Here is a 72,089-nt window from a genome sequence, read left to right on the forward strand (position 1 = left end):
AACCACATCAAAGTCATGGAAAGACCACCAGGCAAGTCTAGAAGTGTCATCCCCCACTCAGCGTGATACCACACTCACCTAAATACCAGCAGTACAAGATGCATGAAAATGTTTGAAGGCGCCAAAGACCTGGAGTCGTCTTCCTTGCCTCACTGTTGAGAAGACGCACCTCGGTCCCCAGAGATGTGATGTGTTTGCTTACTGGCTATCTGCTGGTTAGAGAACCAAAATATTAACCTACTTTGTGCTTTGACATTGTTAGTTATAGCCTCAGCTAACAAAACATGAAGCTCCTTGCATCTTTTGTTTATGCTCACTGCTTTTTGTAGGCTGGCAATTGTGATTTTTACATTGCAATCGAAATTTGTCCTCTGCTTTTAACCCATCTGTGCAGTTAGAACACACACACACACACACACTAGTGATTACCAGAGGGCTGTGGATCACACGTGCCCAGAGCGGTGGGCAGCCCTAGCCTGGCGCCCAGGGAGCAGTTGGGGTTAGGTGCCTTGCTCAAGGGCACCTCAGTCATGGCCTCAGGTCTGGGAATGGAACCCACGACCCTCCGGTCACAAGACCAGTTCCCTACCACCAGGCCATGACTGCCCCTCATGAACATATCAGAAGACCATAGCAAAGGGAGCTTAAACTCATAGTTGTGATGCTAGAAGTTGGCACCATAACTGGAAGACTGTTAGGACAAGACCTGTGTATACTTCCTGAGTGTGTATACTTCCTGAGTGTGTATACTTCCTGCGTGTTCAGGTGTTTCTCATGGCACTGCTACATCTTAAGTGTAGATCTTGATGGCTACGAAATAGCAATGGAACATTTCCAGTCATCGTAATATTGTTGTCTCTTGCCTTACTGTCTATTAATATGTTGCTATAACATTATTAATCCAAGAACTATTATAAAAAAGTAGTGTTAGAATTTTTATGTACAATTTTTACATAAACAGAAAATAAAGATTGTATTTATCAAAAAGCCCTGAGCTACATATTGGATAGGTTTTGATTAATTCATTAGTTTGTGTGTTTTAAGTTTGGCTAAGAGAACGCATTCCCACTTTCCTCATTATAATCTTTAATATATTTAATTTCTTTTTGCAAGTAATTAACGTAATGTCAAAGTGAAACAAATACACGATAATAACAGTTGATGTTTATCATTTCTATTCATTTATTTATTTATTTTCAAACAAACACTACAACATGGAGATTTACCAACATTCTAAAGCAGATAAAAGTCTTGATAAAAGTCAGAGCAAGGATATAAAAAAAACTAAAGCCACTGAATATACCTTAAAGCACAGCATGGTTGCTCAATAAAATAGATCAAACAGAAAACAATGTGGGAAACTGCATTATAGTAATAATTAAAACGATTAATTAATTATTCTTAATACTTTCATTAGTATCACATGTCTTTAATCTCATTCAGCCTGTTTAGTGTTTTGAATTATAATGGGAACCACACTGAACATGGCCCAGAGAAAGCAAAGGACAGAGTTGTCTGAAAGAAAAGGTGATAGACAAACATTTAAAAAGGCATAGGCTATATAAGACCATCTCCATGTATCATGATGTCCCCGTGACAACGGCTGCAAATATTATTCAGGAGTTTAAGGTCCGAGGAACAGTAGGAAAGCTCCCTTGATGCGTCTGTCAGAGGAAAATCGAGCCCAGATCAAACAGAAGGATAGTGCGGATGGAAACGAAGAGCCAGAAAACACTTCCAAAGCGATTCGAGCTGAAGTCCAAGGTCAAGTCCAGTATCCAGTGTCTGATCAGATCCATCGATTTCTGAGAGACAGTGGACTCTGTGGAAGGAGACCCGGGAGGACTCTGTTGAAAGAAAAACATTTTTAAAAAGCAGATGGGAGTTTGCTGCAGTGCGTCTTGTCAAGCCGCCATGCTTCTGGGGCAGATGTGCGTCTGGACCGACGAGACAAATCTGAAGCATTTTGGCAAGACAAATCAGCTTTATGTTCACAGGTGAAAAAAATGGAGGTTTCAAAGAGAAGGACACCATTGGTACTGTGAAACATGGCCTGGGCTCGGTTACGTTTTTGGGCTGCTTTGCTGCGTCTGGCCTTGAACATGTACAGGACACAATGAAATCTCAAGACCTTCAAGGCATTTTAAGGTCAAACAGAAAGATCTGTCTAAGTTTCAGGTCAAGGCCCTTCCAACATTCAGCTAAAAGCCCCCAGGAAAGGCTAAGAGCAAAACACTGGGCCGTTCTGAGGGGGTTTCTGTGAGCCTTGATGAGATACTATTGAGAATCTGGAGAAAGAGCTGAGACGTGCAGTCTGGAGAAGACGGGGGAGAAGACAGCACCTTCAGATCTGAGACAGCTGGAGCAGTTATTTGTTCAGGATTTGTTCAGCAGAACAGGTGCCAAAGATTACTTGAGCGCTCAAGAATTCACTTGTTTGTAGTGGTAGCCTCTTGTATTTTAAAGGATGTGCATTCAAATATTAGGTTATGGATTCTGTTTTGTTTCATTCAATTTTCATATATATATTCTGTTGAATCATAAAACAAAAGCAAAGTAAATGTGGAATAAACAATGATGGACATGAAAAGATAACTTTTTGGCGAAGTTATTTTAAGGGAAATTGTAGGTCCTCTGACTTTCAATTTTCAATTACAAATGTCCAAGTCAGTGCAGTGACTTAAACCAAACAAAAAAGCCAACATCCTGAAGTGACCCAGTCCAACTGCAGGCAGCACTCCAGTGGCATCTGTGAAATACATTTAAAGTTGTTAAATATTGTCTCCTAACTTGGTGGAATTTGAGAAATATCTAAAATCATGGCCAAAAATCCACTGTCAAACTGCAACTCTGATTACAACTTACTGCTTTGTGAATGAATACTTGTGCAGTCACACCTTTTATTGCTATTATTTGTTCTTAGTTAAGAAAACATTATTTTTGCTTTCATATTATAAAATGTTTTGTGCTGACAAGTGACAAATTCAGTTAAATGCAAAATATGATTCCATTCTGGAAAGTTCAAACAGGGTGAATGCATTTTGTAATTTCTACACAATCAAATTTCATAGCACGATACAGAACGCCAACCACCAACAGTCCTGTATCAGCCTGCAGATCAACCTTATCCAACCTGTTGAATCAAGACATCCATTTAAAGATAACAGAACTCAACACAAATGTATAAATCTTATATATTATAAATGTATTATAAATGTATAATCTTTTTTTAAAAAGCAAATCCTTTAAAGGAAGTGAAGTCCTTATAACCAATTTTTAGTTTTGTTGTTGTTATGCACTCAGAATGAAAAAAATACATACGCACCCAAGTCAAGAATTGTAGCTGTACTGTTCCAAACAACAGCTCACACCAGCGTTATCCTCAAACAATGATTCATGTTACACCCTGTAAACAAAACCGTCGATTCACACAGTTGCATAAAATGACAATGACAAACTTAATAGACTCCAGTCTGTGTGCCTGCTTTCTTCATCAGTGGAAGAGTGCCTCACCGTTTACTAATAACAGGAAAATGGTCGTAAAGCATGGAGCAAGTTCAGCACTGTGTAGTCAAGTCCAGCACATTTCCAGCATTACAGAGAAACAACTTTACACATTCTCGCATGCACACAACTAGCACGCAGACACCAGCAGGAACACACAAACCCACATGCACCACTATGTTGCACCACCACTATGCTATGTTGCTAAGGTGTGAAAAATAAGTAGTAAGAGTCCATCTGTTTACCAAATTTTCAAATTATATATATATATATATATAACCTTTTCTCCTACATGTCTGAGCCGGTTCATTCCAGATCCTGCCTCCTCCTTCTCATGCTCCCTCTCCTTGATGTTCCCTCTTTAAATGAAAATTCTCACGACGCTCCTGTCGGAATACTTCAAGATTTCTTTTAAAAAATCTTTGCATAAATGCCTATGCCTTGAAACATTGAATAAGAACTCATTGCTGTTTCATGCAAAAGTGAGAAGTCGCATAGCGTGTGTTCAGTGAGGACAGTCAGTAGAGCATCAAGCATCCTGGACATTCTCTGTGCTATGTGGTAATGTCATATCTGTTTACCAGAGAAACAGTTACATTTCAGACAGTGGTCTGAAACTGAAGGAGGTCAACAAAATATAGTATTTGCAGTATATAATTTAATAACTTATATTTATTTAAATCTTACTACAACATAAGTTAAAATGTTACAAATGTGGAGAACATTTATAGCCCATTTTGTGCTGAGCATAAGGTATTTAAGTTACTATTACTTAAAATAATAAAGAACAGAAAAAGATATTAAATATGTAGACATCATGGCTCTTAAAATGAAAGAATTAAGAATTATTCTTAATATAATTCAAAAGGTGACAAAAGTGAAGATTACTACTATTTATTATTATTATTATTATTATTATTATTATTATTATTATTGACTTTGTTTAGAAGGCTGTCTGCTAAGCATATAAATGTAATCTAAATGTAATCTTATCCTGTTTAGCATTTCAGACAGAGTGCTTATGTGGAAAGCCCAGAATTATTTACAATGCATATACAAAATTTTTTAATTATTATTATTCATGTATTTTATTTTTAAAATAATAATAAAATACAATAGTGTCAGAAAAAAAGAAAAACTTCAAAATGTTTTAACACTCTTCTAGCTGTGTTAACTCTTACTCATTCCTGTCTGGGTCTGACTTTACCTGTAGACTCACTCCTGGAACTAAAAGGGGGGGAGGGTGTTTGGGGGGGTCATCTTTGTGCTACAATCTTTGTGATTTCCAAAGGCTGGTGGTCTTGGGGGTGATGGTGATTCACCCTAGTGATGAGTGAGTCACGCAGGTCTATAAAAGAAAGAGAGCTTGAAGTCTCTCTATGTCCCACTCCACACATCAAGAGGTAAGCAATCTCTGATTTGCATATTGTTGAACTCCAAATTCCTATAGCGTGAACTTTTAAATGAACTGACTGCACGAATATCTGAACATTGACATTGTCCAACATGTTAACTTTTCAGTATTATAAGTTCATGTACACTTTCTGCTAGTTGAAGGAACCCTTTCATACTGGCTTTATAGTGATTGTCATGAAGAACTTTCCAAATATTCATATGAGAAGATTGAAGTAGCAGAAGATCCTCCAAATTACTACAGACAGCAGAAAGTGAAAGCGTGCCGTTGTGCTAAAATGGACTTCATTGCAGATGCATTCTGCACTGGCTCTTTCCTGCGTCGTCATGGCGGCTGTAGTGGCCCTAGCAGTTTGCCATCCAACTGCCGACATGGTCTGCATCATAGCCAAAACCTCCGTGAGCAGAATCAAGAAGATCAAAGAAGAGGTAAACCTCCTCCTTTCTCAAGTGACAAAAAGGATGTTGCTTCCTGCAGAAAGATCCTTGTATTGAAATTTCGGACCTCGGATGTGTGTCAGAATGCAAAGATCTTGGCATCTCTTATACCTTGACTTTGACTGGAGTGAGTCAAATTGCTTTCAGGGCCTTTCATCATGATTAAAGGTACTAAATATTTGACACAATATCAACAGCTGGAATCTATACTTTTAAAACTTTTGCTTGATTTTAAAGCCGTGATTTTGTCTCTGCAGTTTATGACATTCATTTGCCAAGCTGTTATCTTGCAGTATCATTCTGGGACTATATCAGCTGTTCGGTTAGGAAGCAAAATGCTAACAAACAATTGTTTCTGCCTTTCTTGCTTCAAGTGGCTAAGAAAATCAACTTTCTTAATGCCATTTTTGCCATTTTGATATCCTGAAAAGTCTTCAAATCATAGAATGTATGCTTTGCTTTACTTATCCCGTGCTTCTAAAATAGGTGTTGGTGGCTAAGTGGCTGTTTCATCCAGTCAATTCAAGTTAAATGCCTTAGTCAGAGAAATCATCATGCAATCATATAATGCCTACAAAAAGTTCTCTCAAAGGGTATTTCATGTGCAGGTGTATGTGTATGTGGAAGTGAATCAGTAAAAGTAATTCAGAAGTAGAACATAGGTTTGTGCTTGACAAAAAAAAAGACATTATAAGTGGTGAAAGATCATAAAATGCAATTGTTTAGGAGTATATGATTATGCATATTTGCTTTGAATAGGCTACTGCCCCCGCAACCCGGACCTGGATAAGTGGATGAGAATGGATGGATGCTTTGCATATATATATATATATATATATATATATATATAAATGAAGAGGGGGACATAGTTTCATATCTGCTCAGCTGTACCAGCCACTTTTAACATGTTAAAAAAGTGGCTTCATTCACATTATTTATTTATTCTTAATTTCTTGACTTCATCTCCCCAGTATTTTCAGATGTCTCCAGATATTGACTTTGACCGTGATCATGACACACCTATTCAGGGCTTGACATCCATTCTGACGCATCTTGGCAACCTGCAGGTGAGGCTCAAGGTTCACACAGCGCACTACCTGAAGCAGCTCCAGGTGGATCTGGAGGTCATGATCGCTTACCTGGAGAGCAGGGCTCTCTCTCAGAACTGCTCGCTGCCCGAGCCTGTGACGAGCCTGCACACCCATGAGACCACCTTCCCCATCACGTCCAGCTACCTGTGTCTGTTAGAGCTCCAAAGTTACATGGAAAGATTTTGCCAAAACCTGGACAAGTTAAACTATTGCTGAGAATCAGACCTAGCAGCAACATGTTTAACAAGGCTTGCCTAGATATGCTTGTGCACATCAAAAACAAGTATGAACACGCACACACACACACACATACACACACACACACACACACGCACACACACACACACACACACACACACACACACACACACACACACATGCACGCACGCGCACACACACACACACACACACACACACACACACACACTCAACAGGATCAGTTCTCTAAATTGTGAATTTATTCTGCTTTGATGGTCTTTTTCATGCCATTTTCTTTATAAGTTCTCAAATCCCTCCTGATATTTTAGATTCGAGAAATATCAGTGTTTACATATGAACTATTGCCTTACTTATCTTTAGTAGTAATGTGAATGTGTTTAATGGGTATTTTTGAAGGGTTTCCACAACTCTGTTGTGTCTGATATTTGTTTGTGTTTGTTCACAATATAAATTAACTCTTTCAGATGTTTAAATACCGTAATTTAATTGAACAGTGTTTACTGTAGCTTTGTACTTCCTGCTATTTCATTTCAATAAAAACGTTTTTGAAGACCACGGTATTAGGTTCTCCTTGCATCACAAACTTCAAATGGTCACGAGTCCTGCTGCCTGTCTTCTAACTCATCTCAGCACATTACACACTCTCCATAATTTGCACTGGCTCTCGTTAAATACAGCATTCATTTAAAACTTCTCCTTGTGTAATCAAGGCTGAGTCCTGCTCCTTCATATCTCTCCAGTCTCCTCCACCACTACACACCATGTTCTCAGATCCTCCTGGGCTGGTAGCTGCTCCATCTTTTACCCTCCACTTTTCTGGTTATCAAGCCTTTTCTAGAATTGCTCCCCATGTCTGGAATTCCCTTCCATCCCAAGTCAGCTTATCTGGATCTAAATCTAACTTCAAAAGTCTTCTGTTTTCTCTTGCATACAACCAGATCTTATCAGACACTGATCTTTTCTGTTGTCTATGTCTGTCCTCTCAGTTTATTTATTCAGTCTGTTTTGTTACCACTATGTTCTTGTCCTGTATCTTTATTGCCCTGTATTCATTATGTTATTGCTGGTTCTGTGTTTATTTTGTGGTTTATTTGTCAAAGCTTGTAAACATCTTTGCATTAATTAAAATCAGCATATAAATCTACTGTATAATTGTTGTTGTTGTTGTCGTTGATGTGTTGGTTGTTTATGGAGTCAAAACAGTTTCTATTTACTACTTCTATAATATTTAATTGAATCATTTTCAAATCTTAATAAAAGAATGTCGTCACATCATTCATTTTTAACATTATTTATTTCTCTCAGTATTTTCACCCAACACAGAAATAAACAGAAGAAATAACTTATGATTTTTATTTAGGGTGTAGCCTCCTACGCGTTCACTAAGGGTGTTCACGTTGAATGTTAATTCTACAGTGCATTTTGCTGTGGTATGGCGACTATTTAATACATGTCTGTACTTACATTTATCGTTTCTGGAGTTTTTAAAATATTTTACGCAAAGGTTTTTATGCAGTATAAAATACACCGTGCAATTAAAGACCTAAAGTTATGCGGTATTACTGAACTTTGTTAACGACCACCTGCTGTTAAACAACTCCGATGATACTCACTGAATGACTTCTACCTTTATGAGATCCCGCCAAATGCTCACCATTAACCCACATATTCTAATCGAATATTACTCATTTGAATATTCGTTTTCCATTTGCACTGCACCTTCTTGTTAAAAGTATTGAGGAACAGAAGGACTCTTGTGTTTCATAACAGTTAGGTTACAATTACTATAATGTTGTTTAAAATATGACTACTGAAATTGGACTGACAAAAGTCCCAAAATCCTTGCTTCACAAGTCCTGTTCAGGTCATTTGTAAGTCAGCAACGACGGCGTTTTACAAGAACAATCCTCATTGTGTGTGTGATATGGCACGAGTCAGAAAGTCTTGGACTGTTCATATCATGCACGCTTTTATAGACACGCAACAGTCATTTCATTAAATAGATAACGATCCATTTCTATTATCGGTTGTGACATATGTGTGAAAGGAGTCACGAAGATCTGATTATGTGTAAAACGTGTAGCGACCACAGGTGGAATCCGCTTCTGTGATATTATGTAATGTTCATAGCTATTAACAGCATTAATGCTTTTCAGTGCAATTTAATCAATAAACATTTTTTTTCGGGGGAAATATGACTATTCTGTGAATAGTTTGCAGAGAACACAGTATATCAGTACATTATCTGGTTTAAAGTGTTTGCCATTCATAAGAAATAATACTGGAATTTAAATCAATTCTTTTATTTATTTATTCTGCATTATTGTCTGCTTGTTTATTCCTCAAAATGTGGCCAAGGTAAGAAATGACATGCTTTGCTAAGGTGCATTTTGCATTTTGCTGGGTTCATTGTCAGCCCCACTTCCATAATTCTGTGGAGGTCAGGTTCCACCTGACATGAATGAATGAATTAATGAATGAATGTTCGATTTATATAGCGCCTTTCCAGATTCCCAAGGCGCTTTACAATTTAACACAGGTACAAGTCACAGACAATCACACACACACCGGCGAGAAGCGGCAGCCAATTGCGCACAGCGTACTCTCTACCGGAAGCCACAGCCCCCTGGGGGACTGAATGGGGTGCAGGAAGGGGAGAGAGGACAGACCCTAGTGGCAAAGCACCATCCACCACTGGGCATACAAGCACACACACGCACGCATGCACACAGACACAGACACTGACACTACTTTTTATTGAACATAGAGACACAGACACACACTCAGGGAGAATTTTTTTTTGTTGACTGCCAATTTTACCTAACCTTCATGTGAACATATGTGTTCTTCCCAGGTTGTGTTGTAAATGACATTGCCACTGACGTATACTACTGCAAAATCCTCTGTGCTTTTTCGCTTTGAAATTTTGCCACTGCTCCCTGAAATCCAAAGTGCATCACTGAGAAATTCTATAGCCTGCTCTAAATGCTCATTAGTTATTTCGCCAACTGACTTAGCCGAGCATGTTGGTAGCCTTCGCACATGTTGAACAAGTTTAGGAATTTTGCTTTCCCCAATCTCTTGATAGGTTTGTTAACTCTTGGCATGGGGTAGAGATCAAAGAGTGATGCTACATTCAGACTATAGAAGTCAAATAAAAAATGCAGATCTCCATCCATTTTAGGGACAAGGGGCATCATGGTGCACCTGATAGAATGGCTCTATCACACCTGGCTTAAGTACAGTCTCCAACTCTCTCAACAGGTCTAAAATAAGCTGCATAGGTATTCTGCAGTTCATCTGTCTAACAAGCTCTGCCTTGGTCAGGCTGAAGTTCGGCAAATTGCTCGTGTGTCCTGGTTTTTCTCTGGTCAGGTTGGCTGGAATGTGCTTCAGTCCACCTGGTGTTGAGGTTTGAGGTGTGAAGGATTTTAAAGGTGCAGTGGACCACTTGTCCTGATGTCTGTTCACGTCGACCTCCACATCTGCAGTGACCCAGCACTCTGTGGTGTGTCTTCGGTGCTCTCTCTCCATGACCTGATCTTGTTAAAAACGTTTCACCATTCCATCCATTTGGTGCAGTGTGGTCCTTATATATATATATACTATAAGGACCACACCGCTGCATATATATATATATATATATATATATATATATATATATATATATATATATATATATATATATATATATATATATATATATATATATCAATCAATCAATCAAATTTTATTTATATAGCGCTTTTTACAACAGTTGTTGTCACAAAGCAGCTTTACAAGTGCCGAGTCCTAGCCCCCAGTGAGCAAGCCAAAGGCGACAGTGGCAAGGAAAAACTCCCTAGTTTTTGCATGAGGAAGAAACCTTGAGAGGAACCAAGACTCAGGGGGGGAGCCCATCCTCCTCTGGCCGACACCGGTCACCATGACAACAACAACAATATAGACAGAGTGTAGACAGAATGTAAAAGATGCAATAATGTTCATTTAGACCGAAAAAGATGTAATAATGTCCATCATGGTGTAGGCATCCGGTTAGGCAGGAGGTGGCCGGCCAGGATGGATCGCTTGTCTCTCCTCATCTCATTATACCTCAAGCAGGCGGGCAGCCATGTGGAGAAATGAAACAGGGAAAATTAGCTCTGTATGAGGACATATACAGGACAGGTAAAATTATAAACATTTCTGGAGTGTGGCAGCAACTCCGGCACTAAGTTAAATTATTACAGCCTAGCTAAAAAAGGCAGAACCAGAAGGTAACATAGGCTTGGGGGCATTCTGAGACAATGGCATCCGTCCACTGCACTGTCAACAAACTTGAGTGACCACGAGCAGTGACAGGATGACAGCACCAGCACCCCAGTCTACCATAAAACCCTTCGTCTATGAACCCCTGGATCTGTACCTTTATCTAAGGGGGATATTAATTATCAAACGCTAGACTAAATAAGTGGGTTTTCAACCTAGATTTAAAGATTGTGACTGTGTCAGAGTCCCGGACACATTTAGGAAGATTATTCCAAAGCTGGGGGGCCTTATAAGAAAAGGCTCTTCTCCCTGCTGTTACCTTGTTAATTTGTGGAACTAATAACAGACCAGCACCCTGTGATCTTAGTTGACGTGGGGGTTCATAGTAGGAAATAAGTTCCTGGAGGTATTCAGGAGCAAGCCCATGTAGTGCTTTATATGCTAATAATAGAATTTTAAAATCAATACGAAATTTAACTGGGAGCCAATGCAGGGCTGATAGGACTGGTCTAATATGCTGAAATTTTCTAGTTCTGGTCAGAACTCTAGCTGCGGCATTTTGAACTACTTGAAGTTTATTTAGATTCCTATTTGAACATCCTGACAGTAGTGAATTGCAGTAGTCTAGTCTAGAGCTAACAAAGGCGTGCACCAATTTTTCTGCATCATCCTGTGATAATGCATTTCTTAATTTGGCAATGTTGCGGAGATGTAGAAAAGCTATCCTAGTAGTATTATCTATATATTTATCAAATGATAGGTCGGAGTCGAGTATGACGCCTAGGTTTTTGGCTACTGTGCCAGGTGTAATGGGATAGTCTGCAAGATTAAGCATTAAATTTGGAATTTTCTGTCTTGCGGCCTTAGGGCCCACAAGGAGAACTTCTGTTTTGTCCTCATTTAATTGTAGGAAGTTTAGAGACATCCAGCATTTAATATCTCTTACACAGGCCTCAATTTTTCCTAAACTGAGTTTGTCATCGGGTTTGGCTGATATGTAAAGTTGAGTGTCATCCGCAATATATATATATATATATATATGCAATAGCATTTGCGGAGTGAAAACCTCCTTAACCTGTCTACATGTGAAATTTATGCCTTGTTCTGTGAATATTTCTCCTGTGGTTTTTTTTTATCCTTGAATTGAACTGAATTATGGCTTTCACTATCAGATGTTTCGTCTTTGCCTAAAATCAGGAACATCTTTGCCTAAAGATGCTTTGCCTAAAAACCGTATAGGGTTGCTTTTTTTGGAACCCTTTTTATGCCCATATTTAACAGGCCTGGCGTGGCCATTAATCTCAGTGCTGGCTTCTGTCATTGTGTAAAGCTCATCTCTCCACATGCATTTAACCCTTCAATCATGTTTGTGGATAAACTGTGGTTCTGGCAGACACTGGGCTGTAATAAGGGTTTGGCTGGTTATTGTTTCGATTAGACCTTTAAAAACTTTGTTGCCAATTAAAACTGTTATTACGCGCTATTTCAACAAAATATTATTTCTTTTCGAGGAACATAGTATAGCTGGTTTGAGCTGGTTGTTGGTTTGGAGAATTCTGTGATTTTATGGCTAACTTGACTACATTTTAAAGCATTCTTGTTTAAACAAGTCTTTTTTGTCTTTTTTTTCTGTCTGATGTTATTCTGACATTTTGCATTTTGTGTTATTTTTACTCTAGGGGCTCTGTGTATTGATTTAGCCACATTGAGGGTTAGGACCATTACTGTTGCCACAGACGCCTCCACCATTTCCAGGGCCAGGACCACGAAACTGGGATGTGCACGATGATCCCACCATGGAGGTCAATGCCATTACTTTACTTAAGCATTGTCATTCTGGATGCCATTTTCTGGTGTGTTGCTTGGCACTTATGCGCATTGCCTCATGGTTTGTGTTGCCTTTCCCTTTTGGATGCATCTCCAAGTCTGTGATTATACTTGTGAGGGTACTGCTGACTCTGAACTTTCACATTGTTCGAGCAGCTTCTCTCTCTGGCCTTACTTCATTTGCTCCTACAGCTTACCAAAGTCCTACCAAGTGACTATATTGTCCTACAGTCTGTCTTCTGCAGTCACCTTTTCATCCATCAAATTCTTGGATGAAATACCTTAATAATCTTAATATCTTAGCCCCTCCCTCATTATAACAAAATCATTTATTGTGGAGGGTAGATATATAAAGTTTTACAAATATGTAACATCCTAAATCAATGTCATAATCACTGTTCTGTTTAAAAAGACAAAAGACTCTTTGTACTCATCTTACTGGTCCGTATAGTATCCATACAGGTACCTTCAGCATGGTTCCTAAATCCCAGCTCCAAATGGACCTCTCCGGTTCCAAGAAGAGAAAAGAATGGCCTGGATCATTTAAACAGCATGCAGGCAAGTGTACAGTTCACTGATAATAGTTGTAATGTTTAGACTGATGAAGAGGCAGGATGAAAATATGTGGGAGCTTTATTGAGAATGGCTAAGAGTGGAGCTTCATTGCCAAAACCTCTGTGAGGTAAACCGTCTCCGTTATCTGGTGTCAAATGGGGGTTGCTTCTTGCAGGAAGATCCTTGAACTGAAATAAAATATTTCAGGTGTTTTTTAGTATACAAAGGTTGGGGGATTTCATACCTGGACTTTAATGACGGTGAGTCAGTGTTTTATCACTCAAATATGACTTTTAGGGCTTTTCACTGAAATTCAGATTGATTTGACACAATCTGTGTAAGGAGGTGCAAGTAGAGGTATTACACATTAATCGTTATCACAGTCCAGAGTAAAAAAAAAAACAGAATATGTGTTCAGAATTAAACAAAACACTAAATACATGAAGGAATGTAAAATAACAAACAAACAGATAACATCACAAAAATGAGGGAATGCTACAAAGTGCTACAAACCAAAAAGGTAAATACAGAACAAAGTGATGTTCTACAGCAGTGAGACTGACAGATCAGATCTCAGAACACAGAATATAAATACACAAGTAGATCAAAAGTAACAGAAATAAAGGGGCAGAAATAAATCAAACAAGAAACATGGAGGAGACAAAAACAAAAACAAAAGAATGAAGTGGCATCACCATGTAAACACAACAAAAAACAATCAAAACAAAAGCACATGGTGCTATGTTCCATAGTCCTCCAATCTGTAGGTCCCAAAGTGAAAGAAACCAAAACTTGGGACAGAAACAAGAAAAAAACAAAAAACAAAGAACAGGAACCAAAATGAGGAACATGTAGAAGATGGGATAGACAAACGATGGGATAACTGAGGACTGGACAAGAGACTTGGAAGAGGATTGAACAAGATACTAGATGACTGGGTGGACTGGGGACTGAGCAGAAAACCGAACTAAGAACTAAGACTGGAGGACAGTAGACACAGGAACAGACAGAATTACAGATATAATGAAGACATAGAGGCAGACACAGAGACTGAGGGGATTACAGAGACAGGAACTGGAACCGATGCATTGACTGGAAGAACTATACCAAGAACAGCCTTATAGCATCATATAGCATTGTACTGTTGCTATCATTCTGGGATTCAGCACTGACACTTGCATCTGGCAGTCTCTGTTAAGGGAATTTCTAGACTCTGCAACGTAGCATCATGGAACAGCAAATCCAGAACAAATAACCCACAAAGGAGCATGGCACGGTACGATGGGATGCACACATAGAGGCAGGGCCCAGCAGAGGCAGGGCCCAGCAGTGGCCCTCTAGGAGGCAGGAGATGGAGCAATGGAAACAGAACATAAACAGAGTGTCATCAGTAATTCCAGATGATGAGATTTCAGAGATGCAGATAGATAGACCCCTAAACATCTTAGGCTTAGTCTCCCATGCAGGAGTTGGACATCTGACACAGAAGAACTAAATACAGCAGACAGCAGGCCTGGAGTGGCAGATCCAATGCTGGACATTGTTCTACAGAGACTGAAATCCCTGCTACATCCCTACCAGCTCACAGCTTCTGCCCATTTTCTCACCTCCCCAGTAATTGCCTCTATCACTAAGGCAATACAAATTATGTGTGCCATTTGGTTTTCTTTGAAGTAACACTGGCACCAAAGCATAAACCCTGGACACTTACCTGGGATTCTGTAGTATGGGAAATCCAGTGAGCGACTTTCCAGAATGTTGACAAAGACCTTGCAGTTTAGGAGGGATTTGTTTTCAGCAATCTGGCAATGTTAGAGCAGGCTTAACTCACGGCGTTGTGGCAAAGCAAGCAGAGTTTCACTCTGGGATAGGCGCGGACCTGGGAGCATCCAGACACAGAGGCGGGTCTTGGGTTTCCGGTGGTGTGCCGGCAATATCCAGTGGCGGCAGGTCCAGGATCTCCAGAGACACGGCGGCGACATCCAGCATCAGCGGTTCTGGGGTTTCCAGAAGAGGAACAGGAACAGGAACTGACCACCTTCAGACCACAGGAAATGGTGCTGACACCTCTCAGGTCACAGGAACTGGTGATGACCCCTTTCGGGTCACAGGAACTACAGAAGGCCCTTCTTGGGAACATGAACAGGCCGCTTGTGGGCCCAAGGAACATATACAGGAGCTGGGGGCATGGTTTTTCCCACGCTGGAGACCAGGGTAGGCTGAACGGCCACCTCCACAGGAGTCTGGGCGATCGGCAATGACCTGCCAATCTCATGGAGAGTAACATGTACCCATGGCACCAGGGTATTTGCTGTCTCTGCCTTGGCATATGCTGGGACACAGAGGGCTCAGACAGCAACGCAGCAACCTGGGTTTTGTCCCAGCACAAACACTTGGAAGAGTCTCACTCTGTAAGGAATGCCACCTGATCTGTCCCTCCCAGCCTCACCTGCCACTAAACACCACACCCCTTTTTGGCATACATTCGCGAAGTATTGTCGTTCCTATGCAGCATACCAATCTCGATCGATCACCTGTGTTCTGACCCTTGCTTACTCCCCAGACCTCGCCTCCTGCCTAGCCCTCCTGTACCTCCCGAATTCTGCTCTCCCGTTATGACCCTGGACCGCCCCGACTACCCCAAGAAAATGCTATTGCTAATACTCCTAGTGCTACTGGTTCATGTGTCGTTATCTGTACACGTAATTCATTTAAATAAAAGCGGTATAAGATAAGATAAGATAACCTTTATTGATCCCACGAATGGGAAATTCAGTTTCCCCAGGACCCCGGTGTAAAGCACCGAGAACCTGGAGTGGCCACGCTTTGGGCGCCGCCGTACAGATTAGGGAGAAACATAGAGAGATAACATTAGGAGGAGACAAAAAAATATGACCACAGATTATTCTCGCGAACAGGACAACAGTCTGTGTGTATGCAAAAAATCCCCATAGCACATACAGCATTGATAACACAGACAGTAAGCAGTGAGAGTGTCAGGGCTGGCTCGGATGCCACTCCCTCCACCACCAGGAGGGGCACCCGAGTCAGTCCTAGACTTGCGGGGCGTAATCAGCAATGATCTGTTTCAGCTGTCTGAAGCCTTCTTAAGGAAGCTGTGGGAAACGGATCATTGCTGATTCGTTCGGTTTTGCCCTCGCGCTATCAGCCTGCTCCTTCATTCCCCGAAGTTGCACTCTCCAAGTTACAAGGTGTCTCGTCGCCGCTCTCTCTCTGTCTCTCCTTCTCTTCTTCGAGATTCTATCTCCTGCGTCGCTCTGACCTACCTCAAGTTTTCCCAAGTCTGTTTTTTCTTCCTGTCTTTATTCTGACTTTATATTTTAGGAAGGGGTTTTGTTTTGCTGCGGTGTTTTTCTGCCTTCTGGCCAGCCACCTTCTCTGGCATCTTTAGTTTCGTTTTCACGTTGCCTGTGTCTGCGCTGTTTAAGTTACGTTTGTTGTTTTGTTTGTTTCTCCCGTCTCCTTACGGTTGAGCTTTATTTTTCACGCGTTGAGTTTTCCGCGTTGGGTTTTGTTTATCGTTTTACCGTGCTTCCACGACTTTCCTTTTATTTTCTCGCGTTGACTTTTCCGCGTTGCTTTCGTTTATTCATTTGGGTTGTGTTTCGTGTTTTAACTCTCGCACTCGCGTTCTGTTCTGACAAACGCTGTTGTGCTGTTAAACGGCACTTGGATCCACCTTTCTTCTATCACTATACGCGGTGAGTACCTCCCAGTACTCCCGCGTTACAGAGAGGCGTGATTCATTCAGAGAGGGAGGGGGGAGCCGGAGGCCTGGCACACAGTTTTTGTGTCAAAGTTCGCGGTGGAAGGTGAAAGCCATCTCTGACAGTCTGTGTGGGGGTAGAAGCAGGTAACCAAGACGACAACCTTCTGGGAGAATTTGTTTGGGCGCCAATGCAGATAATCATGAATGAAGAATTTAGCAGGGAGCTCGTCCTTGAGTGTTTGAGCACACAAACTCCCCTTAAGTCAGCAGTCTCCCAACTGATCCAGCTTCATGCGTAGAGCATTGATTCCCTCCATGATCAAATCCAGCTTTTTAAAAGTCACAGTCTGTGTTTCAACAGTTCCAACAGTTCCAACAGCTCTACCCACCGCGTCAATCAAGTTGGGCAATTTTCATGGGCGTTCAACTGACCCCACTCTTTTAATTTCCCGATACACCAGGGCAACGCCTAATCCAATCAGCAGAACCCCAGTCATCAAAGTTCCAAATAAGAGCACGTCCTCAACATCTTCCAGGGAGAGAGGCGCAAGACACAAACTACGCCAAGTCCCCCCTGAGCCAAACACATATCCAGATGAGGACGGTCCGTCCAGACATGTGGGTTCTCCCACACCATGACTCCATGTGGACAAAATAATGCTAATTGCGTTGAGAGACCACTTGATCAAATCCATTTTCTTTGCTAAAGTTCGAAGAAAGCCGGAAGAGAAAGTATACTTCCGCAGTTGGATCCTTCTCTGTCTGGTCAATAAGTTACAGAAATACTTTGCCTTTACATGGATCCAGCAGATGTTACCATTACGAAGGTCACCGAGACGGTCCACCAACTCATGAAGATCATACAGGATCAAGGAGTCAACATCACTGCGCTCCAGGAAGTTGTTCATCTGGTCACCGCTACTGCTTCTACAACTGTGAGCGTTCCTGTAGCAAAACCTGAACGTTACGATGGGTCTCCTGACCGCTGCCGTAATTTTCTCATGCAGTGTTTTATATGCTTCACGTATCACCCAGCCCGATTCCAGACCGAGCTGCAGAAGATTCACTTCATCCTGTCATTTCTCACTGATGTAGCAGGTACTTGGGGCACAGCGTTGTGGGACTATAATGACCCAGCTCTCCAGTCTGAGAATCAGTTCACCGCCTTGTTCAGAGCTGTCTTTGATCATTCTGCCAACGTCCGTGATGTTGGAGACCGACTTTACGAAATCCAACAAGGACAACAATGTGCAGCAGACTATGCGAGGAAGTTCCGCACACTGGCTGCAGGGAGCGGTTGGAGTGACTCGACCCTGAAAACAGTATTCCGCCGCGGTCTGAAGACAGACGTACAGGTCAAACTCGCCTGCAAGAGTGAAACCCTCATGTTAACGGAGTATATCCAAGCTGCTATAAACACTGATAAGTTGTTGACCTAGCCTAACACCTACACCTCCCCACCTTACCAGTAGATCCTCCCTTGAAGGTGAATACAGGGTGTGATAACGCTTCGTACCTGTCCCATAGAGCTACGAGTAGACCTGTGCCACAGCGAAATGCAGGATTTCTTCCTCGTCTCCACACCCCGAGACCCCGTCATACTTGGCATTCCATGGCTGTCTACACACAACCCGGAAATCTCCTGGAAGAGACGAGAACTCATACGGTGGAATATACAAGCATTGGATTGTTCACCCACTAACAGGGAACATGAGCTGGGATTATACTGTCATGAGACAGGTTAGTTTTACCCTACTGATAATGTGTTGTTGCAATAGTAATCATAATTTACAGCTGCCTCAGTAAATGCATGCACCTACCACTCCGGTCCTCCTCGGTAGAAAGTCCAGACACTCCACTATCCGACGTTGTCCCAGTGCAGTATCGAAGCTCCGCTGACGTTTTCAACAAGGACAGCGCCTGTCTTCTGCCTCCTCATCGTCCCTGTGATTGCGCAGTCGACCTCCTACCTGGAGCCCCCTTATCTCGTAAGACAAAAACTTACCTTCTGTCACGTCCTGAAGATCTGGCGATGGAGTCTCATGTCACTGAAGCTCTGCAGAAGGGGTTTATTCGACATTCCACTTCTCCAGTGGTGGCTGGCTTCTCCTTCATTAAAAAGAAAGATGGGGGATTGCGCCCTTGTATTGCTTATCGTGCCCTGAACGCCGTAACATCTAAATACACCTACCCTCTCCCCTTCATCACCGCATCACAAGAACACTTTATGGGGGCCAACGTCTTCACCAAGCTGGACTTACGGAGCGCTTACAATCTGATCCGTATTAGAGAAGGCAATGATTACGTATTAGAGTGGAAGACTGGCTTTGTTACCGCCAGAGGGCACTATGAGTACCTAGTAATGCCGTATGGACTGACAAACATCCCCTCCATGTTTCAAGCGTTCATGGATGAGGTCTTCCGTGACATGATCAATAACTTCATGTTTGTTTATATTGATGACATTCTGATTTAATCCCTTTCTGTGTCAGAACACATCCAACATGTCTCTGCGGTGTTACAACACCTACGGGAGCATAATCTTTATGTAAAGGCGGAGAAGTGTGAGTTTCATCGCTCCTCGATGATGTTTCTAGGGTGTACTCTTTCTGCTGGTCAGATCTCCATGGATATGGAGAAGGTGGAGTCTGTCACGAAGTGGCCGATGCCCCGCTCCACAAAAGAACTACAGAAATTCCTGGGATTTGTTAACTTCTGTCGGCCTTTCATCCGAGGATTCGGTGAGTTAGCAGCCCCTCTCACTAACCTCTTAAAGGGTGGGAGAAATCGGCACTTCACCTGGACCACCGAAGAGGAACGTGCGTTCTCACTCCTCAAGAAAACGTTCACGTTGGCTCCTGTTCAGCATCTTCCAGACCCCCAGCTCCAGTTCATCGTAGAAGTCGATGCCTCTCAGGTAGGAGTGGGCGTTGTTCTCTCTCAATGGCAGGGGAACGCACCTAAGTTACACACCCCTGTGCCTACTTTTCCAGGAAAATGACACCCGTTGAAATGAATTATGATGTTGGTAACCGAGAACTCCTGGCCATCAAGCTTACCCTCGAGCAATGGCTTCACTGTTTAGAAGGAGCAAAACATCCCTTTATAGTTTATACTAACCACAAGAATCTTGAATACTTGAAGTCAGCCAGACGCCTAAACCTGTGACAAGCCAGGTGGGCACTGTTTTTTTCCCGTTTTCGCGTCACTGTGTCTTACATACCCGGATCAAAGAATGTCAACGCTGACGTTCTCTCACGGATCTATGAGAAGGACGAGGCAGTCAAAGTACCTGAACATATTCTGCAAGATTCCTGCTTCCTCGCAGCCATACGATGGGAAGTACAAGAAGAATTAGACAAGGCTTTGCGCACCGATCCCAGTCCAGAGGAGTGCCATGAGAATAAGCAATACGTGCCCGTGTCCCTCCAGGGGTGTGTCCTCCAACTCGCCCATGACAGCAGGCACAGGCCACCCAGGTATCACACGCACATGACACCTTATTTCACAGCGTTACTGGTGGCTGTCCTGGGAGGATGACATTCATGATTATGTGCTGGCATGTTCTGTTTGTGCCCAATCCCCTACTCCCCGTACTCTTCCAGCAGGACAACTCCTTCCTTTACCCATTCCTCTCCGACCATGGACACAACTCATGATCGACTTCATCACCAATCTTTTACCCTCACACTACCGCATTAACCCTGTCTTCCACGTTTGTCTCCTGAAGCTGGTTCACTACAGCCCATTCACCACTCCCCCCATGGCTACGAGTCCTCCGGACCCTCTGGACATTGACAGTCGACCTGCCTATATAGTCCGAGAATTGTTGGAATCCTGACGCTGACGAGGAGGTCTTCAGTACCTGGTTGACTGGGAAGGATATGGCCCCGAGGAACGAGCTTGGATCCCGGCGAGGGATGTTCTCTGCCCCTCTGTGATCAGGGACTTCCACGCTACACACCCTAACTTTCATTTACATTTACATTTTATGGTATTTGGCAGATGCCCTTATCCAGAGCAACTTACATTTTATCTCATTTTTATACAAGTGAGCAATTGAGGGTTAAGGGCCTTGCTCAGGGGCACCTCAGTCATGGCCTCAGGTCTGGGAATTCAACCCACGACCTTCCGGTCACAAGACCAGTTCCGTAACCGCCAGGCCATGACTTCCCCCTGCCCCCCGGCGCCGCGGTCGACCCCCGGCTCGTCATAGAGCATCAAGAGACGCTCCTTAAGGGGGGTACTGTAAGGAATGCCACCTGATCTATCCCTCCCAGCCTCACCTCCCACTAATCACCACGCCCCGTTTTTGTCATACATATACACCTTCCCACCACTTCCTAGTTGCGAAGTATTGCCGTTCCCATGCAGCATACCAAGCATTTTGATTGCCTGTTCGATCTCCTGTGTTTTGACCCTTGCTTACTCCCCAGACCTCGCCTCCTGCCTAGCCCTCCTGTACCTCCCGGATTCTGCTCTCCCGTTATGACCCTGGACCATCCCAACCACCCTAAGAAAACGCTATTGCTATTACTCCTAGTGCTACTGGTTCATGTGCAGTTTTGCTGTGCACATGATTCATTTAAATAAAAGCAGTATACTTCCGCAGTTGGGCTCTGTCTGGTCAATACGTTACACGCTCTCTCGCTGTGTTCTGGCTAGGCTGATAATTATGTAACACCCTAGACATTGGGTGAATAGGAGGTGGACGCTCAAGTGCTGAGAGGAGCAAGATTTTCAGTATTACAAGCAAATCCATAACCAGAGTCCTTTAAACAGTCCATAGTCATATCGGGTTGTTCTGAAATAGAACAATTACCAATGTGTAGAGACATTACTAAATTAAGGGAAACACCAGATACATGAAAGAAACATAGGCTAAACATATAATCAGGAAAGATAATAATAACAATGCATGAGACAAGACAACATGATAAACATACAATAACAAACACAGGGATTTTTCTGAGGACAGACCAAACAGAGGCTTCAAACAATTATCGCCAAACTGAATTACAATCTTCTTGGGGAATCAATACTCAAACTAACATGGAACACCTGCGACTAATAACAAAGGGTGGGGTTACAAACACATGACAGGAGAAAATGGGAAAAAGCAAGCTTTAGCACATGGAAAAACTAAACAAAAATTATTGACAGGTGGGGGCAGGTCTATACGTGACAGCCACTAACTGGTACGTGACTTACTCACTGTGTCCTTTGGTCGTCAGTCTTTCAGTTATGCAAAGCTGAAGTATTAAGCATTTGCAGAAATAAGCAAACCCAGTTGAGAATGAACAAAAAATACAAAAGACATGAAGGATGAATAAAATAAAAATGGAGAAGATAATGAAACTTTTTTACAAAATTCTGAGAAAGATACAAAACATAGGGGTGTATACACACAGTGGTACCAATATAGAGGTAAGTACAGAGATAACTGAGGCATAAACGTACAAAGATAAACAGGATATAAATACACAGGCAGTCAAATGGTAACCAAGCCTATGGCAACTAGTAAGGGGTGGAGATAAAACAAACAAAAAACAGGTAGGAGACAAAAGAAAAAAATAAAAACCACATGGCAACATTGTCATGTGAACAAGACGAGACCAAAATTATCGAAAGAAAAGTACATGGTGCTATGTATCTCCGATGTCTGCTGGCATTCATTTATGAAGCCATTACTCTGAATCTGCATCAACTATGTGATCAATATAAAGGCAGGCAGGAAACCTCTAATAAACAAACATATTTGCATGTACAGTCATCTGAGGTATTGACAGTGTAGTATTACTTTAACTAGCTAAGAAGAGCAACTTTCTACACAGCTATTTGCATTTTGTGAATCCTGAGAGGTCTTTAAAACATAGACTACATCTATCTTCAGCAAGTATTTTGGGCATGCTGAAGCATATTATATTGGCATGTAAAGTGTGTGACAGGGATGATATACATGAGACATAATCATTTGTGAAGCACATTAGCATGTTTGAATAATAAGCATTGCAAGGTTAATGCTTTGTCTCGCAGTGATACAAATAAAGCAATTAGGTTTGTGCATGAGGGACAGTGTAATGGAGAGCAAGTATAGGCTACAAATATTGATACATGGGATGATGCATGAGAATCTGACTTATTAGTGGATGAAGGTAAAAAAAAAATCCACGTCCCACAGTGTATTGGTTTAAGTACACCAAGGTCAGAAATGCTGTTGTAGTCCAAAAGTAAATTGATATTTTATAACAATTCCATTTGAGGTTGCATTCAATGAATCTTTTGAAGGGAAGAAGCTGTCATTGTGTAATGTGGTACATTTTTAAATGTGGATTTTTACAGGTTAGGAACTGTAAATTGTGTTGGTTGTGTTGGGTCAGTGCGTTTGTCTTTGATATTGATGCAGTGAGCAACGTAGATGTACAAGTGGCACCAGGGCCGGAGTGGACCCCTTTTTCAGCCCGGGAGTTTCATGCCCAAATCCGGCCCAAAATTATTTTTCCCTCCCAATCGGCCCAAACTAGAGTTTGGCATGAGCCGGCCCATCGGGAATCCTCCCGAATCTCCCGATTAGCCACTCTGGCTCTGTGTGGCACTGTTAGTGCTGAGCATGCATTAACAGTGTCAGCGGTGCTGGGTACAGCCTTAGTCAGCATGGGGGCCATTTTAGGTTTACATTTAAAGAGGTGTGGTCTGATTTAAACATGAGCTTGTGGGGGGGGGGGGGGGGGGGTGCTCAGATGGCAGACCTTGCATGGAAGGTGCCGTGGGCTTAATTCAGTGAAACATAGACAAAGGGGGATGCCTACACAGTGACCCCTGTGAAGAACTTGTGGTGTTGTGTTTCATATGAAAAAGTAGATGTTTAAATCATAATATTCCATGGGATTCTAAAGTTCCAAGAGTGTAGATCAGTTTTCCCTTGAATTTCTTACTTTCATTGCTGCCATAGCAACAACTGGCTATGCAAACAGATATGTAATTAATACCGTGTGCATTAGTATTGAAATGCTGTGCCAGTACAATATTAGTCACTGTTTTAAGTGTACGTCATGCTGACAAAGGAATTCTTTAGGAATTCTTTCCTTAGGAAAAATATCTCTGGAGGATCGCTACAAATGCATAGTGAACTACAGATGAGTACATCTCCACTATAGATGAAACAAAAACATTAAAGACTTGCTCGACAAGAGCAATCTAAATCACTATTCAGATATCTAAAATAACTGGCAAAAAAGGATCAATTGTCATCACCCATTTATCCTCATGCACTTCAGCAGGAGTTGTTACTACATACTACAGGAAATACAATCAGCGTTATATTGGAGAAAACAAAGGAAGACTTGTTGATCGGTTTGTTGAACACCTTCGGACCATCAGAATTAAGGAAATACTAATGGACATTGTATTAATGACATATCTGTTTGCATAGCCAGTTGTTGCTATGGCAGCAATAAAACTTGAAAATAAAGAACTGATCTTTTAGAACTGTAGAACCTCATGGAATTAATGTTATGATTTAAACATCTACTTTTTCAGAAATAAACTGGCTCCTGCTCCTATTATAATTCAGAAGCACTTTGCTTGCAGAGTTGATGAAGGACCTCTGTCTGAAACATCCTGTTTGTCTGGAAACTGCAGTTACCTGGAACGCGTGTGTGTGTGTGTGTGTGTGTGTGTGTGTGTGTGTGTGTGTGTGTGTGTGTGTGTGTGTGTCTGTGTGTGTGTGTGTGTGTGTGTGTGTGTGTGTGTGTGTGTGTGTGTGTACAAACTGCAAGATGCGAAATTACTTAGCAATGCAATTTCATTTAATTCGTTTCTTACATCAATTAACTAAGGATACTAATGTGGAATTTGGAAAATATCTTCACTTGAGGTGTGTGAATGACCAGGTTTATGAAGAGGGGACATAGGTTCATATCTGCTCAGCTGTGCCAACCACTTTTAACATGTTAAAAATTCATTCACATTATTTATTTATTCTTAATTTCTTGACTTCATCTCCCCAGTATTTTCAGATGTCTCCAGATATTGACTTTGACCGTGATCATGACACACCTATTCAGGGCTTGACATCCATTCTGACGCATCTTAGCAACCTGCAGGTGAGGCTCAAGGTTCACACAGCGCACTACCTGAAGCAGCTCCAGGTGGATCTGGAGGTCATGATCGCTTACCTGGAGAGCATGGCTCTCTCTCAGAACTGCTCACTGCCCGAGCCTGTGACGAGCCTGCACACCCTTGAGACGGATGACTTCAGAACTCCATGGAAAGGGTAAACTGAGAATCCAACTTAGCAGCAACATGCTCAGCTTCTGGTATAGGAAATACACATACACACACAGGCTGACATCTTGCTGCTTTTAGGAAAACACTGACACTACATATATGTGGAATCATTACATTATTTTTTAAGAGAGAATGTTATCTTTTATTTGCTACAAACACACACGCCACATGATTATTTCTTTAAATTGTGAATTTAGACCTCGTAATGCTATTTGCGTTATAAATTACATTCTCAAGTCCCTGCTGAAATTTAAGGTCTGAGAAATATTACAGCACTTGCTTATGCAGGTTTGTCTTACAAATAAATTTTTGTCTTACATATAAACTATACATGCCTTTCATGGCTGTTTTGAGTTAAATTAGAAATTTTTTAAGGGTTTCTACTTTCCCTGATGTTTATATCTTCACGTGAGGAATGAAGTTTACCTTTACATTTTTTTTATGCTGTAACCCTAGTTTAATAGACAGATTTAATGTGGTTCTGTATTCCCTGCTGTTTTATAAATTAAAATGTTTAATACTTTTTGATTTAGACAGGTTGTATTTTCTTTTATAATATAATAAAAGTAGTATTACCTATTTCTCGCATTGTGTTCCACCAATAGGCCTACAGAAATAAACAGCCAATAATTTATATGGTGTTCATGTACGGTGACAAAATAAACGTGGCCTATATAAACTCCACGAGTGTTAATTCAACAATGCCCAGCAGGCATTTCAACGTTGAATCGACGTTGAATCGACGTCGAATTTGATGGTTGAATCAACGTTGGATTATGTGTCGATTTTGAAAGGTGATTCAACGTTGATAAGCCAACGTCGTTTCAACGTCATACATTCAACCTTGAATAAACCATAAAATTCACGTTCATGATGTTCAAAATTGCATGGGAGAGAGGAAAAAAACAACTGTAGGCCTATGCCACAATGAAAAAAGAACAATTTTATTTATTTTTTTATTCTCTCTGTAAAATTAATCTCGGAGAACCACCACACAACCTCAGTCACGGCGTCTGGGAATCGAACCCACGACCCTCCGGCCTCAAGACCAGTTCCCTAACCTCCAGGCCACGACTGCCCTGCCCTAAACCTGTTGATTTGTCATTGCGAAGTTTTGTTTCTGCCTCAAAACATTTCAAACTGTTTCATTGCTTGATGTTGTCTTCCTGGTTAATACCTGCCTGTTTTTGACGACGTTTTTGGACGAATTAATAAATAAATAAAAATTATATTATTATTATTATTATTACTACTACTACTACTAATAATAATTAATACCTCTTTCATAACCCTCAGCCAATGCCAAAGAGATGTTTGTACTTTTTTTATTGTATGTGTTTTTTGAACTTGAAATGGTAATACAAAGGCAGGTTGAAGATATTACGTTGATTCACCGTTAATAGTTCAACGTTTGCGCAACCATTTAATATTCAACGTTGATTCACCGTTAATAGTTCAACGTTTGCGCAACCATTTAACATTAAACGTTGATTCAACGTTGTTTCAACGTTGAAACAACAACGGACAGTATTTCAACTATATTTCAACCACATTTCAACGTTGAAGGTCGGTCGTGTGCCAGCTGGGTGACTCGTATGACAACTGGTTCATTCTGAATGGTATTCACACTGACTGTTATTGGTCATAATAATTTAAGCCTTGTACAACGTGACATTTCATACCTCCGGATAGGCGGTATTTCTAAACTGCGTTAACGACAACCTGCTGTTACACAAATTCGTTAGTATTGTCGCCTAAATTAATTACTTTTATCATTATGTGAATGCCGGCAAATGTTTAATATTTAACACATAATCGAATAGTATGAACGATGTAAATATTCGTTTAAGAGTGAGTGCGCACTGTGCGTTTAACGCCCCTGCTAATAGGTTTGTGGAACAGTGGGACACCAGTTGCATTTCTTAAGTTCATAAGTCAATTTCTGGTAATTTGTGAGTAACCATTAACAACAGCGCTTGGACGACGGCGCCCTGTGTGTAGAATATTACATCAGAAAGTGTTAGAGTGTTTAGATCTTTAGTATTCCCCACACTTGTGGAATATACGCACATTATGAGGAATAAGGTACTCAGGTGTCCTGTTTGCACACTATTAACTCATGAGCGTGCCAAAGAAGTCGTGAAAAACTGATTTGGAGAACAAAACCGTAATGTTTTCGATATATGCCAAATATAGTCACAATAGTTCGAAAATAAGGTAGAATTACGACATTAAAGTGCCACTGCTACCAGGACGTAGTGAGAAGATGGAACTATAAAATAAAGAGAGGCCAGACGGGTAGGTCTTATGATGAACATGCTGCATATCAGTGGAGGACAAACTCCAGCTCGTTGGGACTCTCTGCCTTGTTAACCATTTACTGTCTCAATACACATTCCAGCACATAGAAGAGAGTTACATGCAGATTAGATAGAGACAATGGTTCTTCAGAGCTGAGGTCGTTTTCTAAGAGCTGTGTCCTAAATTAAAGTAAAATAAATTAGATAGCTTATAATTATATACATTCGAGGACTGCCAAAATTAACATTTCAATAATAAAACATCACGTATGCTGTGTCTATTTATATGAAAATAAGGGGCTAGACACACATATTATACAGACAAAATACTAAAATGCTAAAGCAGAAAGGTAGGCCCTAATTGAAAACAACACAAGCACGGTGCGTGATAACCCATGTACGGGAGCTATGAACTCTCTTTGCTTCTCTAACCTGGCTGATTCCCCGGCAAATACTACCCAAATATCCAGACTTTGGAACTTCACGACTTTACTCTAGAAATATTAGTGTAATACGCATGATTTTTGGAGAAAAAACAATTCGGTGTATCATATTTGCTACAATACGTCACTAATAGTTCCGTGTTGACTCGTAAGAATGATAAAACTGGAATGGGAAACGATGCTGCTTAGTAGAACAACAGAGAATCCCGCAATCAAGCTACGATTACGAAATTATAATGGCAGCCTGCTGCTTCAGACCATAAAAATAATACACTACTGTGGTAAAGTTGCGGAGCATTAGGCTACAGGATCTTCACTACCTTGATGCCAAGTGTTGAGGGAGAATTTAACAAGGAATCTAAAGATCGGGTAAGTTTATTTGTGCTGTATTCGAAGTTCCAAGATTTTTACTGGACTTCAGACGGTGAAAATTGGTTTCACCTAATATATTTAGTTAAAAGGATGTTGTATTTGTGTGTGTGTGTGTGTGTGTGTGTGTGTGTGTGTGTGTGTGTGTGTGTGTGTGTGTGTGTGTGTGTGTGTGTGCGTGCGTGCGTGCGCGTGCGTGCGTGTGTCCGTGTCATGTACAACCCACGCTACAACGTTAATTCAAACCCCTTTCTTTCTGTTGCCGCTGTGATGTTTTAAATGAAAGAGTCCGTGCATTGTTTGTTTTCGCAACCATACGTCCTTACCGAAGGAAAATTCAGTCCTACGTCCTGTTTTGGTAACTGCAAACTGTCAGCAGAGGGCATAATAAGCCCATTTATATATTAACATGTATTTCCCTCAGTTCACTGATTGGACATAGGGGAACTCGGCGCGTGCTTAGAACATTGAGACAGAAAGCTGCATCCTTGCTATAATAATGACAGTTAATACGATAGCGTATGTCAATTAGAATGGACATAAGCAATACTTAGTCAGTCACGCATGAAATGCACCGTACGTTAATTAATCAAGTTTCTCGTTTTCGGTGTTTGTTCACTGGATGGGAACAGATCACACTCCATTCCATTACACAATATTTCAGCAATGCGCCATTTGAATGAACAGCACACATGTTATACGTCTTCGTTTTTTCACAGTAGGCCTATTTCAAAACTAGAAATGTTTTGTGATTCACGATCGCTTGCTGGAGCATGAAAATAAATGGTGGCCAGTGGAACTGTGGTGTGTGTGATCTATCTTAAAGTTCTGATAGAGACCAGAGAGCAGATGTTAACACTGCCACTGCTAAACACAGAGTAGTTGTAGAAGAGAAAGAGACGCTCTTAGGTGTTCTTAAGAGTTACAAATTGTACATGTACAATACATATACAAGCCCTGTCATAGCAACATGTCAGCCTGTGGTGTGTGTGTGTGTGTGTGTGTGTGTGTGTGTGTGTGTGTGTGTGTGTGTGTGTGTGTGTGTGACATCCCACCTTGCAAATTAAATGTGTAATGTTAAAGCTAAAAAAAAGTTTTTCATTAGTACATGATTTAACATTTTCTCCATTACTTTTCCTCGGCTGGACATTCTTCTGTTCATGTTTATTCTAGAACGTGAGTATGGTGGAACCAGCGCCGACTAGAGGCTAAAATTCGCCATGCAACTAGTGCACGCGCATAAACACATATGCACAGAAACACACACATAGGTAAACACATATGTACGATAAAAAACACATAAGTAAACTCATATGTACAAACACACAAACACATAAGTAGGCCTAGGTAAACACTTATGTACACAAACACACATGAACACAAATGTCACGTATGGCCTCGCCCCCTCCCTTAGCTGTCACTCCGGGTTCCCTCATGTCTGTGCTCCGTGCCCGTTCGTCCCGCCCTGCTCGTTTGTCTCCGTGATTCCCCGTTTGTTACCACGCCCCCGTGTCATTGCCATCACCTGTTATTGTTTTGACTGTTTGGTTATTTCGTTCTCTCCTAGTTTATCGTGGTTAGTTCTAGTGTTGTTTGCTCATTGCCCGTTTGTTTCTGTTTTCTGTTATTCCCCGTCTGGTTTGCGTCTCCTGTGTCATCATGCCCGTTTACGCCTGTTTTTCTGACTGCCCTCCCGTTATGGACCCCGGGGGGTGTTCCAAGAAGCGGGTTAAGCGAGAAAACCCGGGTAAGTTAACTCAGAGTTCACGGAAACTCGAGGTTTTCCGTTCCAGAAACCGAGCTTAGAGAGAACCGGAGTCAGTTACTATAGCAACTTATGCTCTGAAGCTAACCTGCTCGCTGGCAGGTTAACTTGGACCTGACCCAGAGTTACAAACACGTCATCATGACGTGTCCTTTCCTCGAAGATCATGTGGATATTGAAACTCAGTTTATTCGCTGAGTTCTTCGTCGGGAACTCCTTATAAAATTATCATTATACTATCATTTTCGGATTATTTTTTAATGAACGTTATCGTTTTTCAGCACAATCCAATACTTACATCAATAAAATTATTAAGCGTCACATTTCAAATATTACACGTCGCGGATCAGCCCTAAATTCTCTCCAGATTGTTATACATCGCTCTTCGTTTTTTGCTTGTGGAAGTTTTTTTTATAGTGTAGAAGATGCGGGATCTGTCAGCAAAGCTACTGTATGTCGGTCTGTCCAAAAACTATGTCTGGCATTAAATTGACTAGTGCCCATTTTTGTGGTGTTTCCTGGGCATAAGCCAGTTATGGACATCAAAGAGGAATTCCACAGCATCGTTTGTCTTTAATTCACACGGACAATAAAGAAATTAAGCAAAGGAGAAGCAGTATATAACAAACTTAATTCCATTTACATTTTAAGGATTTCCTAGAGTGGTTGGCTGCATTGATGGAACCTACATATGCTACCTATTCCAGCACCATTAGAACATGAAGGCGATTACATAAACAGAAAATCCATCCATAGCATTAATGTACAGGTACTAACCTTTATAATACTTAATGAATAATGTACTTATCTTTAATGGTAACAAAACTAACATAGCTACTCCCACCAGCCACTTTCCCTCAAACTGGACATATATAGACTTACCTCCCCCTGACTATCTCAGATTTGCCACCAGTCCAGAGACCAGTCCACCAGCCCTTTGGCACCATGCACTTTATCCCTGTCCCATTTACCTACCTCACACACACTGTACATACTGTACTTATATTTTTATATTTCATACCTTATACTGTTATCTATTTTACATTTTTTTACCTTGCTTATTTAATGTCTATTGCCTGGCTTGCACCATGACCGTCTTGCACTATGTTGTCCTGCACTATGTTGTATGTAATTGCTGCTGTGATATTTTGTAGTATGTAATTGCACTGAGGCCTAGCCTAAAAGTGTTTCATTGTGCTGTACAACCCTGTTTCAGCATAATGATAATAAAGTTGAATTGAATTGAACTGACCGTTCTCCCCATCAAGATCATATGTGATGCTTCCCACCTCATCACAAATGTTGAAGCCAGATGGCCAGGATCCGTGTATGATTCCACACTGTACAACAAATCTGAATAGAGTAGGCCTGAGGTAGTGCAGTGTAATAGTTAAATCAGTGTAATGCAGTGTAATAGTTAAATCATTGCAAACCCTAGTGTGATATAGGACACTATGACGGCCTCCTTCATGGAGACAGAGGGTATCCCTGCCTGTCCTATAGGCCTACCTTATGACTCCCTATTCAGATCCTGCACCTGGACCACAGTCCCGCTACAATCAGGCCCACAGCAAAACCAGGGCAAGAATTTAAATGACCCTAGGAATCCTCGAGGCCAGGTTACAGTGCCTGAAGGGGCTCAGAGTAACCCCTGATAGGGTGTGCCACATAATAATGGCATATGTGGTATTACACAACATTGCAACCATCCAGGAAGAGCGACAGCCTACCATCTTTGACATGCCCACAGAGGAACCTTACATGCATGTGGGTGACAACAGAGATGGTGGAGTTGTCAGAGACTCCATCTGCAATCACTGCTTTCCACATTAAATCATGCACCACCACCCACCCCACCCCACCATCCACCCTGTAACCTTTTTAATATACATTACAGTCAAATTCGCTGTTATGTTTCATTATTTCATTTTTCTTGTAAATAAATATATTTTAGAATATATTTTAAGAATAAGATATAGTTATATACAGCCATACCACTTTGTACTATATTCTTATACTTCATTTTTATCTGATGCCATGTGTGTTTCACACCACTCAGATTAGACCTGGAATCAGTAAGTGTTCAATTAAAAAATATTTAAAAACTCAATACAGTATTATAAAGGTGGAGAAAATAATAATATAATCGCACCCTTCTGCTAAATATAAAAATATAATTTTCACTCACGCATTAACTCTGTTGGCAATTCTTTGACATGCTGACTGCCTTTCTCTAGCAGCTACCGCAGTATTACATTTACGTTTAATAATATGTAAATATTCTGCATACGCAGTCTTTAATACTCCTAAGCTACAGTGGTGTGAAATACGATGCTCGGCTGATTTTCGCGTTTAAGTCCATGATAAATCCTATTTATCTGCGTTCCATTAAGAATGCCTTTTATAGTTACGCGTGAACGCGCTTCTGTCTGGGTCAACCTACTCAGAGTTGAGCGACCCTGATTACTTTAACTCCGATCAGCCGTTTTGGAACCGAAAACTCTGAGTATGTCAGATCGGGGTAAGACAACTCAGAGTTCAGGGTTAAGTTTAGAGTTTGTTAACCCCGCTTTCTGGAATACCCCCCCGGACTGGTTATCTGACGATGAGTATGGTATTCCCTTTAATAAATCTCGCTCTTCTCAGCGTTTGTGTCCGTCCCCTCGCTACGCAGCCCATGCTACGTTACAACAAATACATAGGTAAACATGTACACACATACAGGTAAACACACATGGACTACAACACAAACACATAAGTAAACACATGTATGCAAACAAATAGGTAAATATATATGTACATAAATGTACAAAGACAAAGGTAAACACATATGTACTTAAACACAAAGACAAAGGTAAAAACCTATGATCATAAACACAAGTGGATAAATACACATGAACACCATCCTTCACATGTGCAACAACTTGTTTGCTTCAAAGTAAGTAGTTCAAGGTTAATTTCTGTGAGTGGAGCAAGTCTTCATACAAATGCTTAGATTTTATTTTGCATTTGATTTCTAACAAACAACTAGGAAAATGTGTATTCTAAGTGTTTTACCTTCCCAGTCTTTCATGTGACCTTCTTTCAAACACCCATACACACACACACACACACACACACACACACACACACACACACACACACACACACACACACACATCCACTTATTTCCTCTGCCCATTCACTACACATGGCGCAGCCTTGTACTTTGGCAGGCAGAGTTAGATCCTTGTGGAAACATAAGCTAACTGGGCCTGTAAGCACATCCAGCAAAACCCAGTTCCAAACCCTGCTCAGTCCAGCTGTTCCCATCCAAACAGCGAACTCTGTATGCTGTCCATGTCTTTTTTAAAGGGCAAGACATATGAAAGACTGTCTGAAGAAGTATATTCTGCCTTAAGAGGTAAAATCCAAAACAGGGGCAGAGGGGAGAATCCTGCATCAATTTGCACCTGAACTGACACTACAAAGATAAAATCAGTGATGAAGGAATATAGTCTCAGCCTCAGTAGGAAAGGAACATGCCTGTCAGAAAAGGAATGAGTACTGATTGTGGTACACACTCTGTGAGCCTACTACAAACCTTTCGATCACCAAGTGTAATTCCTTTGAGTGCCATAGGGTGTCAGAAAAGGATTATCTCTGTTTTAGCACTGATATTGGACTATGAATTCAGAACTGATTCAGAGTTCCAGAGTCTTGATCCAGGGTCGCTCACCTGGTGCATTTTAAGAATCAGTGAGTCAAGTTCACAGAAGTGAAGGACCCCTGTCTCACTGTGCCTGTACTCTGGGCGCCTTCTGACACCCCACACCCTAATCTCTTATAGAACTGGCTCACCCTTCTTCCACTGGAGTGTGAACAACTCTCTCTTTCTCTCTCTCTCTCTCTCTCTCTCTCTCTCTCTCTCTCTCTCTCTCTCTCTCTCTCTCTCTCTTTCTCTCAATGTTTCACATTGTCTCTGCTTGTATTTGTGTATGGAAGTTACATTTAACAATAGTGACTCTAATAATAACTTCACAACACCTTCATATGACAATCCATCTAAAAGTGCTTCAGAGTACAAACAAATAAAATATTGATTAAAAAATAATAATACGTTTAGTAAGTAAAAATCAATAAATCAACAAAATAAATGTAACAAAAATGAAACATATAAATACATAAAATTTAATATCGATGTTTTTCATATTTTCATGGAAAACTAAGAAAATGCTAAATAAACCTCCTTAGCATACTTTTAAAAATACTAATGGTAAGCATTTGATGAATATTTGGCTTTAAAAGCCTTTTAATCTTTTAAGAAATAGGCAGTAGTTATGGTCTAATGTTTTCTCTTTCTCACATATGTGAGTACTCTGGTTGTATCAGGGAATTGATTAAGAGACACGATGCAGTTCCAAATGATCGAGTATATTTAATGACGACATATGCATCTTCAAAGTCATAAAACAAATGAGCATGTGTGCAAATTACTACGTCCTGCAAATCAGAAACAGAAATAAAAGGCTAGTGAACAAAACAAGGTTCAGGAGTGGACCTGAATTACAACTTGCACACAATGAGTCAGCATATTTAGAAAACCACCACCAATAAAGTGCTCTAGCCGTCTGGCTTCGATAGATTCATGATGAAGTCAATAGTGAGGTGTGACCGGCGTCTGGAAGGTGTGGGTAGAGAAAAGGTTTATCTGCAGGAGCTTGGTGTGAGGTTTCAGGAAAGTGTCTCACTCTTCATACTGACCACCAACACTCCTTGGCTAGGAACACCCCTGGATGACTAAACCAGCAGAGGTGTGCGTTCAGGACATAAAGTCAGGATGTTGCTCTGGTATGTATGATCAGTTTGACTGTCACATCTAGCCCCCCCCCCCCCCCCCCCCCCATTGTTGCCCATGAGTCTGCTACAGTTTCCTCGGTTTGTTTTTTGTATAATTATGTTAGAACTGTCTGAACTTTGTTGGTTATGTGCCTATAAATGATTCCTTATCAGATTTGACCCAGGCTTGTTTATATGACCCTTCTTATGGATTTCCTTTGAATAAATCTCACTCTTCTCAGCGTTTGTGTACCCCTCCCAATCACTCCATGACGCGTTACACTGACATTCAGCAGGTCGATCAATGAGGGAAACAGTCTCATCCTTCAACTGGATATGCCAAAACCAAGACATGGCACACACTTTAGTGGTCTTTGGACTAGAACAGTATGACACAAACTGAAATGGAAACAGCAGTCAGGATGAATGGCATGTTCCTCTAAGGCTAATTTGATAGCCAACACTACCTGATATATATCAGGTATCAGGTCTTCAACCAGTGGTCCGCAGCCCCCTGGTGGTCTGTGGCAGCAATGCTAGTGGGTACCTTTGCCTCTGCAAGAGGATGACTCTTATGCTCATTAACCTCCACCAGGAATATTTTTCTTTTCAGATTTTTGGCCCATGCTGATATTATTGCTTCATGTAACTGCTACACCTTTACATAACCAGCACCAGCCAAAATGGCAAGGTTTTGCCCAGGGTCTCATTAGCATGTGTCCACTGCCTCAGATTCCTGTTCTTGACTGCTAGGAGTGGATTGGAATGTCTTCTGCTGTTACAGCGTCTAATCTAATTCAAGGTTTGTAGTGATGAACATTCTGAGATGCTTTCCTGTTCACCATGGTTGTAAAGGCTGGCTTCTGACGTTACTGTAGCCTTCTTGTTAGCTCTAACCAGTCTGGACGTTCCTCTCTAACCATTCACAATAACATGACATTTCTGACTTCAGAGAGCTGCTGTATGTTGAGTATTTAAATAACCACTAACACCGCAGATAGCACTCGTTGACCTTGTTCTTTAATTGTATGTTTATCTGTCTATAGTTATTTGCACTTCTATGTATAAGTTTTAATTCTTGTTGCTTATGTTTGAGCCTACATTTATTTGGACTAACAGGTAATGATTCTTGTAGTTTAGTAGTAGTCTGGCACAAGGGTATCTTGAATTCGGCCCTATCTGTGTTACTATCTAGGATGCATTATGTGAACAGATGCAAATACTTTGTAAGTTGCTTTGGATAAGAGCATCTGCTAAATGCCATAAATGTAAATGTAAATGTTCACTGTAAAAACTGAGGAGATCAGCAGTTTCTGAAATACTTAAATCAGCGTGTCAGACAAAAACCACCATGCCAAGGTCAAAGTCACTTATTTCATATTATTTCCTCATTCAGATGTTTAATGTGAACAATGCTTGAAGCTCATGACCAGTTTCTGAATTATTTATGCATTGCACAAGTGTTGCTACAAAACCGATTGGCTGATTGGATAATTACATGAATGAGCAAATGAACTTGAAATACATAAAACGAGGAATTAAGAGGAAATGAAGAGGAAATGCTGTATATGGTTCCTCCAAGTAGTATTCATCCCCCTGTAGATTTGCAAATTTAACAAGTTGCAAATGAGTTAGAGCCTTCAAACTTTGAACAAGAGCAGCACTTATTAACAGATGCCTAAATATTACAAACCAAAAATATAACTTGCTCAGTTAAATTATAATACATTTTAAACATAAACATTAGGATCAATTATTATTTAACTCAAAGGTGTAACGTTGGGAGGCAGGCACGACGAGGCAAGTCCGTTGCACATACACACGTTTATTTTAACACTTAACGATCGGCGCAAAAACCGCACAGCAATAAACAAACAACACTAAGCATCAGACACAAAACTGATGAGGGCTTACAACAAAGACGAGCACGAGACATTGCGCGAACTCACAATAAATAGACAAACTACACATTCCCCAGTGATCACGAGACGAGCCACAGGTGAGACCGACGAACACGCACACACACAGCCACACCCACAGAACTGCAGACAACATGAACACACACCCAAAGGGAGGGGTCCTGAGCTGTTCCATGACAAAAGGTTTAATAATTTGTGGAAAAACCATAGTTTGCAATTACAGCTATTAATATTTTTATTAGACAACCTAGCCACTAGGGTGCACACACCACTGTATCCAAGCCCATATAAATAGGGAGGTTGCGTCAGGAAGGGAATCCGGTGTAAAAACTGTGCCAATTCAAATGATGAAAAATAGAAATTCCATACCGGATCGGTCGAGGCCCGGGTTAACAACGACCGCCACTTGTCCAACAGGGCATTAGCGGAAATTGGACTACTGTTGGGACAAGGAAGAGGAGGAGAGGGGGGAAGAGGGTTCTGAAGCTGAAGGAGAGGAGGCAGAGCAGGAAGGTGGAGGTTAGAGTTGGTACGTTGAATGTGGGCTCTATGACATGAAAAGGGAGAGAGCTAGCTGATGTGCTGGAGAGGAGGAAGATAGATATACTGTGTGTACAGGAGACCAAGTGGAAGGGGAGAAAGGCCAGAAGCATTGGTGGTGGCTTCAAACTCTTCTATCATGGTGTAGATAGGAAGAGAAATGGAGTAGGGGTAATCCTGCAGGATGAGTTTAGTAAGAGTGTAGTGGAGGTAAAGAGAGTAAGTGACAGGGTGAGCTGTGTAAAGTTAGAGATTGATATACCTGGGATGAGACTTCAAAGGAAGTGAGGGATGTGGCTAGGAAGGTACTTGGTGTGATCTCACCAAGGAAGATAGACAGAGGAAGATAGACAAGGAGTCGTGGTGGTGGAATGAGGAAGTTCAGGAAAGTTTGAGAGGAAAGCGGTTGGCTAAAAAGAATTGGGATTTTCAGCGAGATGAAGAAAGTAGACAGAGGTACAAGGAGATGTGTCGTAAGGCAAAGAGAGCAGTGGTAGAAGCTAAAGAGAAGGCATATAGCAAGCTGTATGAGAAGTTGGAACACTAAGGAAGGGGAAAAGGATCTGTACAGATTGGCCAGACAGAGAAACCGTGATGGACAGAATGTGCAGCGGGTTAGGATGATAAAGGATAAAGATGGTAATGTGTTGTCTGGTGAGGAGAGTGTCTTGGGAAGGTGGAAGGAGTATTTTGAGGAACTGTTGAATCAAGAGAATAAAAGGGAAAGAAGGTTAGACAGGGTATCTGCACATTGTTAAATCTCAAATTCAATGACTTTTAAGACCTTTTTAATACCTCTCACAAGAAAAAATAATACTATTACCGGGGATGCAGGTGTGTTCCACATCGTAGACGGTGGGGGCGGGTGGCGGCGAACTAGAATTGTTGACCGGGGGGGGTGGGGGGGTTGGCGAACGAAAATTGTTGACGTTGTTGAGGCCGTATACTCCAACGCTAGGAATCTAGCACTAGGACCCTGGAGCGGTTATTTTCTGCATTAGCGCTAGATTCGGCAAAGTTCACATCGCGCCAGAACAACTGAACAACACACACTTATAATAATTTAATGCCTCCCCTCATAAAATTCCAGACATTTTAAGACATTTTTAGGCCTTGAATATGGAAAACAAAATTTAAGACATTTTAAGACTTTTTAAGGACCCGCGGGTACCCTGGTTAGAAGAGGTAAAGGTTGTGAATCAGGAAGTGCCCCAGGTGAGCAAGGAGGAAGTAAGGGGTGCAATTCGGAGAATGAAGCGTGGTAAGGCAGTTGGACCGGATGATATTCTAGTGGAAGCATGGAAATGTTTGGGAAAGACAGCAGTGGAGTTTTTGACTGGGTTATTTAATTTATTTATTTATTTAAATGAGTTCAGAAGATGCCTGACGAGTGGGGATGAAGCATAATGGTGCCGATTTTCAAGAATAAGGGCGACGTTCAGAGCTGTAGTAATTACAGGGGAATAAAGTTGATCAGTCACAGCCTGAAAATCTGGGAAAGAGTAGTGGAAGCTAGGCTTAGAGGAGAGGTAGAGATCTGTGAGCAGCAGTATGGTTTCATGCCAGTTAAGTGCACCACAGATGCTATGTTTGCTTTGAGAGTGTTAATGGAGAAGTATAGGGAAGGACAGAAGGAGTTACGTTGTGTGCTTGTTGACTTAGAGAAAGCTTATGATAGAGTACCGAGACAGGAGCTGTGGTATTGTATGAGGAAGTCAGGAGTAGCAGAAAAGTTTGTGAGGGTAGTACAGGATATGTATGAGAACAGTGTGACAGCAGTGAGATGTGCGGTAGGAATGACAGATGGGTTTAAAGTTGGGGTAGGACTACATCAGGGATCAGCCCTGAGTCCTTTCCTGTTCGCAATTGTCATGGAAAGACTGACGGACGAGGTTAGACAAGAGTCCCCTTGGACTATGATGTTTGCTGATGACATTGTGATCTGTAGTGAGAGTAGGGAGCAGGTGGAGGTGAGCTTGGAAAGATGGAGATATGCTTTGGAGAGCAGGGGAATGAAAGTGAACAGGAGTAAAACAGAGTACATGTGTGTGAATGAGAGGGCAGACGGTGGACAGGTCCAGTTACAAGGAGTTGATTTGGTGAAGGTTGACCAGTTTACCTACTTAGGGTCGAGGGTACAAAGTAATGGAGGAAGTGAAAGAGAGGTAAAGAAGAGAGTGCAGGCAGGGTGGTGTGGATGGCATAAAGTGTCTGGGGTGATCTGTGATAGAAGGGTGTCTGCTAGAATGAAAGGAAAGATCTATAGGACAGTAGTGAGACCTGCTATATTGTATGAACTGGAGACAGTGGCACTGACAAAGAGACAGATGAGGGAGATGGAGGTGTCTGAGATGAAGATGTTGAGATTCTCATTTGGAGTGATGAGGAAGGATAGGATAAGAAATTAGTTTATTAGAGGATTAGCACATGTAGCTTGTTTTGGAGATAAAGTTAGAGAAGCGAGATTGAGATGGTTTGGACATGTACAGAGGAGGGAGAGGTATATTGGTAGGAGGGTCTTGAGGATGGAACTTCCAGGCAAGAGGAGGAGAGGTAGACCTAAGAGGAGGTTTATGGATGCAGTGGTAGAGGATATGAGAGTGGCTGGTGTGTCAGTGGAGGACACTCAGGACAGGGCCAGATGGAAGAGTTTGATCCGCTGTGGCGACCCCTAAATGGGAATTGTCGAAAGAAGAAGAAGAAGAAGAAGAATTTTTTATTAGACCAGCACAGGTCTCTGGAGTAATCTTGACCCACTCCTCCATGCAGATGTTCTTCAAGTTGTCTAGGTTCTTTGGGTATCTCATGTGGACTTTGATCCTGAGCTCCTTCCACGGGTTTTCAATTGGGTTAAGGTCAGGAGACTGACTAGGCCACTGTAACACCTTGATCTTTTCCCTCTTAAACCAGGCCTTGGTTTTCTTGGCCATGTGCTTGGGGTTGTTGTCCTGTAGGAAGATGAAATGATGGCCCATCTTAAGATCCTTGATGGAGGAGCAAAGTTTCTTGGCCAAAATCTCCAGGTAGGCTGTGCTACCCATCTTCCCATGGATGCAGACCAGATGGCCAGGCCACAAAGCTGAGAAGCAGCCCCACAGCGTAATGCTGCTACCACCATGCTTGACTGTAGGGATGGTATTTTTGGGGTTGTATGCAATGCCATCCTGTCGCCAAATGTCCCAGGTGTGGTGTAACATATAGATCAGGCAGACAAGGACCCAAGTGCGGAGAATAGCCGCTTTTATTGAAATAACAATTACAAAGCAATCGAACTGACGAGTAACTCCGTTCAGGGCGTGCTGTACAGGAGTACTGCAAACATAGTCAGGACGGTCCAGGGTCACGCCAGTAAGACAGAAGCCAGAAGGTACAGTGGGACTAGGCAGGGAACAAGGTCTAGGAGGAGAATAGAGGTCAGTACACGGGAAGGCAATAACACGGAAGGAACGCTCGGTATGTGGCATGGCAACAATACTTCACAACCCGGAAGAGAGAGGAGGAAGCTTAAGTAGTTGAGAAGGGAGATCATGTGCTGGTCCTGACATGTGGTTGGCACTAAAGACCTCATCAGACCAGAGAACTTTGAACCAGTCTGCCTCAGAGTCCAAATGATCATGAGCAAACTGTAGACGAGCCTTGACATGACACCGAAAGTAGAGATACCTTACGGGCTCGCCTGGAAAGGAGACCGTTGTAGTGGAGTATGTTACTTATGGTGCTGATTGAAACCAATGTCCCCACGGCCATGAGATCTTCCCAGGACTCCCTCCTTGTTGTCCTTGGGTCAACCTTGACTGTTGGGACAAGCCTGGCCTCAGCACGGGGGGGAAACTTTGAAAGGCTGTCCAGGCCGTGGGAGGTTAACAGTAGTTACATAAGCCTTCCACTTCCATATGATGCTCCCAACTCCTTGGAAAGGGTTTTGTACCCCTTTCCTATGTTGACCATGTATGCGTGCTGTTCACAAGTTTGGGGAGGAGCTTGTACTGTATAGTCAGAAAAGGTGAGAAAAAACAGATAATGAATTCAAGCAGGTGAAGCTCATTGTTCTTTATGCCAGAATTACTACTTAATATTTGAGAGAATCAAACTGAATTCTGATGGTTTGAGGGTTGAATAATAATTGACCATCTGATAAAACATTTTACAATTTAAAAAAATAATAAACAAAGAAATAACATTATTTTTTGCTGCAGTGCATTTCATACGTCCAGGCTCATCTACAGTCAAAATGTCACAACTCCAAATGTGTAAACCTGCTAAAACTGAAGCGGGTTGAATACTACTTGCAAGCATTGTAGTTCAGAACCTTCATATATGGCAGAACCATCACATGCGCTACATCACAAAGACAAACATTCATCTTAAGATGTATCAAACCACTTTGGGATGGATAGGTCTATTCTCAAAGGATTGTCTAGACACTTTAAACTAGAAGTACAAGAACTGAAATATGAAATATGATATTTTAAATTAAGATGGGTTTCAGTCAAAAATAGAAATTCAGTACCACTTTGAAATAAGACCCTCATAAAAGCATATATGAATTCAAATGTGTTTAATACAATAACAATTAGGTTATAAACACTAAAATATAAGGAGTACAGATACATCAAAACTGTAACAGTGACCTGTAAAATGTGCATTTAGTAATTTATTATCACCAATTTATTGGGTGGAAAGCAATGTCTCAGTGAGCCCTCATGACTGTGGTTGCCTCTGAACCCCTCCCTTTAGTTATGCTGATATAGATTAACCTGCCGGAGCCACATGCTAATCACTGGCACGTGAGCTATGTAAGAAGTAATTGTTCGTTTAAATAAATGGTTGTTTAAATTGATGCTCACATACTCAACCTGTATTTTATATCTTTTTTGCATGCTTCTTCCTAAGACAATTCCCTACACCTAGGAGATGGTATGGCTTGCCAGTGGATGTGCTGATGCCGTGGTTGGATGTGCCACAGTAGCGAACCGTGACCTTTAAACCTGGGCCCGCTACCCCACCAACCCCCCCCCGAAAATTTTTTTTTCCTTTCTTAATAAACTGCAATAAAGAAAAACTGAGACGACAGTACAGCTTTAAAAACGCAATAAACAATAATATCTGTACTAGATAACGTCTTAAGCAAAATAAGTTTCCAAACAAAATAAGGTTCACAGCTCCGTGGTTCTCGGAAGCGGAATATGTAAACAACACGCACGAGGACGTCAAAGGGATGAATCGAAACTAGCTAGCGGTGGTGCTAACGACAGCTAGCGTCGCCACAGCGGGCGGAAATTATCATACAGTTAAGCCCGCCCACTAAGAGAGAAGATATGATTGGTCAATTTTGCTGTCATTTGAAACTGCCAGGCCCTCTGTAAACGAACAGCGGGCATCACAGTCCTGATAGGGGGAGACACAGGCTCACAGGCTTCCACTTAACCCCTCACCTTCCAACACAGATTGAATAGACACGGGTGAATATTTTATTTGCTTATATTTTTGTAATTGTTTAGTTGTCGACCAGGGACCAACGGCGAAGGCACTGAGGAGGACACACCGGAAACAGAGGACCTAGGGGCAAAAGAAGGCACAGAGGACAAAGGGTCAGGGGACACAAACACAGGGGCAGAATCAGGCTGAGGGGGACAGGCAGACGGGAATTCGGGAGACCGGACAGGGCCAGGAAGTGCAACAGACACTGGGGAAGCAGGATCAGAACGGGGAACAGGGAACGAAGCAAAGACAGAGGCAAAAATACTCCAGACAACAGACACATGGACAGGAACGAAATGGGTGACAACCCTAGGAACAGACACAGGCACAGGGACAGAGACAACAACACCAGAGACAGAAACGGGCACGGGCACATGAACAATGACAGCATCACGCACAGAGACAGGGAACAGAACAAAACCAGGCACAGAACAGGGCAAAAATGGGGACACAGGCACAGATGGGGAACCAACACTAGGGGGAGCAAAATTAACGTCCACATCGAGCCCACAGACGAGCGGAACAGTCACTGTGGGCCCTGAGAGGGTACAAGAAACAGAAGCAGGCCCCAGGCAGGCCCCAGGAACGTCGGCGGGCCCCAGGAACGTCGGCGGGCCCCAGGCGGGCCCCAGGAACGACAGGCGGCGGAGACCCCTTCCGGGTCGCGGGAACAGGCGGAGGAGACCCCTTCCGGGTCGCGGGAACAGGCGGCGGTGACCCCTTCCGGGTCGCGGGAACAGGCGGCGGTGACCCCTTCCGGGTCGCGGGAACAGGCGGCACTGGTGCAGGCCTCTCCTGGGCCTCCGGCGCGGGTGCAGGCCTCTCCTGGGCCTCCGGCGCGGGTGCAGGCCCCTCCTGGGCCTCCGGCGCGGGTGCAGGCCCCTCCTGGGCCTCCGGCGCGGGTGCAGGCCTCTCTCGGGCCTCCCACTGCGGTTCTGGAGGCGCCGTGGCCGCAGGCTGCGGTTCTGGAGGCGCCGTGGCCGCAGGCTGCGGTTCTGGAGGTGCCGTGGCCGCAGGCTGCGGGTCTGGGGAACACAGGTTTGCCCCTGCGCCACTCCTCAGGCCCTTCATCGTCAGTGGGGTTGGACTGAGGAGACGTGAGGACCTGACGCACAGGCTCCCAGCGCCCCCCCAAAAAAGTCTTGGGATGGTTTGCCACACTGGTGGTGTAGACTCCTCCAGGAGGGGGTGTGTTATCGCTGTCCATCTCAGACTTGCAGAAAGATCGGGAGGCAACCTCGGAGAACCTGGTTTGTAGAAGCTTGAAAAAGCCCTCCACCGTCCAGGCTTCCTCAGTCCTGTGTGTAAGGATGATGTTCGCCCACTCCAGCGCCTTACCCACTAGTCTCGTCCTCAAAAACAGCACCAGAACCATGTCTGGTGGCTGAGGGCATGTTAAAAACTGGACGTAGGCCTTGCTCTGTAGGACAAAGCCATCAACCGAAGTCCCTTCCCCATCAAACATGTCCGGGCAGTGAGTTAATGAGGGTAGTGCAAGAGGCCTACCCGTAGCGTCCAGGGCGAGACAGGATTGCAAATAGTCCAGTTGCGATACATACTCCTCCACATCCTTAGGAGGGGGTAGGGAAGGCACCGGCCTAACTCCAGTGTCTGCTGCGTCCATGATGACGGTGGGTTATTCTGTAACAAACTGGCGGGGCAGGTAGGACGCAGATGCAGATATAAGGAAGTTTAATATAAACGACTAACACAAAAGGAGTATAATACATACAAAGACCAAAGAAGACAAGCAAGTTAACACAAAAAGACACAGAGAGCATGAACTAACTGAACAAAAACCACTACTCACGACTAGAACATTGAACTTAATCTTTCTACTGACAACATACAATAACCCACAAACCACGGACGTAATTTTGGGGGGGGACGGGGGGGACATGTCCCCCCCACTTTTTCAAAAGCCGGCTTTGGTCCCCCCCCAGTTTTTACGGTTAAAACCAAATATTTAAATAGCGACAAATCCATGTCCCCCCCACTTTTGAAATCAAAATTACGTCCATGCCACAAACACAGGACTTAAATGCACTGACTAAACAAGGAACACAACAAGACACACCTGAAAGTGATAACGAGGGGCAGAGAACACGGCAGGGGTGTGAAAACAGAGACAACTAGGAAATGTCAAAATAAAAGACACTCAAAACACACAGAGAACAAACCAAAAGACAAGACTGACAGGGGGGAGGCAGGACCACATGACAGTTGGACAAGTGTAACGTTGTAGATCTAGGTGGTGGACGAGCAAGGTTTATTAGGAGCTAGATTTAGCATACTAGGACTGTCCATGGTCACCCTACCAATATAAATCTCATGAGACATTATATACAATACAAAACAAACAGGATACAAGAAAAGGAAAGGGCCCTACTAAGAACAAACGCACGCCAGGAATGGAGGAACCAAACAGATCCTATAGGACAATACAGCTAGGGTAAAACAAAGGACTACATACAATCTGCCTGGGGAAAAGAAACTACAGAATAGACAAACTAGGAACAAATCAACAAGATATGCACACAAACACTGAAGATAGAACCAAGCATACAACAGACAACAAACTAGGGACAAAATGGCACATATTGACAGACAAACCACATTATGAAGAACACAAACAGGAACAATAATCGTAAACAAAGTACAAACCAGATCAATGAACATAACCAAAGATTTACCCACAAAGAAAATATATAACATAATTGACTTCTTCTTACAAACAAGTGCTCTATGCTGTATGTTGTGGTGAACAGTAAACAGCTGTAGCAGTAGCTGCCTCCACAGCATTCACTACTGTTAGTACCAAAAGATAAGATGGCACCCTAAGCTCACATAAAATCTCTCTGATATGAAGCTTCCACTTTCCACAGGGCAGTAACATAGACATATGCCTTATTATGCACAAACACTAAATTATGTCTTTGGACATGTAATCTATTGTGTTCTGTCACAGTACGTTTTTATAATTTCATAATTCATCAAATCATCATGTGCATTGTTGCATCTGATCTTGGAAGACAGTCATCACAGTGCTCTATTGGGGCGTTCAGACACCACCACGCGCCCACATGCAAACATTACACATACACACAGTCACAGTGAGGCTTTATACTCCCTGGTACACTGGCCGCCCACATACATGCTTATGGATATATTTCTAATATCCACTGTCATTGGTAGAGCTGAGTGCAAGCACCCACACACACTAATATTTAGCTTCTTCTTCAGCAGAGACCATACAGCAGAGACCATACAGGGTCATGCTGAAGATATTTGAGCTGGAGGCCGTTCTGGAAATCTGGAGGCTTTTCCTCATATTCCAAATATGCAGAGATAGTGATAGAGAGAGAGAGAGAGAGAGAGATAGAGAGAGAGAGGGCTGGGTGATGAGAGCTGCTGGCTAATGTCTTGTGAGATCATTGTTCTCATGACAAATTAAAAGAAGTAGAAAGAACACAGTAATTCAAAATGCATATTATTATTATTATTATTGTTGTTGTTGTTGATTCATACTACATAAAGCCATGTCTGTACTATGATATATCTGAACATTTCACTTTGTGCATCAGTCCTCAGGGGAAGATATTATCACAGGTGCAGATACTCAATAACAGACTGATAATACAGAGCTGTTGAGTTAATGACAATACATTTGCATACAGTTTATGCATTTGGCAGGCACTCATCTTACATGTTTACATATTTAGCATGACAGTATGTGTAGTCCCCAGAAACTGAACTTTAGCGTTGCCAGGTGAGGTACAGGAATACTCCCCACTGACCTACACCACCTGGTCCCAGGTTGACTAGCCTCTGGGACTCCTGTCATATAAATGCAAGAGTAGATATGCTGTGTTCAGGTGGATGGAATGCTTTTCTGATGCTTTTCTGTTGATGGGTGTAGGAGGAGAAAGCAATGCACCAAAGAAAACACGCACTGCACCATGGGAAATATTCAAACAGCAGGTATTGTGCTAAGCCTCAGTTTGCCAAGCCAAGTTTAATGATCAACAATTTCCTTCAGAGCAGGAAGCCTCCAAGACACCATTTTGTGTTCCAATACAAATGATCCCTGCAGAAGCTTATGAATCTTGTTGTTCAGTATCAGGAACAGACTGCATACATCAATCTGGCCGCAAATAACTTCAGTGGCGTTACAAAGGCCAGCAATCCTGGAATCAAAAGTACAATTTTTCCAAGCTGAGGACTGCAAATAGCAACTGGTCTTGATGTCATGGAAGGCTGGCAAGGTGGACAGTGCACTGTTGTAGGAGCCAGTCTGTTCCCCCAGCTGCCTGCAGGGGGCAGTCAGAGGTGTAGCGTTCTCCTCGTGTTGAGTCACGCAGCACAGAGCCAGGGTTGCCTTCCTCCATCTACTAAGTTTTCAGGGTTTTAGTGTATATGTACTGTATTGACTTTTAATCACTAAAGAAACAAATGTTATTACTTTATTTATAAACCCAGTAATATTGGACTGCAATTGGATGAAGATGAAGAAATAACATTCTTTTGTGTGTGATATGTTGCAGTGTGTGTGTGTGTGTGTCAAACTGACATTGAAACTCAAAGTCCTTATCCAACTGAATAGATCTGATATCTGGACACAGTGCAGCCAATCAGGAAATTACATTTCCTTGGCATTGACTCCTTGGATTGTGTCTAAATGTGGTGAATTTCCTGGGATCATAAATGCTATTATGATACAGAATGTTCCATGTAAGTGATAACAATAAGTTTTTTTGGGAAATCTTTGACAGGGATCAGAAAGTCCTGTTAACGATATGAAGTGTGGCAAAAGCCATGTGTCATGTGACGAACATGACGTCCTAATCTGAAGTAAAAGCGTCAGTGAAAGTGTGTGACCCACAGCTCTGTTTCCCAGTGCCCTCCATGCAGTTTCTATGTATGAACAATCTACTCACTGAGGTGTGACCAATGCTATTGTGAGTGTGATACTAACACTAAAGTACTGATGCAAAGGCTAAATAAGTGAGAACGAGACAGAGAGAGAGAGAGTACACACAAGAGAAATGACAGGAAAGGAGAGAGCAATGCTGAAAGAGCAAAAGAGCAAGTTACAGGCGACATATGTGTATGCAATATATAGACATAGAGAGAGTCACAGCCCGTGTGTGTGTGAGAGAGAGAGAGAGAGGGGCAGGGAGTGTGTGAGAGAGGGAGGAAATGCTGGAGAGAGAGAGAGAGAGAGAGGGAAAGAGAGGGAGGGAGAGCAGGAGAGAGAGAGGGAGGGAGGCACAGCCAGTGGGAGAGGGAGGGAGGGACGTAAGAGCACAGGATTGAAGCTCCGTGTCTCCCACAGGCACAGGGAGGCAGTTTGTCCCTGCCGCTGCGCGCTGGACTGTGTTTACAGTGGACACCGTATATCCTCTCCTCCCAGACTCAGAACGGGTGAGTGACACATGTTGTTTCTGCGCTTGGACACTGGAACAGGAGATGCTGTCATCAGGCAGGGCATCACAGAGGCAGTGAGGGAGAGAGACGGGCAGTACAGTCAGCCTACATGCTCCTCTTCTCAGCATTATCAGGCAGGGTTAAATCTGCAGATAGAGACAGGAACAGCCCATGCTGTGCAAGTGCGCGTTTGCGCCTGATAACTGCTGTCCAAGGACATCTCTGAATTTTACGCATACTGCAGCTTGCGCACCTTAATGGTTGAACCCAGATGAACATGTGTGCATGTGTGTATTAAGGGACCAGACGCTTTAGACAGACGCATTCTGCTCCGCTGGTAACCATGGTGAAGGTGGCCAGTGTAGAAAACCTGGCTCTGCAACAGAATGTTTGCAATAATCAGGTGATCCAGACGCATCGAGTGAATGGCCAGTAAAACCATTAATGTGACAGTTCATTAATCATGTTTTCACAGGCAGGAATAACTGACTCACTTGCTGCCGTAGGATGCCATGTTTTTTCTGTGTGTGTGTGAGAGAGAGAGAGAGAGGGAGAGAGGGAGTGTGTGTGTGTGTGTGTGTGTGTGTGTGTGTGTGTGTGTGTGTGTGTGTGTGTGTGTGTGTGTGTGTGTGTGTGTGTGTGTGTGTGTGTGTGCTTGCATGCTTCAGAATAGTGAACGCAACATGACTAGCTGGTACAGCTGTAGCTAAATACAGCAGGGACGTAGTCGGTACACAAACCCAGCCACCCAGTCAGCAGTCACCGATCAACAGGTTGGTTTGGACTGCTACAGTGAAGGTGCTGATGTCAGACAGACCATGGAGGATTTTCTGACAGGTCTGATTGGAGTGAGAGGGAGAGTCTGTATGGGGGGAGAGTCTGTGTGTGAGGAGAGTACGTGTGAGGAGAGTATGTGTGGGGAGAGTCTGTGTGGGGGGAGAGTCTGTGTGTGAGGAGAGTATGTGTGAGGAGAGTATGTGTGGGGAGAGTCTGTGTGGGGGGAGAGTCTGTGTGGGGTCCATTCAGACGCTGGTCTTCCTGTCTGATGTGGCCTTGCAGAGGCCAGTATGACATAAACAAGGGCTGCCTGACAGTGAGTGACTGAAGGCATCTCACCACGGTACGGTCTGCTCCCTTTAATTACACACAAATATGGAAATGGGTGGGATGGAATGGAGAGCCAACAGTTCATCCTGAACTGAGTGTTGTTATCAGTAGCATTTGGTCCACTGCTGTGTTACGAAGGGTTGATATACTGGAGGATCAGGGAGCTAGAGTAACAAGGAGCATTGCAGAATCAAAAATGTACAGTAATGATTTCAGGGTTCTTGTCTGACAAGTCAACTCTAGAAATGAAGCTTCAGAACTGCTTCAGTGATGTTACAAGCCCGTCTGATTGTAGCACCGCCTCATGCTTCATGTTGCCGTGTAAACATAAGCTATAGCCAAACATTTTGCCGAAAAGGAAATCCATTTTGATGGTCATTTCTAGGGGAGTCATAAATATTCTAGTGTGCCTACATTTATGAATCATGGCCTGCACAAAGAGACACCCACATAAATCAGCCTATTAGTACACCATTGATTCTACACAGCTCTATTCACTTACAGGGTCCTATTAGATGTAAGTAGTGTTGTGACAAGTCAATCAATCAACATGCAATACGCTTTAGTGATAGAAATTCGTTCTAAACCCACCACATAGTGAAAACCCCCTATCCGGTCTGCTTGTCAGACTCCTCCATCTCTCCTTCTCTTCAAACTGTTGTCATAGATTTTCCCCTTTTCAGCCCCAGCATCACTGATCACCCCAAAGCTCATAAATCAGTAGCGCCAAGTCAATAATCACTGATTGATCTTCATTGTGAGGCGAAGTCGCTGCATTCAAAATGTAATTCACTCCAGATGGCAAACGCCCACGTGAGCATGCAAGCAGTTTAACTGTGACCTCATGAATCGCCCTTGGAAGAGAAGGGCACATCAAGCACTAAGGTCCCATGACATGGCTGAGTTTAACATAATTTATTGTACGAAAGGCAAACATAAGTGTGTAAGAAAAGTGGATATTATGAAGAGATGACGTATCTTAAGACATAAGAAAAAAATTCTCTAAATGAAGTCCCAAGACACTTAGTGAAGGATTACAGAAAAGAAGAAATTCATTTCTCTTGATCTGTTTCTTTAGCCTGATCGTCTCCAGCTTTCTTCCTCTCCACCTCTTCTGGACTCTTTTTGAGTCTAGCACTCTTTTCCACTTGAGGGAATGCATTTCATTAGAGAACAGTCAAACCAAATGGCTCTGAGAAAGAAAGACAGAGACAGACAGAGGGAGAGAGACCAGTAACATTTACTTTCACTCATATAGTATTCCAACAATTCATAAATATTTATTGGCATCTTTCCTGCTCACCACATAATATAAGCATTGTCAGAGATGAGGATAAGCTTCCTAACAGTTCCTTCATTTTAGATTTGGAGCATTGATGGACACTGAACTGTACAGAATGTCAAATCCTGACTGAATTCAGACAAACCATTCACAGGATTCTAGAGTCCAACATGCTTAAAGAGCAGGAATGTCTACAGATATACCCCCATATAGAACGACATATAGATCTGTTACTGCATTAGCTTTAAAACCTTTGGTTATAACTGGTGTATAGTTTATGTATCACAGTAGCCGCCCCTCCTTTGTGTGCGTGTGTGCATGTATGCGTGTGTGTGTGCGTGTGCGTGTGTGTGTTGTTGGTCGGTCTTTGTAATACCGTTTCCTGTGGTAGATGTTCTGCGTTTGTAGTTCTATAAAACCATCAAATAAAACCCAAAGTGAAAACTAAAGTGAAGCTCGTGTCTTACCCCCCTCACACCCAAGGTGACAATATGGTGCTTGACTAATATGGTGTCCCTGTGACAGTGTCCCCGTGACAGTGTCCCCGTCACCTGAACAAGCTGAGATACTGATGAAGAGTTGGAGAATAGCCAACACACACTCTGCATTAAAACAGATATAATCTCTAACTACACACTAAAAATTTATTTATCATAAAATAAATCTTCCTAATAAGATAGTTGTTAGGTGTATATATCTATTTTTACTCACCAAGAGAGAGAGAGAGAGAAACAGAGACAAAGAGAAAGACAGACAGAGCAACATCATAGGGACTTTTGGAAATGTTTGTTAAAGGATTCTCAAATCCGTCCATCTGACGCTGCCCCCATTGTCCCAGAGCTGGTTAGCTTTGAAAGCTCAGTGTTGTCCGAAGAATAACAGAGTGATCAGAAAATTACTGTATATCTTTAGCCAGGCCCCTGATAAAGGTCATCTTTGAGATGAAGATGATGAGGAGAGGCAAATTATCCATCCATGGCGACACGGAAATCTGGGCTCACGAATCAGTGAGGTCACCAAGGGAGTTGGAGAGAGACATTAAAGGAAGGAGCAAAGGTGGTGGAAGAGAAGAGAGGTTTAAAATGGCTGCCTCTCTATTTGCAGATTGAGAACAATCTGATGTTGTTCCTAGTGGGAGGGCTCAGACAGTTTATCCCAGTTTAAATAACAAATCAATTGTGGTGGAGAGAGAGATGGAGAGGGGGAGACAGAAGGAGAGGGGGCAGGGACAGACAAAGAGCGAGACAGGATGTAGATTGGGAGAGTTGGAAGGCCGGTCATAGCACCCAGGTTTCTCTCTAGGTTGAAACCAGAGAGAGAAATTCCATTGGTGCTACACTCACTTCACTGAGGCAACAGTGCATCGCATTGGCTTTGAAACCCTAAATTAGCCCATCAGTCCAAGAAAGCTCCGGGATTATATGCATCCCCTCACCCAACCACCAAACACGCACCAGGACCTCCATCCGTCTATTCATAGTCACAGGGAGCGCCGTATATCTACAGCATCAATAGAACACGGACGGTTGTCACAATAGGAAGGAAAGACACTATGTGACCACCAAACTCTTGTTGGAAAACTAAGCATTGCTGATTATAAACCCCACCCCCCCCCAAAAAAAACACTACTAGTTACACTAGTTTATCAGAATTAGTTAAGAACTCATTTAAATTACTGATTTTGATAATTTTATGTTCAAATTGTATAATTTGGTAGAAGTGGTGTATTAGGAAAAAAATATGGATGAAAGTTGATATTTCAATGTATTTTGTATACATGTGTTTTAGGTTACTGTGAGACCCAGTTTGCCGGGCGGGTTTCAGGATGGAGGACGCTATGTGACCTGCGGACTGTGCACAGACAAAGGCAGGCAGCATGCTTCTCCTGGGCTCAGCACTGCTGCTTGGCTTTTCTCCTCTGCTCTTCAGCTCCGCTAGCACCGGAGCATTCAGCACCTTCAAACCCACAGCAAAACCACGGGGGCAGGCACCCTCAAAGTCCTACTGGAACTGGATACCACAGCCAAAACTGTCCTTTCCGCTTCTGACGCTGCCCTGGAGCTCGTCGGCGGAGGCCAGCCAGGCCCAAATTGCCACCACCATGGCACCCTCAACAATGGAGAGCCCACCGAGCAGCTCAGATGTCACCACACGAGGTGATGTAGTGTCTGTGGAGGTAATCACAAGCCCCACCCAACAGATAAGCTCAACTTGGTCTGAAGACACTCCAGCCACCAGTGCTCAGGTAGGCACTGTGCAGCCACTGAGGGGAAAGAGACCACCCACAGGTGAGGTGCTCGGGGGAGAGACACACACCGAGAGACCTAAACCCTTGCAGAAGCCTGACTCCAACTATGACCTCGAGTTCTGGCCTAACAACAAAGGAACACCCACAGACAGGTTTTCATCCACGGCACTGCCTCTGAGCTCCACGCAAGAGCAACCATCGTCCTCTACGCAGCTAATCCCAAGGAGCAGCTCGCTGTCATTTGCTGTCAAACAGCAAGATGCTGAGACCAAACGGCCCAAAAACAACACGACCACCGGCTCACCAACGTCACCAACGTCCCCAGTGCCCAGGTCCACAACGACATCACTGACGTCCCCAGTGCCCAGGTCCACGACAACGTCACCAACGTCCCCAGTGCCCAGGTCCATGACGACATCAGCAACCATGACACAGCCAGCAATCGCCGCACAGCCAACAACCACGACAGAACAGTCGGCTATTCCAACTCGGTTGCCCAGCGAAGGTGTGACGCAGTCTCTGTCTGGTCTGGGCATTGGTCTGGAGGCCTCTGCCAACACCAAGACGGAGGAGGATCCAGTCACAGCCGCCACCGCACACCGTGATCTAGGGACCGCAGACACCAGCAGGGATACTGCTACCGCAACTCAGCGCCTAGTACCCACCACAAGCACGACGGAGGGTGGAGGGTTGGCAGGCATCCCAAATTTAACTCTCACTCCTTTAACCACAATTTCATCATTAGGAGGTAAGCCAGCATAATCCAGCCCTGCTTGGGCTCTTATTGAGATGCAGCCCTGGTGAATGACCAAAGTCAATACAGTAATGACCCGTGAAATTGTCTCCAGGCATCTGATGGAAGAATGTATTGATTGCTGATGACACTGAAATATGACACTGTGAAATGAGTGTTTGATATGGCTTGTTAGTAATGTTAGCATTACTTTAAAGGAGAAATTTATTTAACTACACGTATTATTCTGCCTGTTTCAAAGTCTGTTGAATAATAATGATTTTCTACTAACCCATCAGTTTCCACTGAATGTTCATGAACAATACAATGTTCTTGTACCTGAAGCTGTAGGTCTGTTCTGGTCACAAGTATCATCAGTTCAACTTGAAATCATGTGGGACCCAAACACTGAGGCTGAAGTAAATGCAAAAATCATTGCCTCCACTACATAGGACCATGCAGTACAATTTTGGCCCTACCCTTTTACCCTATAAACCACGTCTGAATGCATAATTAATGCAGGAACACCCCTCCTCCCCACCAAGGACACACAAAGATACATCCCAGTGTCAAAGGAGTGAGACAAACACGCCCCTTCGAACTCAGACAGCCTTACAGGACACAGGCTCGTAGTTTCAGTGTTGTATCATCAATCTCCAAGCAAACGGTCAAGTCTCAAGTCACCTTGTAATGGTGTGGATGTACTTGATACAACATGATTAACGCTGAAAATAGAGCGCATTTGAGAGATCTCTGTAGCCCACGCCAGCAACAGGAGCAGCAGCCAGTGAATGCAACAACATAATCAAACAGCACCTTCACCTGAAGAGTGAAGGCCACGGCTGTCCATCTCTCTGACAATATGTATGATTAATAGAAGTGTGAAGGATCACAATATAGCTTGGGATTGCCTGACAGGCAGTATACCGAGGAAGTAGCCAACTAGGCGGTTTTACAGGGACTGTATCGTCCCCCTCACCTATTCGTCCCTGCGTTCTCCCGGTGGATCTCGGCAAAGGCCTGTTATCAGTATTCACATGGAGGTTCAGTCATACAGCAGTGAATCCTGGGGGATGATCTGGTTCCCCTTGCAGCCTGTTCAAAGATGCTGAACATAACGCACTTGCTATTTAGACACCCCCCCTCCCCCCCACTCTCTCTTTCTTTCTCTCTCTCTCTGGTGGTCTCATTCTCAGTAATGTCCCCTCCTTGTTGTTAGTTTTCTTTTGTCTTTAGCTGCAAGGCACTCCTGTCCATGTTTTGGTCCTCCTATGGTGAATTCATTTGAATTCACAGCCTGTTCTGTCTTTTTCTTCAATTTATTTCTTCTTCTCTTTTTCATCAGGCCAACTCTCTCTCTCTCTCTCTTCCCCCCTCTCTCCCCCCCTCTCTCTCTCTAATGCTATTTAATTCTCTCCTTAAAGAAATGGGCCATGTCCAGGAAAGGATTTGTGTGTGTGTGTGTTTGTGTGTGTGTGTGTGTGCATGTTTGTATAAGTGTGAGAAATTACTACTCTCTGTTGGAGAGAGATGTGGGGCAGAAACAGAAGAGCTGTTTTATCTGTTTTTTTTCTACTTTTCTTCTGTGCTCATTAGTGTGTGTGTGTGTGTGTGTGTGTGTGTGTGTGTGTGTGTGTGTGTGTGTGTGTGTGTTCACTTCCATGCATATACACATACACATACAACAATGACTGACTTAACAGACTATGCGACTGCTGAAAGTGATGAGCACGTGAAGCCTTAAACCATACTGCAGGTGTCATGCCTTTCCACCAGAAGAGTAGTGATATAGCAAATTCAGCAGGAAATGCAACCAGAACATATTTTCAGCTGTGTCCCCCCGCATAAGTGTGTGTGTGTGTGTGTGTGTGTGTGTGTGTGTGTGTGTGTGTGTGTGTGTGTGTGTGTGCGCATGTTATTGACTGCTGCTTGAGTCACCTTGTTCTTTGAAGATGCAGGCAGCAGCACACTGAACAGTGGCCAGCAGTCTTGGTAGGCGTCGTGTTGGGGAAGGTCAATTAATGGAGGAGGGGGGGAGTGAAGGAGCAGGCGGGCTGAAATAGGGGGACGTCTGGAGGGGGAGACGAGAGGAGCATGAGGGTCAGGAAGGGGGGAGGGGTTACAGAAGCAGACATGAAGAGGGGGAGGAGAGAAGACACAGGGTTATGCCGTCAGGAGGATGGCAGGGAAGTGTCTCTATTCCAAGGCCCCTTCTAAGTTCTGGATCTAGGGAGAAGCACAACTGCATTTCAGCGGATGAAGAGTTCAAAATTGTGAGGAATCAAAATGTTCTTAATCTAAACATGATTTAGTTCATAATGCCCATGATGGAAAACTTAAAAACTCACAATAACATACTGATTACTTTAAGCAGTTTTTACAGCCATTCACAGATGAGGATCACATATCACCCAGCTGCTTCAAAGTCACCAGAAATGTTTCCTAGCAAGCTGATAGGCTGGACGTAAGGATCATTTAACTATGTGGGAGTTAGGGATGCAGAGTGAATAGTATGATGTTGTCATGACAACCCTTGTGATGGGCTCTGTAGAACATTATTCATGGAGTGAGGCTGACGGCGGAGATAAGCTATGCACATTACTCCACTGTCTTTCTGCTTCTCTGCATGTACACACGCACTGTGACCGGTGTGACTGTGACGCTCTAATGCTCTAATCCTCACACGCTAATGCGGTGAGTTCATTTTCATGGCTGTGCTGAAGCAGCTCCTTGACCCGTAGAGGAATCTGTATGGTTCCACCAAAACTATGCGAAAATGTAAACCTGATTGTGATGAAGCTCGGATTATGCACTTCTCTCCCTCCCAGCTGTGGCCGACCAGCAGGGAAGAGAGAGGTCTGGCAGCAGCCACACAGCAGCGTAGGGGATGTAATTACACATTCTGATCTAATCCCACTTTATTAATGAAGGGCAGGGTGGAGGCGGGGTGGAGGCGGGGTGGAGGCAGGGAGAGGGGGTAATGGAGGGGGAGATGGGGGAAGGGGGAAGTGAAGCAAGCAGGAATGACAAATGACCTCTGGAAGCCCATCAGTCATCATCTAAATGGCCCTCTGCAGCTCACGGAGCTCCACCACATGCGGCACAACGTCGCCGCGCATGACGGATGTCACAGCGCTACGTACCATCAGCCGCTCGTAATTCTGATTTGGAAGTGGCCTGATGTAACCTAGGAAGACTAGGGTGCCTAACTTCACACTTTTGTGATGCAGGCATAATGCAATCACCAGCCATTTTGTTAGGAACACCTTACTTGATCCTACTTGATCACTGTCTAATTAGCATATTTACAGTTGTGATCAAATTTATTCAACCCCCACTGAAATAAAGTGTTTTGGCCAGTTTGACATTGATTTTGATCATTTCAGTCATCTTATTTACAATTATATCAAAGAGGCACTTATAAATTAGACAAACATAACATAATATTTATGATGGAATAACCACAAATGTCTTTACTGTGCTCACATCATTATCAGTTTTATTCAACCCCCTAGTGACATTATTTTTTAGTACTTAGTACAACATCCTTTTCCAGTTATGACAGCTTTCAAGCGTGAAGCATAGCTTGACACAAGTGTCTTGCAGCGACCTATGGGTATCTTAGCCCATTCTTCATGGGCAAAAGCCTCCAGTTCAGTCACATTCTTAGGCTTGCGCACTGCAACTGCCTTCTTTAGGTCCCACCAGAGGTTCTCAATTGGATTTAAGTCTGGTGATTGCGATGGCCACTCTAGAATGTTCCAGCCTTTCATGTTCAACCATGCTCTAGTGGACTTGGATGTGTGCTTCGGATCATTGTCCTGTTGGAAGGTCCAACGTCTCCCAAGCCGCAGATCTCCTGGTACTGAAGGGAATTCATGGTACCCTGCACACGTTGAAGCTTTCCTGTACCATTAGAAGCAAAACAGCCCCAAAGCATAATTGACCCCCCGCCATGCTTCACAGTAGGCAAGGTGTTCTTTTGTTCATAAGCCTGGTTCTTCCTTCTCCAAACATAGCGCTGGTCCATTGTCCCAAACAGTTCTAATTTAGTTTCCAAAACCTGTTCCAAAACCTTTGTGGCTTGTCCACATGACTTTTGGCATACTGCAGTCGACTTTTCTTGTTCTTTGGAGTCAGCAAGGGGGTGCGTCTGGGCGTTCTGGCATGGAGGTCTTCGTTATGCAGTGCGCGCCTTATTGTCTGAGCTGAAACTTCAGTGCCCACATCTGACAGGTCTTTTTTCAGTTCCTTAGCAGTCACGCGGGGATTTTTCTCCACATTACGCTTCAGGTAGCGCACAGCAGTCGCGGTCAGGATCTTCTTTCTGCCACGACCAGGTAACGTTTCCACTGTGCCCTTTAACTTGAACTTGCGAATGATACTTCCGATAGTGTCTCTTGGAATATTTAACAACTTCGCAATCTTTTTATATCCATTGCCATTCTTGTGAAGAGCAATAACCTCTTCTCTTGTCTTCTGGGACCATTCTCTTGCCTTCACCATGCTTGGAAACACACCAGTAGATGTCTAGAAGGAGCTGAGTATCACAGTCCTTTTAAATCTGCCTAATTGGTGCTTATCATGCTTGATTGCTGCTCGTTGACATCCACAGATGTTTTCAATACCTGATGGAAAACACTGGAATGAACCTCTGTTCTTAGGAGTGGTAGTCGTAAAGGGGTTGAATAATTGTGTCAATGAAGAAATCACAAAAAGGCCATTTAATACTTTATGACAAAAAAAATTGATGCTATCTTAGTTGCATTTAGTTCTTTAACAAGTCCTTGTAAGATTTCATTATGAACACAATTACAAATGTGCACTGAATTCCATAAAACCCTTCGCAGCATTGGGGGTTGAATAAATTTGATCACAACTGTATCTTATAAGTACATTTTAGACATTTATGCAATTACAAACTAACTGGCCATCCATGCTCCATTCCTGTTATCCACTGGTTCGTCCTGGTTGGTCACCGAGTGGCCATACTGCTGTGATGTCAGATCACTCCCAATACTAGGTAAGAGCAGTGAGTGTGTAGTGACAGTGGCTGATGTGTTGGCATGGAAAGACCAACACAGCAGTACTGCTGGAGGCGTCTCCTTGTGCCTGAGTCAGTGCTGAGCCGAGTCTCGCATCCCGAAATATCACAAGAGCAAGGCAGGGTGACGGCCCCATCAGTCACACCACACACACCACGGTGCAGAAACTGCACTGGTCATTGACATAGCGGTGATACATCGCAAGGCATACACTCGTATTATTAGTTTACCACATAGATTTTTTTCCCCTTAAGGTCACATTTTCTGCATTATATCACACAGCTAGTATAATTCAAATAAGCCATATTACGCAAATATTCAACACTGACTTGTACCTCCAGGCGTATCTTTCTTCAACGCTGGCTGTGATTTTTCATATAAAGAATATGTATATTTTACATGTAAAGTTGTCCAAATGAAAGCAATAAACTTAAAGCAGATATGAATATATGTTCATAGTGGATATGAACATACCAGTTGTCCCAAACTACAGTGTGAGGACATACAGGCCTTTGTCGCAGACTGCAGTGTGAGGACACACACATACATACACACACAGGCCTTCGTCCCAGACTGCAGTGTGAGGACACACACACACACACACACACACAGGCCTTTGCCCAGCCACTTTTACCGTCCACTTCCAGTCATGAAACCTGGGCTATTGTGAGAGATTCGTACCCATGTTATACAAGATGCAATATGCAATAACAGACATGTAATGGTGGTGACAGCTGATGCGTGTGTTATTGTGGGACACGCTCTGTGTCCCCTCGCGGTGTTTTTGGGCAACAAGGTGCAGAGAGGAACCTTCCACAGGCCAGCAGTGTTGGACAGTTTAGCTGCTGTAGCATGGAATGAGCAGGGGGGAAAAATATAGGGACGTGCATGCACACACACACACACACACACACACACACACACACACACGAGTATAGCCTCACCCCCAGCTTCTCCTCTCGTTAGTGCTCAGCCCGGCTTGGTGCAGGTGGTTACTTATGCAAATGACAGCAAATACAGGAAGGGGAGCATCAGCAAAGGAGGAACGTCAGGAACCCGAGCAGATGTATTCCGCCGCTCAAAGTCCACGTTGAAAATACGCTCGCACGAAGAAAATCTGCCGCATAACGTGACTTTATGGATGTGTGTGTGTGAGGCTTGTTGATGGTGTTAATGTGCGTGTGTGAGTGTGTGTATTTTATATTTCCCAGGAGAATGTGTGCACAGTGCTAAAAATAAGCCCATTATCTATACACACTCACCAAATCGTGATCGGCACATGCTAGTTTAAAGTATGGCAAATTTGTTTCACATGCTTCCTGACATATTTAAAAACAGTATGCCTGTAAATTGAACCCGGTTCTGCAATAATCTCGAAAGCCATTTTTCTGGAAGTCAGTAAGCAGCAGGTATAATGTCATGATTATTTCAGTTTTCTCTTCACTGTTGTCAGTGTGAAAGGTGAGTGACACATTCTCTTCAATGAAGAGTGAATAAAAGGTAGTGTGGTGTGAGGAGTGAAGAGTGAATAAAAGGTAGTGTGGTGCAAGGAGTGAAGAGTGATTGAGAGTGAATGAAAGGTAGTATGGTGTGAGGAGTGAAGAGTGAATAAAAGGTAGTGTGGTGTGAGGAGTGAAGAGTGATTGAGAGTGAATGAAAGGTAGTATGGTGCGAGGAGTGAAGAGTGATTGAGAGTGAATGAAAGGTAGTATGGTGTGAGGAGTGAAGAGTGAATAAAAGGTAGTGTGGTGTGAGGAGTGAAGAGTGAATGAAAGGTAGTGTAGTGCGAGGAGTGAAGAGTGAATGAAAGGTAGTGTAGTGTGAGGAGTGAAGAGTGAATGAAAGGTAGTGTGGTGTGAGGAGTGAAGAGTGAATAAAAGGTAGTGTGGTGCAAGGAGTGAAGAGTGATTGAGAGTGAATGAAAGGTAGTATGGTGTGAGGAGTGAAGAGTGAATAAAAGGTAGTGTGGTGCAAGGAGTGAAGAGTGATTGAGAGTGAATGAAAGGTAGTATGGTGTGAGGAGTGAAGAGTGAATATAAAAGGTAGTGTGGTGTGAGGAGTGAAGAGTGAATGAAAGGTAGTGTGGTGTGAGGAGTGAAGAGTGAATGAAAGGTAGTGTAGTGTGAGGAGTGAAGAGTGAATGAAAGGTAGTGTAGTGTGAGGAGTGAAGAGTGAATGAAAGGTAGTGTAGTGTGAGGAGTGAAGAGTGAATAAAAGGTAGTGTGGTGTGAGGAGTGAAGAGTGAATGAAAGGTAGTGTAGTGTGAGGAGTGAAGAGTGAATGAAAGGTAGTGTAGTGTGAGGAGTGAAGAGTGAATGAAAGGTAGTGTAGTGTGAGGAGTGAAGAGTGAATAAAAGGTAGTGTGGTGTGAGGAGTGAAGAGTGAATGAAAGGTAGTGTAGTGCGAGAAGTGAAGAGTGAATAAAAGGTACTGTGGTGCAGGCTTGTGGTAGCAGGATGCAGAGCAGAGAGCGTCTCGAAACAATCAACGTTTATTATATGAACAAAACACAATGGCGGTACGAAGACAAACACTAGTCCAGAAACACAAATAACACAGACAACATGCATAGTTGATGAGAACTGATGAGAACTGGTGAGAACTGTTGAGAACGAGACACAAGTGTAGCGCATAACAATAACAATAACACAAACGACACAGACAAACACACACACACCAAGACACACACGGATATGACCATATACAAACCAACACAAACACTTGCCCAGAGGGAGAGTCAGGGGCTATACCGTGACAGGTAGAAATAGGCTTCATTTCCAACATAATGACAAGCTGAGAACAGCTTTAAAAGACGAGACTTTGAATGTGTGAGCTGAAGTTGATGCAGCTGCCTTTTGAACTCTATTTAAGGGCGAGAGAAAGAACAAATACTTGTCTCATACTTTGTGTATACCTGCATTTTCAGTAGGCTTCAGTATCAGAGACATAATGATGTGCGGAAAGCCACTTACACACGCAAACACCTAAGTATGTGCACACGCATACACACACACAAAGTGACTAAATGGTAGGAACCATTTCTAGAGCTTTCTAAGTGCATTAGAGCGATTACCTTGACAGAACTGGGTTAGAAAACATGCTACCGCCCACTTTTGCCTTATCTCACCAACTCTCCTACATGGCTCCATGCCTCTAATAGCAAGCCTCCCCACACAAAGTAAGACATTCCCAGGTGCGACAGCTTCAGCCATGTATCCTCTGTGTTACAAGCAGGAAGTCAACTGGAAAAGGATGACAGGACTGCTGAAGAGCCCACTGTCCTGACAGCGGAGGAGAGAGGCGGAGGATCGACCCCGCCCCCCACCAGCAACACGCCAATGGGGACCACAGGTCAGCCTGTTTGTTTCAGCAAATATTAACACAATTAACAAAGTTAAATCTAAATGGCTAGAGCTCTATTGTAAGGTTCAGGCTGTGAATTATTGTAATGAATCAAACACATCAAATAATTAAATATCAAAATGTAGCTTCTGAACACTGAAAAATATGCAAAAGCTGCACGGGTGGTAGTATTGGGCTTGAAATGAAACTCCGGTATTATTTCTGACTTTGTTAAAGGAACATTCTTGGTCTGGTCTGCTCTGTGTGAAGTTTGTATGTTCTCCCTGTGCCTGTGTGGGTTTTCTTTGGGTACTCTGGTTTACCCCCACAGTCTAAAGACATGTGTGTTAGGTTGATTGGTCACTCTAAATTGCCCATAGGAGTGAGTGTCTGTTGGCCATATGGTGGACTGTCGACCTGTCCATGGTGTGTCCTGCCTTTACCTGATGAAGCTGGGATTGGCTCCAGCCCCCCTGTGACCCCAACTAGCAGGATTAAGTGGTAAAGACAATGGATGGAGTATTTAAGATATTATCAATTTTGAAATAAATCACACTTTTAAAAACAAAAGGCCACACAGAGTGTACACTGAAGCTAGACCATTCGATTAGCAAGCTAACAGGTCTAGTTAAAGGAATACTCCAGTGTTTCACAATCTAACCTTTATTAACTATATCATATGGTCAACATTTCAACATGTGTTCCTGTACTTAGGAAAGGTAAAAAAATCCAGTGTCTCAAAATACACTTTTAATTAAAGATGAGGATGGTTGATGCAACACCTCCTCAACAACAGCCCTCAGACTTCCATTACAAGGCTGTTGTGTTTCTTTCTGATCTTATCTAAGTACAGGGATTTATATCAAGTTATTGTGGTAATCGACCACATACTGGATTAAGTACATAGAGATCAGGCTGTAAAACACTGGGGTATTTCTTTAAAGCAGCACTTCAGTTAATGCAGAGCTTAACTGAATACAGTATTTGTTGGGATCAACTTAGGACTATCATAAATTACAGCATCTAAGCTTTACCCCGTACCGTCTAGAGCTCTCCAAACTGTATCACTATCACTGCTCTAATTGTTATTAGGTCACACTGGCTGGCATTTTGGGTTGTCTATTTTTCCTGAACATACATCCTGTTATCCCCCAGATCCATCCGATATAAAAATCGGTCTGTAACCACCTCTGACTGCAATCTGCCTGTGCGATGTGGCTGACTGAATCCAATCTCACCATTCCTTACCTGACTGTAATTGCTTCCAAAAGCAGCCGAGGCAGCTATTGGGTGGGGGCATCTTCACCCACATCCCAGTTCCCCTTAAATAACAAGCAAACCGTTAGTCCGAACACCAAGCTGAAAAGGCAGAAATGTGCAATGAAACATTTGCTGGGTGACAGCAAAACGGCGAGCACTGAGACAGATGTGCGTGGTTTGGAGAGGTCACCTCTTGAGGCACATCTCAGATCCAGCTTCTCTGTGGTGGCTCCTAACCCACTTTCTCACTGAGGATTCAGTAGACTAACCTCAATTCCATTAATAGACAGACAAACGTGCCACATTTGGGCCGGACCTAACTTCTGTGGACGTGTACTTGATCCGTTGCATGAAGCATCAAAAATAGCCGCAGTTTTGTCCAAACAGCCCTAAAAATAGTTGTGGTAGTGTCTTTTGGGTAGAGGAGCTTAAGCAATTAGCAATGAGTCTTACGTACGTATCCGCACAGTGCTTTTGGTACACCACTTGTCTCGAGGGAAAGAGCGCGTTTGGGATTCAATGGCATTCCTGCCTCCTTCAACGGGTCCTCCGAGCTAACAGAGCACATGTCTCCACAATACGTATGAAGCTGTCACGCTGTCCACTCGTCCTTACGGAGAGGAGGACATTGACAGAGAAGCTGTGCAGATAAAACACACGCGAGCCTCAGCCCAGCGGGACGGCACAGCGGTGTATGCCTCAGAGAGCAGACTGCTGTTGGCACGACACCAGCCAGGTGGGACGTCTGTGGTCGTCTCCCTGTGAACCGCCGATTAGTGCATGCGAAGGATTAAGTTCCTTCACGAGCAACATTTGTATGCAAGCATGTGAAAATGAAAACATTTATCTTTGAAATCACCTGCCATTTATCATTCAGTTATCAATAAAACACTGCTACTACAAGCTGAGATAAAGGCTTCCAAACCAAATTAAGGTCTTTTTGAAACATAGTAAAAGAGGCCAGCAGCAGTGATCTTCAAAAGCGTAAGATCTTCTCAAGAACTGGGGCTGTACACGAAACACGAACCAGTTGCCTGGTGTGAAAGACAGGCGGTATTAAAATTATGAGTGTTAAACTAGAGCACCAGAGCAGAAGTGAGAGGTCACCTCTGCTTACTGGGCCAGTGATTGCTAGGCAGCAATGGGCATAGCACTGAGACTGTGTAATAAGAGAACAATATTACATTTGGATGATGGTTTAGCTTTAATGCTGTGTTGACGGAGCGCAGAGGGATTTTTCAATTCCAGAATGAATTATAGCCTTTTGATGAGTCAAATGTCCACAGGCACATGAAATGCTGGGATTTATGACTCAGTCCAATCGTCTCCTTGATAGGGTGTGCGTGGGGGGCCCCGCTAATCAGACTAGCTCCAGTCAACTTCACAGAGAGACTGTATTCGGTCCAGACAGCAATGCAGAACTCACGACTGAACTTAAATGTTTCCAGCCTCTGCACCTAATGCCTACCAATATTTTGCATCACCACCCAAACTACAACCACTTTCTCTTCAAATGCAGTCAAACCAAAGAGGACACGTAGACCTACCAAGGCCAACATCATGGGCTAAGGGCCATGGAACCCCCCGTGGATAAGTTGAGACCTCCCCTCACTTCCTGTCCACTCCCTGCCATGTCCTGTCCCCAGAGCACCATACAGTCTTCTAATCATAACATGGGAGGAAAGGAAAACACAGCTCGGTCCTGAGCTCATGTGCCCATGTGACACTTGACTGCTATGATTGGTGTCCCGCGTCATTTTGTTCTCGTCTGTGTAGTGACAGTTGCCACACTCCCTGCCATTCTGCCATCCAACCAAGCGAGGCACAGGGAGGTTTGACTGATCTCTAGGCATGATGTCTGGCCGGAGTACAGAGGGTCATTGTGCTTTCCACACCTCTGAGGCTGGAGGCCATTGGCAGGCGAAGGTAAACAAGCAGTGAGACCACAACAACAATCGCTCTTATCAGCGGCAGGTCTGCGTTACACCCACATCCTGATGGAGGCTTTTTTCTCCGTCCTGACAGATGACTGACATGACGCCCTGAGACTGAATTACCCCGCAGGCCTGTTAGATAATCAAACAAAACCAAGTGATGACAGGAAAACTATTGATCACCAAGGCAGCAAAGCAAAATAGCTCCATCTTACCTTAGATTATAGGATTGCCACTTTTTAAAGAAAGGCTATATAACTTGGTTAAACAGAAGGCACAGATGTAATCAGAACCTTTTTTTTAGTTCTCATTTTCTAGTTCATTGTCTCTGTTGTTCCTCATGCTGAAGTACCACCCGTATTATCAGGCTAGGATAATCATTTCCACCTGCTTCCATTTCACTCCAAATCAGTACAGTGAAATAACGCTGCTACTACACCAGGGGACTGATTTAATTGCATCTCATTTTACATCTTGCATGCCTACCATAAAATAACACATCAAATACAAAACACATGTCTCAAGCACCTTCAGTGAGGACATCTCATGGGACAGAGAAGTGAGCACCATGCAATATTTTTAAAATTTACTGACAAAATAAAATTTTGGCAAGATGGCTCCCATGGGACGTGTGGTAGAGCTGAGGTTGAAGAATCTGCAGAATCAATAAAATTGTCTAAAGTTCTACATTTAGTCTGCCATGCTGCATATTAGATGATGGAACTGGCAGATTAAAGGGTTCCATGGTAACCTATATTTAACTTACAGCTAAAATGGCTAACCAGTCATTTTGAAATGAAGTGTCTAACATAATTACTCAGTCCTACTTCAGGGTCCTGCTTCAGAGACACAGGCATGGTCTCATTTGAAAGCCCCAGACGTGGGCTACAATCGATTCAAATTTGGCCTGCAAAGGTGCTTCCATACTCAAGTGGTAACACTCCGTAATGTGGGCGGGTCTTGGCTTCACTTGGTACTAGAAATACAGAGGAGAGTGACTTGTGCTTCAAGACTGGCCTGCACGCCCATGCCTGGGCAGTAGATCTCCATGTTCGACCACTGATAGAACATAACAGCACTGCACACGGTTATGAGTTACAGATCTACTGTAAGTTCCTGAAAAGATGTGTTATGATGATGTTCCTCATTAAAGACAAGAGCATGTTTGTTCAAATATGCTTTGAATATGTAGTACTGAAGTGATTAATCACAGAGAGGGCCAGAGTTGATCATGCCCAATCTCCTCTCTCAGCCTAGCATGATACAAGTCTCACATATACTAAACAGATGGCACTTTTTACCACTAAACCCACTAGTTATTTTGAGGGAAAGTGGTGGTCATCAGTAAGGGAGGCGAAAACCAGTGCAAAAATAACAAACCCACCTCTGGGAGGGACCGTGGAAGGTTTCCTTTTTAAAAGAGGGACCGTCATATAGAAAACAATGAAAGTGACTCTGGGTGCAGCAGGAAACAGCCAACTAATGAATGTAAAAATAAATAATAATAAAGACACCTTCAAATGAGATATGGTAAGAACAACTCATTCACCATTTATAATCTGTATAAACAATGTATAACAGATTACAATCTATAAACATCAAAATGTTGAGCTGTGGATGGTTTCTCTGTACTACCTTTTATGTGTTATTCTTATGTATTGGACACCAGTTAATGACACTGTACCTTTAGGTCAGTAATGACGCATCTGATGGGACAGTAGGCCAGCAACGGCTCTATGTCTACAGCTATAGCTGTGCAGCTACAGTTCAATGGCTACAGCTCTACAGCTACAGCTCTGTTCTGCTGTGTAGAGGAGGCTGTTGTATATGGACAGCAGTCTGCTTGCAGCACCAAGTTACTGGTGTGGAAAAGAATGTTCCTAACTAAATGTTCCTAACATTTTTTTAGGATGGAATACCAAAGCAACATGAACAGTAGATATTTCCCAACAGAAGGCTCATCTGAACAGGCAAACATATCCATCTATAAACGTATTTTTAATTACGTTCATCTAAGGATTTTATTTCTGGACAAGTCACTGCTGTGTGAGGGCACATTGGCACACGCAGCTGAAAGCATTTAACACAGAGACATAGCAGAGCCTGTGCTCACATTGGTCATCGCCTTAACATATGTAACACTCTTCAGCGACTGTGCCAAGCCACCAAATCCAAAACTACAGCTTGCCCCTGCCGTTCTGTGACACGAATGATTCGATCGCAATTACGTCTATATGGAAAGAGCAGATGTTGTGTCTCCTTCCGTCTGTCTAAGTGCTTGTGGTCTCAGCCCACACAGCCTTGGTCTATTCAATCTTTGCTCCCTGTGCTACCTCATCTCCCACTGTAAACAGGCCTTCTGGGGCATATGACGTATGGCACGATAAGGACATTAGACAGCCACACATACCCTCATCTTTGACCTGTGCCTGGAATCTCAGTAAATCTCCTATTCTGATGTGGACCTTTGACTCAACACTGCCCTCCGATGGTATACTGTATGCTGACAGGTTACTAATAAACATAATAAGACTAATCTCAGGCCCACATGCCTTGAATTCCACAAGCTCATACCATAAGACCTTGCTGTGGAATTGGCTATGCGGTCCAGCTCTCAAATAAGCATTTAGTAAGGTTGACTAGATACTAGATACTTGAGCTGTCATAAAAACAAGGGGATCTACTCTGCCAGATTTCTTTTTAAAATTGGAAAACCAAGGGTCCTTAGATATGCCAAATTTGACTGGCAGAAAGTGATTGGACACCTTTGAGGTCTTTATCAAAAGTCACAAAAGTCTGTAGTAAATTCTTCATCTATGAGGCATGTCCCTAAGAGTGACAGTGCTATGACTAGATAGTAAGATACTGAAGAGCGATTTACCAATTGAATGCAAATCCCAATTTCAATCCCTGCCTCATTTTTCAACCCTGAGATACGAGTTCTATTGGGGAAAAAAAAAACATGTCTGATCTGAGAAATGGCAGCGACATATCAAATATAAATAAGCCCCACGTAATCAGCTTTCCTTATTTACTGGACTAACTATGAACTCCCTTTCTGTTCCAGGGGTGCCTGCCACAGTGTCTGAAGACTGGCTGCCAACTATGACCCAAGAGTCTGCTCTCCCGGACTGCAACGTGAAATACTCCGGAGTCTGCAACGTCAGTGGACCTTGGGCCCCCACATACACTACTGACTACAGCAATGGTGACAATATAAGCAGCACCTCCAGCAACCAATCACAGAGTCCCGTCATGTTCCCATCCCTGCCCATGTTTGTACCGCTCTATTCTGACTGGAACAGTGCCATGGCGTCCTGGGGTTTGGCGTGGGAGGCGCATGTTTACGGCCTGGGCGCCGTGTTCTGCCTAATCTCTCTGGCCTCCGCCCTTAACCTGCTGTGTTTGCCTCTGTGCTGCCCTTCAGGCTGTGGCTATTTCGCTCTGGTCAGCCTCTTCCTGCTCGGTGCCGGCTGCACTAGAGCTTTTGCGCTGCTTTATGACGCGTACGGCCACCAGGACCGCATGGCCTCCACCGAGGCGGTGCTGCTGTTATACGAGGCCCCGTTTCCCTGCATGACTGCGGCCTTCGGTCTGGTTTTCCTCCTCCTGTCCATGCGCTCCCGCATGCAGCTGTCCTACTCCGCCTTCCAGAGGCCCTGCTTCCTGGCCTGCCTGGTCCTGCTGCACTTTGCCGCTGCCTTTGGCCCAGTCGTGCTACTTCGGGTTGACCAGCAGGGGGCGCCGCTCTGCCTCTTCCTCTCACTGATCTCCAGAGGCGTCTTCGTGGCTCTAGCAGCTTTCTTATGTATCGCCTACTTCGTGTTCTACTGCTACGTGCGAGCCGACTCCAAGCACATTTACCATCTGAACAACACCTCCCCGACACCGGCCGAGCGCTACAACCGCTGCCCCTTCGCCGAGAGCCAGGACTGGGACCGGGCTGCGGGCGTAGTGTTTCTCTCCGCGATCTTTTCTCTGGCCTGCGCTGCACTCCAGCTCTACGCCATGCTGCACGCGCTGGGTCTCGCTGGAGGAGTGGAGGTCTTCGGGCCCTGGCCGTGGTGGACCTTCCAGCTGAGCTGTCGCGTGTGCGAAGCCTTCGTCTGCCTCACGCTGGCTTTGGTGGTATCGCAGCCCATCTACTGCTCAGACCACCTCCCCCAACCCGGCGGCTGTTGGATGGAACTCTTGGCAACAAAATCGCCCATCATTCCTGGGAGCTACCAGTGGACCCTGAATCAGCAGGAGAAGCTGGCGATCTGCGACCCGGCCGGACATGGCGAGACGGAATGCCTGCCCCTCTACACGCTAGTGGATGAGCATATGGGCAGTCTGAACGGACTGGACCTCTTGTACCACAGTAACCGGGCGCTTGCATACCGGGACCTGGACCTGGACCTTCCTGATGCGCTGCCAAACATCGGAGCTCCGTCAGTAGGATCCTCCTGCACCAGCGACTCCACGGCGGACCTGAGACCTCCGTCGCCCATCAACCTGCGCCGCAGCATCGACGAGGCACTCTTCAGCGAGGCCCTATTTCCCATGAGCCTTTTCAGCCCTATGAGACCTTTCGCCTCTAGTGACCACTCCCTGGACGGCAGGGACACAGGCTCCAGCAGCGCTCAGACTCCCAGAGACACCCAACCTCCTGACCCAAGCTTGTACCGAACCTCCTCCTGCGTGGAGATGCTGCCCCACGGCCCTTTCTCTGCTCAACCCCAACAGGATGCATCTTCGCTGGGCTTAACTCCCTCCCCGTCTCCCTCCGCGTCCTCCTCTTGCTGTTCATCTCCCGAGCGCTGGAGAGGCAGTTCCAGCTCTTGCTCTCTCTACAGATCATCTCTGGCAGGATCTTCTCTGGTACTGTGCTCTAGTCCAGAGGGACAGAACCTTCCTCCTCCTGTTCTCAGTGGAAGCTTGACTGGCCCACAAGCAGCCAGCCAGCAAAGACCACACAGAACTCAAAGCTCCCAGGAAACCCTAGAGCGACAGGCAGAGTTTGATCACTCCGTGCAGGAGGAGTTCATCAGCGTGTGCAGACAGATAGATGCTCTTAGCGTCTGCAGTGAGACTATTGACCTGTAAGAGGAAGCCTTCCATATCCATATAGAGCAGAAACTTTATGAGGGCAGTTAATGGAATGAAGTGAAATTTGGAGTTTGAATGAGCAAGAAGTTGGATGATGGTTACTAAGGTGCTATAAATGACATTGTCTGCTCCACAGCATGACCTAAAAATGGTGTTTGGCGAGATGACAACATGCCAAATGTTTGATAAGTATGAATTTGTCTATAAGGGGATAAGCTACCTTTAGGATGATGCTCCATTATGAATAACTAAGTGCCATCAACTGCCAGAAGCTATGAAAGGTTTTTGTAGAATATTTCTCAAGATTGGTCATGGAAATTTGTAAAGCTTTTATGGATTTTCACAAGTAAATTAAAAAATTATGTTTGTACAGGTTTGGACAATATGTGACTATTTGTCAATATGAATACTACTGTGATTGAATTAGGACTACTGAGTACCCTACTGTAATAACGTAATGCTGTATTTTAAAATATAATAGCACTACAGAAAAATTGTCATGCAGTATATTTAACATTTAAATAGCCATTACGCTTAGAAATGCCTTTCCTGCTTTAGGCCTTCTCTTGTACAGTTTCTTTGGTTTATTACTCTGAAGCAAATACCTGTGACCAAATGTGATATGGTTTCAGTTTTAGAGGGCCAAACTTACACTATACTGCCAATGCATTGCCCTCTGCTGGTAGCTTTAGTAAAACTCATGTTTTGCAGCTTTTCTGTAGTGTCAAGTTGACCAAGCACTTGAGTGACTGCCATCATCCACTTTTCTCATTTAAAAAATATTTGATATAAACTAGTTAATTTATTTATCAGTGGAGTTTCAAGCCATTGCTTCCATGAACTTTAAAATAAAGACAAATAACATTTTGTACATCTTGAAGTGCATGCTTTGAGTAATCCTGTCACACACTGTAAATGGTTTACAAGAAATCATTTCAGGTTTAAAGACCAAATAAAAGATTAGATTTTCACTTGATTTAAACACAACAAAACGTACATTTTAATTGCTTCAGTTTATTTATTCAAGAATGGCATAAGCAACCTCATTTGGAAATACTGCAGTAAACACATTTGACTTCAGTTGTAAGGGAACTACCAGTGAACAAAACAAGGAAGGAGATGGATGTTTTGTATTTGTACAACATGGTGTAAATCTTACTAACATCACTGTTGACTCGTGTATGATTGTGTAAACAGATGATGGTTTACAGTATTGTATGGGCTGAGCTAGAGACCTCCAACATCACGTCCATTTAAACAGCCAAGCCTACGGAACAGTACTAACGTAGCACAGTTGTCAAGCGGAACAGTACTAACGTAGCACAGTTGTCAAGCGGAACAGTACTAACGTAGCACAGTTGTCAAGCGGAACAGTCCTATAGTTCAATCCCAAAGATTCTAATTAAGACAGATTAGGATTCCAGGAAAAATAAGCTATACAGACAGTTCTAGATTATCTAACAAGCTTGTGGCGATTTTAGGGTCAAGGATTCTGACCTGTGTATTCTTCGTCCTGCCCGCTTTGAGGCATGTCACTGGAATCACCGAGTACTTCATCTGGGGGGTGGAACTGTCCAACACTGCTGAAAATGTCCTGCACTGATGGTTTGCTTTGGCTGTAGTAAGTAATGAGATACTGAGCACCCCCTTCCCTCCCAAAAAAACAAGAAT

General features: G+C 43.3%; 2 protein-coding genes and 1 long non-coding RNA gene across 4 annotated transcripts; 2 read left to right on the forward strand and 1 right to left on the reverse strand.

The window, feature by feature from the left end:
- Window positions 1-4,800: 4,800 nt before the first annotated feature.
- lepb (leptin b) lies at window positions 4,801-6,704 on the forward strand. The gene is given in 2 exon segments (XM_077004630.1): window positions 4,801-5,346; window positions 6,327-6,704. Coding segments are annotated over 2 exon segments (513 nt in total). The 5' UTR covers window positions 4,801-5,211.
- Window positions 6,705-24,850: 18,146 nt separating this feature from the next.
- On the reverse strand, window positions 24,851-28,779 carry LOC143513890 (uncharacterized). Its single transcript, XR_013130712.1, has 3 exons — window positions 28,753-28,779; window positions 25,203-25,340; window positions 24,851-25,124 (listed from the first exon to the last, which is right to left on the reverse strand). It is a non-coding gene; the product is annotated as an uncharacterized LOC143513890 (long non-coding RNA).
- A 19,464-nt stretch (window positions 28,780-48,243) lies between these two features.
- On the forward strand, window positions 48,244-71,285 carry prrt4b (proline rich transmembrane protein 4b). Of its 2 annotated transcripts, none has more exons than XM_077006751.1 (4): window positions 48,244-48,373; window positions 52,554-53,761; window positions 62,023-62,142; window positions 68,395-71,285. In XM_077006751.1, exons 2-4 carry the CDS (start codon window positions 52,642-52,644, stop codon window positions 70,413-70,415), a joined length of 3,261 nt encoding a protein of 1,086 aa, XP_076862866.1. In that variant the 5' UTR covers window positions 48,244-48,373; window positions 52,554-52,641; the 3' UTR covers window positions 70,416-71,285. The 2 variants fall into 2 exon arrangements, with proteins under 2 accessions (XP_076862866.1, XP_076862868.1); XM_077006753.1 differs by having other exon boundaries at window positions 62,026-62,142.
- The last annotated feature ends 804 nt before the right edge of the window (window positions 71,286-72,089 follow it).

This window comes from Brachyhypopomus gauderio, chromosome 5, assembly GCF_052324685.1.
Source record: "Brachyhypopomus gauderio isolate BG-103 chromosome 5, BGAUD_0.2, whole genome shotgun sequence".
NCBI classification, from domain to species: Eukaryota; Metazoa; Chordata; class Actinopteri; order Gymnotiformes; family Hypopomidae; genus Brachyhypopomus; species Brachyhypopomus gauderio.

Excerpts from the sequence above, each read along its gene's own strand:
- prrt4b (XM_077006751.1), top strand. The coding sequence starts at position 52,642 with ATGCTTCTCCTGGGCTCAGCACTGCTGCTTGGCTTTTCTCCTCTGCTC. Across the intron at positions 53,762-62,022 it reads CACAATTTCATCATTAGGAG|CAGGAAGTCAACTGGAAAAG; the intron begins GTAAGCCAGCAT and ends CTGTGTTACAAG. Across the intron at positions 62,143-68,394 it reads CACGCCAATGGGGACCACAG|GGGTGCCTGCCACAGTGTCT; the intron begins GTCAGCCTGTTT and ends TTTCTGTTCCAG.